General features: G+C 40.6%; 4 protein-coding genes across 10 annotated transcripts in view; 1 reads left to right on the top strand and 3 right to left on the bottom strand.

Annotated features, from left to right (window-relative positions):
• Positions 1-3,639: 3,639 nt before the first annotated feature.
• LOC142378152 (high affinity choline transporter 1-like) lies at positions 3,640-19,818 on the bottom strand. The gene is made up of 7 exons (XM_075462381.1): positions 19,656-19,818; positions 17,221-17,358; positions 17,016-17,053; positions 16,327-16,470; positions 5,811-5,964; positions 5,017-5,234; positions 3,640-4,841 (listed from the first exon to the last, which is right to left on the bottom strand). The coding sequence occupies exons 1-7, from the start codon at positions 19,816-19,818 to the stop codon at positions 4,305-4,307; spliced, it is 1,392 nt and encodes a 463-aa protein (XP_075318496.1). The 3' UTR covers positions 3,640-4,304.
• A 4,730-nt stretch (positions 19,819-24,548) lies between these two features.
• LOC142378696 (multidrug and toxin extrusion protein 1-like) lies at positions 24,549-37,311 on the bottom strand. Its single transcript, XM_075463509.1, has 16 exons — positions 37,033-37,311; positions 36,608-36,709; positions 36,424-36,492; positions 36,086-36,234; positions 35,464-35,506; positions 32,946-32,990; positions 32,745-32,842; positions 32,339-32,436; positions 31,824-32,005; positions 31,598-31,706; positions 29,700-29,775; positions 29,224-29,293; positions 29,006-29,138; positions 28,834-28,928; positions 28,689-28,752; positions 24,549-27,251 (listed from the first exon to the last, which is right to left on the bottom strand). The coding sequence occupies exons 1-16, from the start codon at positions 37,210-37,212 to the stop codon at positions 27,022-27,024; spliced, it is 1,743 nt and encodes a 580-aa protein (XP_075319624.1). The 5' UTR covers positions 37,213-37,311; the 3' UTR covers positions 24,549-27,021.
• Positions 37,312-39,207: 1,896 nt separating this feature from the next.
• On the bottom strand, positions 39,208-59,360 carry LOC142378697 (multidrug and toxin extrusion protein 1-like). Its single transcript, XM_075463511.1, has 16 exons — positions 58,903-59,360; positions 52,948-53,049; positions 52,777-52,845; positions 52,536-52,684; positions 52,397-52,439; positions 50,010-50,054; positions 49,817-49,914; positions 47,031-47,128; positions 45,833-46,014; positions 44,832-44,940; positions 43,841-43,916; positions 42,885-42,954; positions 42,655-42,787; positions 42,473-42,567; positions 41,142-41,205; positions 39,208-41,047 (listed from the first exon to the last, which is right to left on the bottom strand). The coding sequence occupies exons 1-16, from the start codon at positions 59,041-59,043 to the stop codon at positions 40,812-40,814; spliced, it is 1,710 nt and encodes a 569-aa protein (XP_075319626.1). The 5' UTR covers positions 59,044-59,360; the 3' UTR covers positions 39,208-40,811.
• Positions 59,361-64,692: 5,332 nt separating this feature from the next.
• The window catches only part of ctnnd1 (catenin (cadherin-associated protein), delta 1), a 25,421-nt gene continuing 18,586 nt past the window's right edge, over positions 64,693-71,527 (top strand). For 4 of the 7 annotated variants that reach the window (XM_075463515.1, XM_075463512.1, XM_075463516.1 and 1 more), the window contains exon 1: positions 64,703-64,765. The gene's annotated coding sequence lies outside the window, so the exon portion shown is untranslated. The other 3 variants (XM_075463513.1, XM_075463517.1, XM_075463518.1) reach the window with 2 other exon arrangements.

The following is a 71,527-nucleotide window of genomic DNA, read 5'->3' on the forward strand; positions in this document are numbered from 1 at the left end:
AAAAAGAAGGTCGCAGCTCTCCGACGCAGCATGTCACAAACAAGGGGGGCTCCGATCCAGGTTTGGATTTGAGTGCCTTGGAGGAGAGGGTGGCTGTCCTGATCGGAGCTACGTCCTCATCGGGCGTGCCAGGGAAACTTGACACTGATGCGCCCATGCTAGAGCTCGAGAATGGTAAGAATGACTTCACACCCAAGACGTTTAAATAACACAGTTGCTTTAATATTCAACACAAATGAGGTTCCTAATCAAACTAATATTTTTCATTCACAGATGAATCCGAAGTGGCATCCGGGCAACCTGACCCGCGCGACGAATACGCGGCCCCGTCAACATCCGAAGCGTCTGCCTGCCTCTGCCCCCGGTCTGCAGCATCACACCGGCCAGCCGTGTTAACCACAGAGGTCCTAGAAAGACAAACAGAGATCGTGAAGTGGATGATGGCTTTAACACACACCATGCAATCTATCGACAGTACATTGAAAGACATAAATGAAACACTGAAGTCACAGAATAAATGCTGAAAGAAATCATTGTTCTCCTTTCTTTTTTCCTTGAATAACAGAATGCTTACCAAAAGTCAGAATCGCTGAATACGTTCCTCTCTCCTCCTGAGCGCTCTTGGCTGTGCAGGCTGGTGGTAGGGATCTCTGGGTACGGGGTCCTCTGGATGTACATCTGGAAATGGCACTCCATTTTTTTGGGCAATGTTATGGAGAAGCCCGCATGCAATAATAATATTGCATACCTTTTCGGGCGTATATAGAAGGGTTCCCCCCGCAGCCGAGACAGATCCACCTGTCCTTTAGGAGCCCTAACCTCTCCACAGTGGCACGCGCGTATGCGCAGTGTTAAAGCGCCTCTCCTGTTCGGTGTGAGGGTGCGCGGTTGAATAATGAGCCATCACTCTTCCAATTACGGAGTTGTACTTGTTTAATTAATTTAATTTGCGTTTATGTTTATATTTATGTTGAAGTCAAATAAAACATGGGCCTTCTTTGAAGTGATAAGTCTGTAATTTTAACCTAGGGATTTGTTGCGACTCCTGAGGCACGCACTAGTGACGCTGCTGTTTATGTATGCTATTGCAGTCACCGCAAGTCAAAATGGAAAAGTGCGTACACGTTCTCAGACCTGTCGTGGCGATTTCATCTTTCCTGCGCTCACGATGGATTTGATAAATGCCAACCTTTGCGCAGAAAAGAACGTACACACAACCTACGCACGTTTTTCGTCTTACGCAAGTTTGATAAATGAGGGCCATTGTCTTTCTGCAGCTGTCAACAGGCAGAAAGGTGAGATCAGCCAAACACAGAAGAGAAGAAAAGGACAGGAAGAACGATAACACCAGGTGTATGTCACAGAATCAGGATCAGAGCGATATGAGCAGATGATTGATGCTGAAGTAGCCTGGAGCACGAAAATAAAAGACTGAACATGTCATCAGAGTGAAATGCACATCAGGTTTTTACAAAGACAGAGTGTCCTGGAGGACAACAGACAAGAGGAATCCCAATTTCAGCTGGAAACAAGGCAGAAAAGGCATGCTTTGCAATGTGATGGGAAGCAGGAACGGACTAAAAGAGAGAAGTTCCTGCAGACAGACATTTCCAGGTTATATGCTGGCCCTTTGAGAATTAGTTGTCATGGACCACGGGGAAGAGCAGATGTTAAGGATCCAAATACAGGACTATCAGGAAAGGCAATTGGAAAAACAAAGGCTTCGTTGAGCTAAACTAAAGGCGCTGCAGAGGCTGGAAATAAAAACTACAAACTAACGGAAATGAAACAAAGGAAAGAAGAATGTCTCTAGGATTACTTCAGCTCACAGACAGTGTTCATTATTGCTTTCAGTCCACCAAAATCTGCTAGAATTAGACTGTGTGCAGCCTCCAACTACCCCCCTTACAGCTGGTACGGTGCTTGTTATACTAATATCAAATGTTCAGATCAAACTTAAAGTTTGATCCTCATGAAAATAATGAACCGAATGTTTTTATTAACGATTTAACAACCAATTATCGTGTTCCTGACAAAAAATAATTAATTCTTATTCTTGGGATCCACTCGACCTTCAGTTTTGTCTCAGACTACTTGTATTTATGGGATCAATTCGGCAGGCAGTAGGAATCAGCTGTTTTAGCCGAGTGTAGGGAAAGTGGGCTAGTTGGATGAGAGGTAGAGCACCTTGAAGGATCCGATGCCAAGTCCAGTTGCCCTTGATGCAAGTTCTAGTTGCCCTCTCAGAGAAAGATGACCTGGATATATTCACGGACATCTTTCGCTGGGTGTACAGCTGTGTATGTGCAGACCTTTAACCTTCAGTTCCGTTGTATAACAGCTGTCTTTCGTAGCTTTAAATGCAGCACATCTCAAACAGAGGGTCAGCCGCTAAACAGTTGACCACTATTTCTGTATCCAAATCCAGGGCAACAGTCATAGCTGGCGTTGGAATTATCATGGCTCTCACCCACAACGTAACGCAACAGTTACTTGTCAAGATTTATGTTGGCCTGTGAGGTCTTACTCTCCAAAAATAGATTGATCCATATTTCACCTTAGCACACTAAGCCCTAAACAACCTCTCCAATCCATGTCATAAGGATATGGAGACAACCTTTTGCTGTCAAATGTCAACTCGTAACATGCCAGTAAAGTTGTCGTATTTTTCCAGAATGCTCAGCTAATTAGGATGATCCCATGAGGCATCCATGAACTGATCAGTCCTGCAGATTCACAAGGTTATTATCTCCATATAAGATTGTTTTGGAGAACCTGCTGGCCCGGCAGAAAATCTCAGGGCCAAAAACAAGGCCATCTGCTGAAGATTTTCTGCCTGTCAAGGCTTGTGTTACACACAGTGGGAGCAAATTTAGCCCATTGGCATGCTGGAGTGATTTACTGGGAATGCAAACATTATTAATTCAAGGGGAGAATCTATAAAGTGCTACGAGCAGGAATGCCTTCTACATCGTGGTTATTGTTGTTATTCCATGGGGTACACTGACAAAATGCATTCTGCACATTGATAATCATGAGCAGCCTTCATCTGTATCAAGGTAACATCGTAAAACTGCACTTGTACAACTTCAAGTCCAAAAAAGTTGGGATGCTTTGTTAAATGACTTACAAATTTCATAAACCAACATTTCTATTCAAAATAGAAGACATTGAAATGGAGCTGGAACTGAGGAGACAGGCTGCTGGACCTTTGGGAGGGAAATGTTGCCCCAGTCTTGTCTGATAGAGGACTGTAGCTGCTCAGCAGTCACTTCAGTCTTCTTTGCTTTATTTTAAATGTTTGCAGATGATAAAAGGTCCGGACTGCAGGCAGGTCAGTCCAGCACCCGGACTCTTCTCCTACAGAGCTGTGCTGTTGGAATAGATGCAGAATGTGGTTTAACGTTGTCTTGCTAAAAGATGCAAGGCCTTCCCTGAAAGAGAAGTCTGGATGTGGCTCTAAAACCATCAGAGATGCAGGCTTTTAAACAGAGTTCTGACAACAAGCTGGATGGTCTCAACATTTTCATTGGCTTAAGTTTCATATCCTTCTATGTAGCTTATTGTTAGCTTTGATGTTATATCCTCATTTTTAAGTCGCTTTGGATAAAAGTGTCTGCTAAATGCATAAACATAACATTATATTAGTGTTGTAAAGCAACAGGGACTGAGAGTTGTGTGAATAAACAAATATAATCTGATACTTCTGTGGTGGCCGTCCCCTAAAAGAGCAGATTAAACAAATGTAATAATTTGCAGGTTTATTTAAGAAACATATAAAAGTGTAAAGGTCTAGAATTGATTACATAAAATCCAGGTTGTCATAAGTTAAATACACTAAATAGTTCCGTCCTCCTACATGCACTGTGTCACAGTGCACTCCTGGCTCCTGCTGTTACCTCACAGGCAGAAAACAGCACAAATATAATGTTTCTATTGTTAAAAGGTCTGAAAATACACATTTGCAGAACAAAAACGTTTCCTTCATTAAAAAAAGCTGTTAAAAATGTACAAATTGAGGTCTGTGGATTATTCACAGTTGTAGTTGGAATACATTTCTAGAATACTCTTCGTTAATTGGCGTTTTTTTTAACTAGATGTCGATTATTTCCAAAAACGAATAGATTTAAAGTTTTTTCAAAGCCAGTGACAACCAAATATCGTAGATGACCGTCAGCACTTATTTGCTGCTGGCAGATTAAGATAAAGAGAGATATAACTTACTACAAGTGGAAATGTACACAATTAGTGAAATCAAAATGAGAAGCAGGGCGATAACTTCACATATTCAGTTCAGTATACAGTTACGTTCCAGTCTGGGACAGTGTTTGTAAGGCCACTCCCTGGGTGTTTACCTCACACTCAGAATCACTTCCAGCATCTGCTGGCGGTGCAGAGACACTACGTTTTACGTTAAAAACATCCCACTTCTCAGGCAACAGGCCACGGTTGAATATGAAAACAGCCATACAGGAGAAAACCAAGATGGTTACCAAGGTGCAGAGCATGGACACCGTCCTGACTGGGGACTTTTGGACATAGACGCCATCTTCCAGTGTACAACCTGGAAGATGAAGAACAACGGGAATCCCTAAGATGTTTTCTCCCAACAGAATCCTCAGGGTCATCCCTGTGATGTAGCCCACCGCGGCGCCATAACCGTTCGTCACTTTAAAGAAGAGCACAGAGACTAGATGTGGGAACATGAGCGTGTAGGAAACATCTGCTCCAAGAATCCAGAGGACCAGAGTGCTGTTGGTGTAGAAGGTTATGGGTGTCCCAACCAAACCCACCACCACCACTGAAATCCGAATCACCCACTGCATTTCACTGTCTGATGCCTGGAGACATGTGGTCACAGAGGAGATGCAGAATCATTTATTCACTCGTGTACATGTGCTTTTCAAAGTGTATTATTTGAGTGGAAAAGCAGAGTCAGTCCAGTCCTAACCTACATCTCACAAGACACAATGTGCAACTAAGCTGCCACCATCAACTACATCTTACAGCCTTTACCTGTGAACGCAGGACGTTCTTGTAGATGTTTGAGGAGAAAACAGAAGTCGCAGACAGCAGGCCTGAGTCTGTGGACGACATGACAGCGGCGGCCACAGCTCCAATTCCGATGATGGAAATGTAAGGTGGAGTGAGGTACTGCAGGGTGAGGGGCAGAATCAAACTGTGCTCACCGCGTACATGTGGAGCCGGAGAACCATACGCTGTCAAGTTCCAGTCTAGAGGAAAGAAATGAGCAGCAGTATTGCTTTAAATTGTTCGAATAGGTTTATTAGGCAGCGCTACAGAGTCAGGGGTTTGGAATCTAAGCCAAATATGCACCAACTCATGTGTATCATATTCCTATTAAATCAAGTGTGTTTCTTTCAACTTAATTCACACATGTGAGGTAAATAACCATCTCTCGAGCTTCTAAATGTTCAACTATGCACATCCAGCCGTCACTAACTGTTCCTGCCTAGCTTAAAATGCTGACAGGTGGCATGACGAGTAGAATTTTCCATTGCAGGGAAAGTTGTTTTATAGCTTTTTATATGCTCTTGTACAGCATATATGTTGTATCTTTTATACAGAGCTGTAAGTATATTTTTGTAATACAGTTGAGTTCTTACAGAGAGGCTTTCCATATAGAAGTAGATGTAGATATAGATTACGTAGATATATGTATATATAGAGAGAGTACCGGCCAGGAGGAGCTGGCTCTGCTTGCTATCGCTTTGCAAACTGGCGTTTGTTGTAATAACAATGAAATCAATTGGTTCAAGATTTATGAATAACTCCAACTTAATTTCCACCTGTGGAGGCAGCGACAGCCCCAACCAGGATGGGAGGGATTCCCAGAATGGCGATGACAAATGCAGCAGCATAGCACATTAACTGAGCCGTCGCTGACGAGGAGGCGGACAGCGTCCTCTGGTGGAAACTCTGAAAGGAAACACTCCCGAGGCCCTGGAAAAAAAGATATGAGTGAAATAAGATGAGGAAGATGAGCAGCGTATTAGAGAAACTGAAATACAGTTTATATATCAGACTGAGGTAAACAAGGCTATGAATAGTCCGGCGTTTATTCACACAATCCTGTTGAAAAGCTACAGCTAAGGTCAATGAACACAGAAAAAAAAATCTGTTTTGAGTAAACTTCACCCTATTAAAGCTGCATGGTCATCAATATTGTCCAAAGTCTGCCATCCAAGTCCAGTTCTGTCTGCCCACATCTGCTTTCCTGACCTGCTGTGTTTAAACTGCCTTCACGCTGCCAGCTGGAAGCCCGCCAACGTACGGAGTGAAGACCATTTGATCAACACAGATACTTCTCATCAAAAATTGTGACTTTCCAGAGCGAGTTACTCCACACTCGGCAATCAACTACGGACTCACGTGACGTGATGTCTTGTGTGAGGTAGCGTCCTGTTGATGGAAGAGGCTGTGATTCAGCAGCAGAGAAGAGCAGGTACTGGCTTGATTAAATTCATTCTGGACTATATCCGACCACATGAAGACCTCGGGACACTTCGGTTTGGCTTTAGGGACCCTCTACTCACTACCACGTAAGTGTTATGTTGTTTGGAGCTGTAGAAGAGGTATAAAAATAGCTTTTTGTAGCGGTGACATGATATGCCCCCGTCACCTCTATGGAGGTAGATTTGTTTCTTTATTATTCAATCAAAAAAAAGGTTGCTTCAATCAAAAAATATATTTTCAATCAAAAAAACCCGTTTCAATCAAAGAAAAAAAGTGTTTGAATGCAAAAATATATTTGAGACTCAAAAAAATGCATTTGAACACTATTTTTTTTTGCTTGAAAATGTTTTTTTTGATAGAAGTGAAGGTTTTTTTGTTTGAAGCAACTTTTTTGATTGAAGTATTGTTGTTTTGTGTTTGGGCCATATTATGGGTAGGACATTTGTGTCTTTATAATTCAATCAAAAAAGAAGTTGCTTCAAACAAACAAAAAATATTTTCAATAAAAAAATCACTTCAATCAAAAAATAAACCTTTTCAATCATAGAAAAAATGTTTTTGAATGCAAAAAAATATTTGAGACTCGAAAAATTGCACTTGAACACTTTTTTTTTGATTGAAAATGTTTTCTTTGATTGAAGTAATCTTTTTTGTGTTTGGACCATGTTATGGGTAGGACATTTGTGTCTTAATTATTCAATCCCAAAAAAGTTGCTTCAATCAAAAAAAAAACATTTTCAATCAAAAAAAAATATTTTCAATCAAAGAAAAAACTGTTTAAATGCAAAAAAAAAAAAAATCATTTGAAGTGTTTTTTTTTTTGATTGAACTTTCTTTTTTTTTGAATGAAGTGAAAAAAGTTTTGAAGTCGTTTTTTTTTTAAATCATTTTGACACAAACGTACCGCAGTGGGCGGGTGCTTCCCCATTGGTCAGACATGTTTGAGTGACAAGTGTCTACACCAACGACGTCTTTCTGACAAGCAAGTCATGGTCGCCACTCGCCAGCGAGCCAGGAAGCAGTGGTCAGGCAGTGGTGGAGTTGTTGGTAAGTAGATAAAACCGTATTAAAATGATTGGTGTCACGTTATTAGCCTACTCTGTTTGATATTTCGATTAAACATACAGCTTGCTAACTTAGCTCACGTTGACTAATTTGTGTGATTGTGTTAGATATCTGACGCCTCATATTGTCAGGCAGGCTAGCAGGGTGCGCTAACGGCTAATTGAATTGTTTATTTCACTTAAAGGACTTATGAAACGAATTTTAATTGTTGGAATTTCACAGTTTTTGCTGCTGATTCTAAAGGTTCCAAGCCTTGCGATTAAAATGAGATATTGTCTGGATAATAATTTATCCGGGAAGTCATGTTAAAACGGGCTCAAAAGGAGCCACATTTTGTCTTTTTGTGCGAATTCATTTTTTTATGCGTGACGTCATAGGGTTGACACAGAAGTTCTAGTAGTCTAACTGTAATGGCGGCATCTATGACTAAGACATCACAGCACGGTGGAAAATATTGTGTTGCTGGAGGGCCAAATGGTGTTAGTTGCAAAAATAGCAGCTTCACTGAAGACATCTCTCTGCACATGTTTCCCAAACTAAAAAATACTGGAACTGAGGCTGACAAGGAGAAGGCAAAGACAAGAGCACGGTGGATCGTATCACTGCCTGCTGCCGCCTGCCGATAGCTGCACCTGTTACGGTGTTTGCTGCTCGGAAGCAGGGGACTGCTCGGTCTGCTCTTCGGTCTGCACACATATCCAGCTAGAATTTGGCGACGTTGTGAGTGGCTGGCCGTCTACCTCTGCTAGCTTTTTTTGTGTTTTGTCATGTTTTTATCGTTTTTTATCGTTTTCATCACTACTGATGCATGATCGCCTGAGTCTCTTGAAAATCAGAGATTCTGTGGACATAATATCGATCACGTCAACGATCAGACAAAGCCACCGCCACCTGTTTTGGCGTCTGTACCCTCTTACCTATGGCATCTACCTGGTCGGTTGCCACGCAACAGCCGTCGCAGAAGACGGGGAAAGAGAGGTGGAGTAATATGCCGGCTGAAAGCCCACCTGGCTTTGCCCTCCACCAACAACGCTCGCCATCTGCTGTCTGGTCTCTCCGGTGATTGCGCCGGCTACGACATCCGAGGCTCCGTGGATCAGTCCTACCGATGGCTGCTGCCGGTCGTGCCGAGGCCGGGTGCCCATCTCCCTGCCGCCGACCCGTGAGGATCCGCAGATGGGGCCGCGCACTGGTGGATCTCCGACCCGTTAATCCACGCCATTGTTTATTAAGCTTACATTAAAACCATGTTATTATCACATACGTTTTTTTTTAAGTGGCTGGATTTCAAAGTGCCCCTTCGTTAGGTTTCAACGTGTCAAAGACAGCGCAGCAGAATGCCATATCTGCGAAACTGGCATGTTCAAATCTTTTCCAGTTAACCACAGCAAACATACACTATTGTGTCATTTGATTGATAACATCTTAATAATAATCAGCGTGTAGTAGGAGCGATGGCTGTTTTGTGCCCGTCGATCCTGTGCCAAAAATGGTAACTTTCATTTCCATTACCCACACGGGAGGTGCAGAGAGCCTCTACAATGTAGATACTAAATCGATTTGTGTGGCTTAAATTCAACGAAAGTTTTTCCACATAATGTTAAAGGTGTGTTGTTTCGACCTGCTGATGTTTGTATCAGAATTTTGTTTCCTTTATGAGATATAAGTCCATCAAATGTATGTTGTTTTCACAGCCAGCCATACTAGCAAATAAGGGAGTCAACCCTATGACGTCACGGTCATGTGGCCAATTTCGCACCAAAGGCCACATAATTCACACTTTTAAATGGCCGTTTTAACAAGTTATGCCCGGAAAATTTAGTTCAAGTTGGATTGATGGTTTTAGAAAAAGACAAAAAATTCATTTGAATGATAGATGAACATTCGTTTCAGTTCATCTTTAAGTAACGTTACAGAGGCTTGCTATGTGCTAGTGCTATATTGTGTTATAATACGTAACGTCATTAGTGGTCAAACAACAGTCCACAGGCCAACTGTTGCCCACAGCGCTGCCTGTTTAGCAGCAACAGGTCATGCAGAGCCTGAGTCTATCTTCTCACACAGCCCACAGGATTACACGACGCTGAAGTTGGCATCCGATTCGCCAGCCTCCGATTCGCGCATTAAAGGGGTGGGCATAAAGGGCCATTTCACTGCTTTTTTGCATTTTGATCGACCAAAACAAGGTCCTATATGGAAACTACAAAAGTTACACTGCTCAAATCTGGATGGAATTATTCTAAAGAGGCTATAGATTCATTAAAATCTTGTTTGGGATTTGTGAAACCTTTTTCTGATTTGTAAAAATACAGAACAGGGCCATTTCACTTCTTTTTTGTTATTCTGATCACCCTGAACTGGGTCCTGTATGGAAACTACATTACTTAGACAGCTCAAATCTTGATATAATTATTCTAAAGAGGCTATAGATTCATTAAAACCTTGTTTGGGATTTGTGAAACCTTTTTCTGATTTGTGAAAATACAGAACAGGGCCATTTCACTGCTTTTTTTGCATTTTGATCGACCAAAACAAGGTCCTGTATGGAAACTACAAAAGTTACACTGATCAAATCTGGATGGAATTATTCTAAAGAGGCTATAGATTCATTAAAACCTTGTTTGGGATTTGTGAAACCTTTTTCTGATTTGTGAAAATAAAGAACAGGGCCATTTCACTGCTTTTTTGGTATTCTGATCACCCTGAACTGGGTCCTGTATGGAAACTATATTACTTAGACTGCTCAAATCTGGATAGAATTATTCTAAAGAGGCTATAGATTCATTAAAACCTTGTTTGGGATTTGTGAAACCTTTTTCTGATTTGTGAAAATACAGAACAGGGCCATTTCACTGCTTTTTTGGTATTCTGATCACCCTGAACTGGATCCTGTATGGAAACTATATTACTTAGACTGCTCAAATCTGGATAGAATTATTCTAAAGAGGCTATAGATTCATTAAAACCTTGTTTGGGATTTGTGAAACCTTTTTCTGATTTGTGAAAATACAGAACAGGGCCATTTCACTGCTTTTTTGGTATTCTGATCACCCTGAACTGGATCCTGTATGGAAACTATATTACTTAGACTGCTCAAATCTGGATAGAATTATTCTAAAGAGGGTACAGAGTCTTTAAAACACATTTTATTATTTGTGAAAACTTTATTTGGTCATTGAAAATTCAAAAAGTTCCTCTGAGCTTTCTTTCTTCTTTTCATTTGGACCATCCAAAACCAGAACCTGTATGAAAAATGATTAAATATGGGTTTAATCATTGATCACATGATATAAATGATATCAAACACACTTTAGAATTTGTGAAACCTTTCTTTGTCCCAAAATTCACAGGAGTCCTCGCCTCTCCATGTTCATTTTAATTTCCATGAGGATCTCCTGTCTTTCACTACATAGGAAAAAGAAAAAGTTCATGCATTTTACATCACTAACTACTTACAAGAGTCTTCTTTACTTGTTGACTTTATTATCATGTTCTTTTATCTAGAAACAATGACTTCTCTCACCTTTCTTCCATCTGCCCGTGGTCAACCTCTGCCACCGATTCAATCCGTTTCATTTTTCTGACTACTTCCAGAGCCTTTATTGTTGCCTGCATCAGACATCCCATAGTCCAACCATTAATATGCTCTATTCTGTATTGGATGCTTTGATGAAATCTGCATCACACATTTATTGCTGTCATCTCATGAATCTTTCCACTAACATGTGCTATCATTTCAGACCCTGCTTGTCTTCTCCTGCTCCCATCATAGTCATCTTACCTCCCATCTGAGTGCAGACAGGACCTTCTTCATCCCATTATTAACACTATCTTAGATACTGTACCACAACTTCCTGATTATATCGTCTATCAAACCTGTAGTATTTTGCCATTATGTGTTATGTGCACTGATGAATTGGATATTAAACATTACATTTTGCTGTTAGAGTTCACCCTATACCAGACAATTTGTGAATGTAAGGTTGAAATACATTTACTTAATCAAGATTTGTCTTTCTGGAATGTTGAAGATGTCTTTTGGGTTAAACTATTTCTTCATATCTCCAAGTGGTTGCCAGTGAGAAATAAACTTCTTGTTAAGTTGTTGTAATATAGATAGAACAGTGTGTAGTTTGGTCAGTTAAAAATGTGTAGTGTTGTTGTGGCTCCAGAGTAGAGTAAAATAAATTACAATGGGAAAATGGGCTACTGTAATGAAGGTAATCTTCATTACTGACTTTTGGTCTTTGAGGTCACATGAGTAGTATTTTTAATAATGTGGCATAAATAAATTGTCAAATGTTTTATTGAATGTGTATATTAACAACAGGTGGGTGTGCAGGTCCTGTGTTGCCCTCAGCGGGGAGTGAGGGGGGACCAGGCCTGTAAAGGGAAACATCCAGTCAGTTAGTAGCCTGAAATGCTCTGTGATAAGGATACGTGTAGCTAAAGGATGTGATAAACTGTGAGGTGACTATGCTGTTTGGAATGGTGAATTCTGAAATTTGTGTGTAAAGTCATTCACCTATGTCTCCTCTCCAGGGTGCTCAGTCAAAAGAGTCCCTACATTCAGTCTGCAGCGTTTGAAGGTTCCGGGTCGTACCATGTGCTGATTAGTGTAGGGGGGAGTGCACCAGAATCAGTTAGGGGAAGTCTTTGGTAGATTTGGTACTTTTGTTTAGACATGCTAGGAATTGATTGATTTTATGATAGAGGGTAAATGTATTTTAAGGTTTTTGTGTGTTGTTGTTATGGGGATGTGTAATGGGAGGAGCAGAATCCCCCAGGGGTTTGGTTGGTGGAGCCAGAGTAGGATATAAGGCTGCCAGTTGGACCACGTGAGAGAGTTGGTCCTGTTACTACGAATGCTGCTAGGACCACAGTGCTCCTGGTCCGCAGTATGTGTCCATGTTAAAGTGTATGATTGATGTAAATGTTGGTGAATAAAACACCCGGTTGGTTCATCACTACCTCTGCCTCAAGTCTCCTACCTTGCGTATCCAGCTGCTACATGGCCATCCTAACAGATACATATGTCCATGTACAGTATTCTAAATCATGTAAGCACAACCTAATGATTACTGTTGGTCTTAACCACCCATTATTTTACATTAAATATGTCAAATAAAATTAATTTTTATTTTCTTGACGTGTCTTGTAAAATGGCAACTGGAAACAAACTTTAGCCAAATAGACAGTTTTTAATCTCATTATTACAATGGCAGGTTATCACATTCACAAATAGGCTAAAGGGCTGCAAGGCAAAGACAATGTTGAACAGTTGTTTTACAGACATCTAAGATAGTGTTAATAAAGGGATGAAGAAGGTCCTGTCTGCACTCAGATGGGAGGTAAGATGACTATGATGGGAGCAGGAGAAGACAAGCAGGGTCTGAAATGATAGCACATGTTAGTGGAAAGATTCATGAGATGACAGCAATAAATGTGTGATGCAGATTTCATCAAAGCATCCAATACAGAATAGGGCATATTAATGGTTGGACTATGGGATGTCTGATGCAGGCAACAATAAAGGCTCTGGAAGTAGTCAGAAAAATGAAACGGATTGAATCGGTGGCAGAGGTTGACCACGGGCAGATGGAAGAAAGGTGAGAGAAGTCATTGTTTCTAGATAAAAGAACATGATAATAAAGTCAACAAGTAAAGAAGACTCTTGTAAGTAGTTAGTGACGTAAAATGCATGAACTTTTTCTTTTTCCTATGTAGTGAAAGACAGGAGATCCTCATGGAAATTAAAATGAACATGGAGAGGCGAGGACTCCAGTGAATTTTGGGACAAAGAAAGGTTTCACAAATTCTAAAGTGTGTTTGATATCATTTATATCATGTGATCAATGATTAAACCCATATTTAATCATTTTTCATACAGGTTCTGGTTTTGGATGGTCCAAATGAAAAGAAGAAAGAAAGCTCAGAGGAACTTTTTGAATTTTCAATGACCAAATAAAGTTTTCACAAATAATAAAATGTGTTTTAAAGACTCTGTACCCTCTTTAGAATAATTCTATCCAGATTTGAGCTGTCTAAGTAATGTAGTTTCCATACAGGACCCAGTTCAGGGTGATCAGAATAACAAAAAAGCAGTGAAATGGCCCTGTTCTGTATTTTCACAAATCAGAAAAAGGTTTCACAAATCCCAAACAAGGTTTTAATGAATCTATAGCCTCTTTAGAATAATTCCATCCAGATTTGAGCTGTCTAAGTAATGTAGTTTCCATACAGGACCAAGTTCAGGGTGATCAGAATACCAAAAAAGCAGTGAAATGGCCCTGTTCTTTATTTTCACAAATCAGAAAAAGGTTTCACAAATCCCAAACAAGATTTTAATGAATCTACAACCTCTTTAGAATAATTCCATCCAGATTTGATCAGTGTAACTTTTGTAGTTTCCATACAGGACCTTGTTTTGGTCGATCAAAATGCAAAAAAAGCAGTGAAATGGCCCTGTTCTGTATTTTCACAAATCAGAAAAAGGTTTCACAAATCCCAAACAAGGTTTTAATGAATCTATAGCCTCTTTAGAATAATTATATCAAGATTTGAGCTGTCTAAGTAATGTAGTTTCCATACAGGACCCAGTTCAGGGTGATCAGAATAACAAAAAAGCAGTGAAATGGCCCTGTTCTGTATTTTCACAAATCAGAAAAAGGTTTCACAAATCCCAAACAAGGTTTTAATGAATCTATAGCCTCTTTAGAATAATTCCATCCAGATTTGAGCTGTCTAAGTAATGTAGTTTCCATACAGGACCCAGTTCAGGGTGATCAGAATACCAAAAAAGCAGTGAAATGGCCCTGTTCTGTATTTTCACAAATCAGAAAAAGGTTTCACAAATCCCAAACAAGATTTTAATGAATCTACAACCTCTTTAGAATAATTCCATCCAGATTTGATCAGTGTAACTTTTGTAGTTTCCATACAGGACCTTGTTTTGGTCGATCAAAATGCAAAAAAAGCAGTGAAATGGCCCTGTTCTGTATTTTCACAAATCAGAAAAAGGTTTCACAAATCCCAAACAAGGTTTTAATGAATCTATAGCCTCTTTAGAATAATTCCATCCAGATTTGAGCTGTCTAAGTAATGTAGTTTCCATACAGGACCAAGTTCAGGGTGATCAGAATACCAAAAAAGCAGTGAAATGGCCCTGTTCTTTATTTTCACAAATCAGAAAAAGGTTTCACAAATCCCAAACAAGATTTTAATGAATCTACAACCTCTTTAGAATAATTCCATCCAGATTTGATCAGTGTAACTTTTGTAGTTTCCATACAGGACCTTGTTTTGGTCGATCAAAATGCAAAAAAAGCAGTGAAATGGCCCTGTTCTGTATTTTCACAAATCAGAAAAAGGTTTCACAAATCCCAAACAAGGTTTTAATGAATCTATAGCCTCTTTAGAATAATTATATCAAGATTTGAGCTGTCTAAGTAATGTAGTTTCCATACAGGACCCAGTTCAGGGTGATCAGAATAACAAAAAAGAAGTGAAATGGCCCTGTTCTGTATTTTTACAAATCAGAAAAAGGTTTCACAAATCCCAAACAAGATTTTAATGAATCTATAGCCTCTTTAGAATAATTCCATCCAGATTTGAGCAGTGTAACTTTTGTAGTTTCCATATAGGACCTTGTTTTGGTCGATCAAAATGCAAAAAAGCAGTGAAATGGCCCTTTATGCCCACCCCTTTAATGCGCGAATCGGAGGCTGGCGAATCGGATGCCAACTTCAGCGTCGTGTAATCCTGTGGGCTGTGTGAGAAGATAGACTCAGGCTCTGCATGACCTGTTGCTGCTAAACAGGCAGCGCTGTGGGCAACAGTTGGCCTGTGGACTGTTGTTTGACCACTAATGACGTTACGTATTATAACACAATATAGCACTAGCACATAGCAAGCCTCTGTAACGTTACTTAAGTGAAATAAACAATTCAATTAGCCGTTAGCGCACCCTGCTAGCCTGCCTGACAATATGAGGCGTCAGATATCTAACACAATCACACAAATTAGTCAACGTGAGCTAAGTTAGCAAGCTGTATGTTTAATCGAAATATCAAACAGAGTAGGCTAATAACGTGACACCAATCATTTTAATACGGTTTTATCTACTTACCAACAACTCCACCACTGCCTGACCACTGCTTCCTGGCTCGCTGGCGAGTGGCGACCATGACTTGCTTGTCAGAAAGACGTCGTTGGTGTAGACACTTGTCACTCAAACATGTCTGACCAATGGGGAAGCACCCGCCCACTGCGGTACGTTTGTGTCAAAATGATTAAAAAAAAAAACGACTTCAAAACTTTTTTCACTTCATTCAAAAAAAAAGAAAGTTCAATCAAAAAAAAAACACTTCAAATGATTTTTTTTTTTTTTGCATTTAAACAGTTTTTTCTTTGATTGAAAATATTTTTTTTTGATTGAAAATGTTTTTTTTTTGATTGAAGCAACTTTTTTGGGATTGAATAATTAAGACACAAATGTCCTACCCATAACATGGTCCAAACACAAAAAAGATTACTTCAATCAAAGAAAACATTTTCAATCAAAAAAAAAGTGTTCAAGTGCAATTTTTCGAGTCTCAAATATTTTTTTGCATTCAAAAACATTTTTTCTATGATTGAAAAGGTTTATTTTCCACATTACGCCAGCATGTTGGACTCAATGCGTCCCCAATGCACGTGAGGCAGATCAGATTGACCAAAGTGTATGTTAATGCCCTGTCTGAACAGGGCCTAAGTCATGGAGGTAAGACACACTGACCAGCTTACCAGCATTAAGAAATCATCAATCCATTTCCAGGCACTGTCTTTGTCCAGAGTGCCAACCCAAGGCTCCTGAAACATGTGGGTGAGAGCTGTCTTGGCAATGTTTACAGATGTTTGGTTGAGAAGAAGGAAGGGAACACACAGCCACTGCAAACAGATCACCACACAGAACACTGCACAACTTGTTTATTTCAACAAATATCAATGCTCGAGGCTATTTTTTCTCCCCTTTCCTGTCTTTGAGTGTTTTGTTCCAAATGCCAACAGGTGCGCCATGTGTATGTTAGTTTGTCAGCACCATTGCAGAAAAATGACAAATTCAAATTTCAGGAAAAACCTGTTTGAGTGTTGGAGCGAGAGCAAAGGCAGCCAATAAAACTTTGCTGCTGATTCAGATCACATTCTTTAAAACTCTCTGATAAAAAAAAAACGTGAGGGATGGATGGACATGCGACGAAGCTTCCTCACTTGAATTAGTCTGTGAAATTCTCCATGTCTTTCACACTTTTACTGCTTCAAACTGCGAGAATCAACACTTACAAACAGCTCAACACAGACAACAGTTCTGCCTTGAGCAGCACTTCAGTTCACCAATCAGTAAATTATACCAGAACATGATAAAGCAGCAGTATCTAACCACACATACTGCCCTGTTTGTGTTCACATGTCCAGTAAAGGGCACTCCTACTTACCAAACTGTCCCTCATTGGCTTGGCAAAGAAAAGACCACCTGATGCAGGGCATCAGATATCAAATATTATTTTGAATTTATTCTAGTCACCCCCCTTTAACAGTAGATGTTTAACAAAATGTCTTGAACTGACCTAAGCTACATAGATACATGTTGTCATGTCTGATATAATTAAGATCAGCTCATCCTCTTGTCTCTATAGTTACCGATTAGGAAGGACATTGAGTATTGAAGTGGCATAAGAGCCCAAATTAAGCCCATTTTGGGAGTGTACACAGCCTCAGCCACGCCCAGGATAAAACCTCCTCCAACCCATGTAGCTGTAAAAGAAAGAAACACACACACTTTAACCCACTGAGATGAAATGTGACATTTAGAAAATCACTCTAAAACCTAAGAATAGATAGATACTTTATTGATCTCAAAGGAAATTCAAGTAAGCATAGTTGGAAAACATCCCTCTCAAATCTGAAGGTTTTCTGAAGTTAATTAAAACTATTACTTCTAAACTTCCGAATAAACCTTTGATTTTTATATCAAATCCCACACTTTTCCCTTATATTAATCAATATTCATAAAAAAACAAAACATAGTTTGACTGTCTTGAAAATGTTGATAAAAGCACACGAGGACTTTTTCTAAATGGATTTAATGGGCTGAGCAGAAAAATCCAAATTTTTTGCACGATGAGCACAGCAACAAATGTTATCATATATATATATGAGTGAACAGTGATCTATTTCTGATTTCGATTCTGCCTTTGAAAAAGAAGACAAAGCCCAAAGTTACAACACCGGTTTTATAAAGACACTTCAATAAAATCGAGGTTTCTCGACTGCTTTTGCTTTTTTAGACTTGAGTAGGAATCATGAATCACAGCAGTCAGTTGCTGTGTGGCTCTAATGGTGAAATTAGGGCTCATGTCTTTAATAATGTGAAACAATCTGCCCTCTAACTCTGCCTGTGGTGGGACCTTCAGAGAGCTGTGCATAAACCAATACTGCGAACCTCAATGAGCTGAAGCAGCGCTGGAAAGAAGGATGGGCCAAGATTCCTCCACAACCATGTGAGAGACTGATGAGGTCACACAGGAAACCATTACTCAACTTCCTGCTGCTGAAGCTGCTGCAACAAGCTGCTGGATCAGGGGGTTCACTTAGTTTTTCACTCACTGTTTGTAATTTGTTGAAATCAGTAACTGTGTCTCAGACCAAATGGCTATGACCTGTGGGGTTCCCCAAGGGTCAATCCTGGGACCCCTATTATTCAATCTGTACATGCTTCCATTGGGCCAGCTAATACGCAGCTATAATGTGTCCTACCACAACTATGCAGATGACACTCAGATCTATGTGTCACTGACGGCAGGAGAACACGGGCCTGTAGATACATTGTGTCACTGCATCGAACAAATCAGTGTGTGGATGCAAAACAATTTTCTCCAGCTAAACTCAGACAAAACTGAAATCATTGTCTGTGGCCCACAGAAACAAAGAGAAAGTGTTATCAGTCACCTTGAGACTCTCTCTCTAAAACCTAATTATCAAGTTAGAAATCTCGGGGTAATATTGGACTCAGACCTGAACTTTAACAGCCACATTAAATCTATAACATCGGCAGCTTTTTACCACCAAAAAAACACTGCCAGAATCAAAGGAATAGTGTCTAAACCAGACTTAGAGAGACTGATCCATGCGTTTGTCTCCAGCAGGTTAGACTACTGTAACGGCCTGCTCACTGGGCTCTAAACGGGCTGTAAGACAGCTGCAGTACATCCAGAACGCTGCTGCTCGAGTCCTGACTAGAACCAGGAAATATGACAACATTTGTCCAGTGCTCAGGTCTCTGCACTGCCTTCCTGTGGCTCAGAGAATAGACTTTAAAACAGCTCTGCTTGTGTACAAGTCTCTTCATGGTCTAGCGCCAAAGTACATCTCTGACATGTTAGAGCCATATGAACCAACTCGGGCTCTGAGAACCTCAGGGAGGGGTCTCCTGCTGGTGCCCAGAGTCAGGACTAAACCAGGTGAGGCTGCGTTTCAGTTTTATGCTCCTAACATCTGGAACAGTCTTCCAGAAGATGTGAGACAGGCCTCAACTCTGACAATGTTTAAATCCAGGCTGAAAACAGTTCTGTTTAGCTGTGCATATGACACCTGAAGGTATTTTATCTGCACTCTTCACTTTTAAATGAATGAATGAATGATTATTTTTTTATGTTTTTTTTGGAATGATTTTATTGCCTTCTTGTGATTTTATGTAGCTGGAAAGCACTTTGAATTGCCTTGTGCACGAATTGTGCTCTACAAATAAAATTGCCTTGCCTTGCCATTGCTTCTGCAATTTCTGCTCAGTTTTAGTTAAAACAAATGATGTCACAATGTGATATGTCATGAGTTGGTGTTAATCCAAGGTTGTATTTACCTCCTCTTAAGACCTGGAAGGAATAGATTAGGTTCTTGGTCTGCAAAACCAACCTTTCTAAAACTTTTCTCTCTCCAATTTAATATGCACTCAGTAAAATAAAGTAGTCAAATGTTAAGGAAAGTGGTTGGATTGCTTTGTTCTGCAAAGTAAACCCAAAAGATGTAACATGACCTAACAAACCTATTTTTGATCATATGATCAGCTGACCAGCAACCTACCAGGCTGATGTTCCTGTCTCCAAGTAGCACCACTTCAGTCCTGCTGCTATCACTCTTCCTCTCAGCTCTCCTGGACTTTTGGGCAGCCCACACTCCCGTCCCCAGAATCAGAATGTAGAACAGCACCACCGCGTTCACACCGGGCACGTTCAGAGCCATGGTGCTCAGCCGTTGTGGAGCTCGCTGACAGGAGGATGGGCTGATAGAGCAACAAATGCAGGTCATGTAAACAGAGGGAGAGTCTGCAAGGACGAAGGTCAGCATCACAAGCAGGAAGTTAAAAGCCACGTTCTGGGATTTATCCTGAATTCACAGGAGATTGCACTACTGGTGTTCTCTGAAACCCAAATGGGCACAGCAACACAGCTGCCTTTACATTTTCTTTCTCATCACATCTACTTAACACACTCACACCTTCTCATTTGTCATCAAGTGAATTTTGTAATAGACTTTAATGCCCACTGGCAATATTGCCAACAGCAGCCGACTGCTACCTGTACAACTTCTTTATGCAGAATCTCCTCTCATTGGATTCCTACTCAGAGCAAGGAGAAAGCAGCCCACTCATCCTACATGGCAGCACTGCAGTTCCAAGTCTGAGGAGTTTTCTCTGCGTCTGTGATGGAAGCATCATCCTGACTGACATAGAGGAACAGATTGGATCAACTTAGCAGGAAGGTCAGGACAGAGCTGGCTTGCTCATCCACGTTTGCTCGACCAGTTTTGTGTGTATTTGTTTCAATTGAGAGGTAATTGTTTTTAAAAGTTGCTCCATGCTGGCTTTTATCTCCTCCTGGTGGTGAAGTTGGGCATCCAAAACTTTGGTTTTCAGGAGCATTCTGCACAGTGGAGAGATTCACTCACTGTGTTCTTTCATCCATTTTTCCATTTCCAGAGGCAGAGGGGTTAAAGGGGCAACAAGCTCTGGTAATTCAGTCAGGTCCAACAGTGAATATGTAGAGGAGGATAAATTGAGCCAGAATTAGGTCGAGATGAAGATTCAGAGGACGAAATCGTCTGCTTCTTTACCGGCATTCACTGCACTGACTGCTTGGCTCCTTTGAAAAAAAGGAACTAATGGGCTGAACAGATTCGAAGCGCCAAATCCGAGAGATCCAACTAGTTTACAGCAGGTGGAGCGTGGAAGTAAGCTCACATGCAGTGGCATGTTTAACGGTGGCAAATATGAAAAATACAGCCAGAAAAGTCTGTCATTATTGGTATACCTGATTAACTCTTAACAAGACCACACCTTTCATATTCAACATACTGACACTGATAATGATATAAGGATATGTTTATTCCATGCTTCCATTGGAAAGATGCCAGATGTTTCAACACTCTGACTGATGTCGTCAGGTTTGGTTTTCTTTTCTTTCTATCAGAAGAAGAAGCGTCATTCATTCACATTCAACACTCTCAAGCGACTGGTTAAAAGCTCCAAATGAGCTATTTTTCCGTTAACGTTGGTGAAATCTAGGCGTAGTAACGTGAACCCAACTCTCCTCCGTTTTGGAAACACACTTCTCATCAAAGATAACTACCTTGGTTTTGCAAAACTTTCCCCGCCCCTATCCGCCATGTTGGCAGGATGCTAGCGTGAAAACGCCATTCTCTCCGTTCGTTTACAGTGTACGCGTGTGTTTTTAAATCAGTAAGTTTAAACAGTCCGGAATTGCAAGAACATGCCTGGAAATCACTGCTGTGTGAAGAACTGTACAGTACCTCACATAATACGTTTGGGAAACATAGGAACAACGAAATACATTTTTTCGAAGTTCTTCCTGTCAGCGGTTCTCGCTTCTGATTAGCTTGTGTGGAATTCTCATTGTTCTAACACTGCCACCGTCAGGCTTGGCGTAATTTAACAGCTCTTGATAGCGTTTTTATGCTGATCATTGTAGACGTGTTTTTTTTTAAAAACGGGGCTGTGTGCACCTAGACAGCATCGTTGATCAGTTGAGTTATAGACATGTACATACCAGTGTGGTTTCTTCCTCCGCCAGGTTACTCTGTGATGACCGTGACACTTGAGAGGCTATTTCTTTTTCTTTTACAAGCCCCCCTTCCTGTAATATCATTTCTAAATCACTGGTTTACATGAATCAATTAGGTTTTCTAAGTGAAAATACTCTTAAAAAGACACACTGAGCCTGGAGGTGAGATTACTCACGACTGGGATTAGCACCACAGACACTGGGTGCGCTCCTTTCACGAGCCACACATTTGCGACAAAAAGAGTGAACCCACCACATACTGGCCTGCCTCAGCGGGAGCGCGCACTGGCTGTTTTCAACGACAAGCACGAGCCACAAGACTGTCTGCTGGATGTATGGCAAAATAACCGAGATCTCCTTTGCGAAGTCGGTCTGCTTCGACACAGGACTAATACTCATTGGTGGGTTTTAGCAGGATGTTTGTCAGGCACCCAATCCTAACATTATGCATAAATGCTACATACACTCACCGGCCACTTTATAAGGTACAACTTGCAATTAAAAGGCTTTGCCTGGCATATTTTCAACAAGGTGTTGGAGACATGATTCCTCAGAGATTTTGCTCCATATTAACATGACAGCATCACGCAGTTGCTGCAGATGTGTCGGCTGCACATCTATGATGTGAATCTCCCGTTCCACCACATCCCAAAGGCGCTCTGTTGAGATCTGGTGACTGTGGAGGCCATTGGAGTACAGGGAACTATCATCATGCTCAAGAAACCAGTTTGAGATGATATGAGCTTTGTGACATTATCCTGCTGGAAGTAGCCATCAGAAGGTGGGTACAGTGTGGTCATAAAGGGATGGATATATATATATATATATACTGTATATACTAAACTGTTTGTATTATTGTTTTTTATATTTTTTCTCTTTTATTCATATTTATTAGACTTCTTAAACTGAGTCCTAATTTCGTACCGTAAACATGTAAATGTGAGCTGGTATGACACTAAAAGTTCCTTGAATCCTTTTTCAACTATAAGCTGTTCCAGTACTTCAGCTACAAAGTGTAGATCAATCAAGTGAGTTTTGGAAGGTGGATCTCAGTCTCATTTGTTAAACGAGTGGTTTTATATATAACAACACTGTGCGCACCAATAAAAGTGATAAATACAAGAAAGTGTTCATATGAAAATGCAAACTGGCTGGAAAGCAAATGACCCCCAGCACTACAGTTTTGTATCCATTAGCAAGGCAACACCGCCCTCTGCTGGAGAGAAAACTGAAAATGACATTATTACTGTTGGAAGCACCACCCTGAAGTTTTTAACATTTTACCCAGTAAAATATAAGTGGATTTAGCTGGTTTGATATTTTGGGTTTACTTTCTTTAAAAAAAAATAACAGCAGCTATTTGGATATTTAAAACTCCACAAGTTGTAAAAGATGACTTCTGCTGCCATTATATCTGCTGGTAATGTGACTTCTACCAATAATAAAATGGCTTAGAAAAATCTGTTTACGACACTACATTTATAGGAGGTCACCATCATTATACGTCCCTTCTGGCCTGGGAACGCCGGGATCCCCCCCGGAGGAGCTGGACAGCGTAGCTGGGGAGAGAGATGTCTGGGTTTCTCTCCTGGACCAGTTGCCTCCGTGACCCGACCTCGGATAAGTGGATGAAAATGGATGGATGGACAAATCATTTCACCGTGGTTCAGGGTTCAAACAAGTAACACTATGGTTTGATTTATTGTGGAAACTATTTTGAAGATAATGTCATAAACATAAACTCTAGTTTTGTCTAAGCCTAACAAAATAAATCACACTTTATCATATCTTAACAAAATTATGTAAAAGTATATTGTATATGGAAGGCTTCAGGAGTAATGTATGCATTTGACTTTCATAAAGTGAGTGTTTTTCTAAATCACTCAGAGATTTTAGTAATTTATGGTAATAATAGTTGACTTCATAACTGAATTCATGTAGCTGTAAAGATACAGGTCTGAGTTCTTAATGATGACCTGATTTCTGGCTTGGTTTGTGGTTTTTAACATTGCGTACTTAAGATGAGCATTAACTGTATACTATATATAACTTCAGTACGGACTGAAGTGTCTCTGTAATGCAGATCATGCCGCGTCTCCACTCTAAAACCAGTCAAATTCAACATCAAGAAGGGATTTCACAGATGTGCTGCAGTTTAAAACAAGATGTGAGCAGGATTTCTAGATCAAAAAACCTCAAGAAGGGAAACAAAGAAAGTCTAAAGGAGATTTAAGCAGATGCTTTACCAGAATAATAATCCTATTTTCTGAACACTTTAGGGATGCTGATATCTATCCAGTCAACAAATTACGCGGCAGCAGTGCATCACTCATTCTGTTGACGCGGGTCGGCTCAATAAGAAGAGATCAAATGAAAGGTTGCCACGTGTGTATCTGTACAAAAGTTTGTTGTACAAATAATAGGAATAAAGTTTGGTGGATCAACTGGAATGCTGCATCAAGGCAGAACGTGACATGGTGGATGATAGGAAAGGTCTAAACGCTGGTGGTGGGCTTCTGTTGAGGGTCAAACTTGGGCGAGAGGAGAAGGTGGGATGCATGATCGCGTAGCCCAGAAGGAGAATGATGGCAGAAGACTTAAAAAGGATTGAAAAGAGACTGATTGTCTGGGTGAGAATGGAAGAATTAAGACAATTGGACCAAATCAGTGACGTCATAGTGGAAGGTGTAACAGCGGGTGGTGGAGAGGCAGCGGGAAAAAAAAAACAAAAGGTGGGAAAAAACCTTAAAAGGGCGGGAAAAAGTGAATGAAACGGATCCAATCTCCAAAGCTTGACCTTCAAAACGTGATCTCTGTGAATGTCAGAGAAAAGAAACAGACACGGAGACCGTAGCATATACACACACAACACAGTTATACAAATAATCTCTCAGTTTATTTGTGCGGTGACAAAAACGTCTTTGGTATTTTGCTTTTTTTTATTAATTTTTTTTATTAACTGGCTCTGTTGCATTTTGTTAATAAAATTCACACCATAACCACAAAGTTCTTAGAAGAATCTAAAGTAAAAAAATACGAACAAACATTGTAAATCTTGTGATTCGGGGCTGCAAAAAGACAACCCTAAAGAGAAAAATGATGATTGCTCAGCAGAACTAAAGCATGTTGGTCTAAAATAAAACCTTAACCTCACCTGTGCTGATCTGCACTGTTATCTGATCAACTGAAAATCTTAGGTGGTCGGTAGCACTCCTACCGAGAAAAGAGAAAAATCTAATTTTCAAACTCTACAAATGTAAGACACTAACGTCATACACCATATTAAATGCAGTGTATATATTTAAATGTTTTTTTATTATCACTGTAAGAACAGAGCTGCACAGAAGGGGGAATCTAAATATTTACATTCATTATTTCTTTGTAAACAGTATAAAGACAACTCATCAAATGCTGACACGAATAAGTTTTATCCTGGATATTAACACATCATTCTTTGTTGGGCCTGAAATGAGCCGCACACACATCGGTATCAGCCAAGATTCAGCTTGCAATCGTTCTATCGGCAGAAAGGATAACGTGCACCGACGGTGTGATAGTGCATTGACTTTGGCCTCAAACTCACACAATAAGCCTGCAGCTGCAGATTCAGCAAATATCCGACGGGTGTCGGCCTAATTCCAAAGCAGAGCACAAAAACATTTGGTTTGGTCGTCAAGTCTTGAAAAGTCAGTGAGCGTGGAATAGTTTAACGGCCTAAAAGGGCTTCTAAAACTGTTATGTGGTTATAATAAAGATTGGTAATACATTCTGATGAAAGACAGTGTGATGAAGGGCTGAAATACTAACTGTTCTGTAGATTTCCTTTTATCCCTGATATTAAAGGAAGAAAACAATGCCAAAAAACAACTGGTATCAGCTATTGGCTATCGACCCATAACTTCACAATTGGTGCATCTCTAATTTAAAATATCCTCGTTATATTCTTAATATATATCTAAATAACAAGAGTTCTTTCGTTTAAACATTTTGATGTGTTGTCTTTGCTCTATTTACAGTTAAATAAAGATGTGTTGGGTTTTATTTACCCTGGACTGCAGGCAACTGGCGCCTCTAACTGGAAACCAGTCCAGTTGTCCAGTTGCTGTACAGCACAACAAATATTTAGCGGCGGCTGAGTTTTTGGTTTTCCTGTGCAGTGCTGACTCTTTGGAGAATCAATTATTTGTCTCTTTTTGGTGGATTCTCTTCACATCTTTGGCATGTAGCAGAATATTTTCACACAGTACTTCTGCTCATCTATTAGGGATGGGAATTGGGAACCGGTTCTTGTTGAGAACCGGTTTTCAATCCCTTATCGATTCCAGTGGGCGCCCAACATGGCGCCCAAGCGGTACAAACACTCGAACGTTTGGTTACACTTCATTAAAAAAGACAACAACAGGGCAACTTGCAATACTTGCAAAGTAGATATTTCAAAGGGAGGAAATACTATCAACATGCAGAAACATTTGTGCACACAGCATGCAATAACTATTAATAAATGTCGCGTTTTCTATTCGCTCCGTTCAATTGTATGCTAAGTCAGAGAATGTCAAAGTTTCATGTTTTCCTCTAAGTTAACCAGATGTTTCACGCAGTCATTCTTTCCTATTACATATATTCTAGGGAGATGACAAAGATTCTCAACGCTAAGTACAAAGCCCCAAACAGAGATAATTTAAACTACTAAACTAAACAAAGTTGATGCTAATCAACCTGTTTGTTGTCCTTTTTCCCCAAACAAGAATCGATAAGGGAATCGATACAGAACCGGAATCGGAATCGTAAAAATCTTATCAATTCCCATCCCGATCATCTATTATTCGTTTTTGTTTTTTTTACAGGAAATCACTTCTGCTTATCAGCAAAATCCACAAACCTCCTATTTATGATCAGCTGGGATTGATAAGTGAACACAATTGGGTAGGAGCAGATCTGGATGATTGGTAAATCTGAAACTGAATAATAAATAAACTGCATTCACTGTTCTTTTAAGCAGTTTTCAAGGAACTGACTAGCTTTCATCAAATTCTCTGTGGCTATAAAACAGGAGACACCTCCCTGGTGCAACTTACATATCTATTAGAAACAGAGAATGAGCCTCTCTTTAAAGGCCTAAAGTAATATCTGGATTTCTTTGGCTTGGCCACTCTCATCATTGTATCTGATTCAGCTCTCCGGCACTGAGTAGCGGCATCATTTGGTATGAAAAGGGTTGTTGTCTAATCATTGCACAAAGATGCTTCTCAGCAGTACAACTGACCCTTTCACGGGAGAAAGTGACGCAAAGTTAACAAAAATATAACTCGGTAGAACTTTGTGCTATCGGACCTGACAACCATCAATCTGACTGTTCTTTTTTGAGTCACTTCAGCAGACTGGTGAGGAAGATTGAGACAACGACTCCAACGGCGAGGATGACGATCATGACCAGCAACGTCAGACCACGTCGTAAAACCAGCTGCGTCACCGACAGAACATCTCCCACTGTAGTGGATTTATTCTGGTTGGGAGTGGATACTTCCTGGTACGTGTGCTCCTCCTCATCACGACTGGATGCTGTTACGCTGAGCTGGGTCTGGCTGTGATTACAGTCTATGGTTTCAAAAAGAAAACTTTAATGTAAACACACTGCAGAACTGTAGGCATCATGTAAAAAAGAACACAATCGTGCAATTTTATGGTTTTAGGGATCAGGATGTAGTAAACGAGTCATCTGTTCCTCATCTGGTCTAAAAATGAACAACAACATGTGACATATCACACTGTGTCTTTTTTTATTTAACTAAAGCTAATCTAAAACACTGAAGCAGTGTTAGCAAAAAACAAAGTCTGTCCTATGATCAAACAGCTTGTAGAACCACATTTAGCAGCAATGAGTTGAAGTAATGGTTTTCTGTGTGACGTTATCAGCGCTGCTTCAGCTCATTGAGGTTTGCAGCATTGGTTTCTGCACAGCTCTCTGAAGGTCCCACCACAGCATTTCAGTCAGGCTGAGGTCTGGACTTTGACTGGACCATTGCAACACCTTGATTCTTTTCTTCTTCACACATTCTGTTGTAGATCTGCTGCTGTGTTTGGGATCTTTGTCCTGTTGATGAGCCAGTTTCAGCCCAGCTTTAGCTGTCGGACAGATGGCCTCACATCTGACTCTAGAACACTTTGGTATCCAGAGGAGTTCATGGTGGACTCAATGACTGCAAGGTGCCCAGGTCCTGTGGCTGCAGAACAAGCCCAGATCATCAGCCCTCCACCACCGTGCTTGACAGCTGGTATGAGGTGTTTGTGCTGATATGCTGTGTTTGGTTTCCTCCAAACGTGCTGCTGTGCATTATGAGCAAACATCTCCACTTTGGTCTGGTCTGTCCAAAGGACATTGTTCCAGAAGTCTTGTGGTTTGTTCAGATGCAGCTTTGCAAACCTAAGCTGTGCTGCCATGTTCTTTTTAGAGAGAAGAGGCTTTCTCCTGCAGCCCTTCCAAACAAGCCATACTTGTTCAGTCTTTTTCTAACTGTGCTGTCATGAACTTTAACCTTTAACATGCTAACTGAGGCCTGCAGAGTCTGAGATGTAGCTCTTGGGTTTTTGACCTTGGGGTGACCTTGCTGGGACGTCCACTCCTGGGAAGATTGACAGCTGACCTGAATGTTTTCCACTTGTGAATAATCTTTCTCTCTGTAGAATGATGGACTCCAAATAGTTTGGAAATGGCCTTATAACCCTTCCCAGATTGATGGGCAGCAACAATTGCTTCTCTAAGATCATTGCTGATGTCTTTCCTCCTTGGCATTGTGTTAACACACACCTGGATGCTCCAGAGCGGCAAACTGACAAAACTTCTGCCTTTATAGAGGTGCTCACACTCACTGATGATCAGTTAATGAAATATATTTGATTAGCAGCACCTGGCTGCTACTAACCTACTAATTCCAATGGAAGGTTGAACATGTTATAGTCTGATAAGGACCAGATTTTTGATTAAAAAAAAAAAAAATTTCGCCTCTGAAACTCAGTTAATGTGTTCAAGCTCACCTTTATCTTCCATCCTGACCATCTCTTTATCTTCTTTGGTTTGAACTCCTGCTCTTACGAGAGCCTGTATAGAGACAGTTGTTAGTGGCATGTTTTGAGTGAAAGAGGTGAGCGGTTGATAGGTCAGGAAGATGCAGGTACACACCTCCTCTGCAGCCTTCTTCCAGTCAAGTTTCCACACAAATAAGATGAAGAAAATTCCCTGCATTAACACACCAACTGTAAGTCCTGTCCATAATCCTTTTGGAGAGATCAGAGAGTTTTAAAGACTTGCCTGACATGTCAGGAGACTGCAGTACAGCTTAACCCATTCTTACCAACAATCCCCATGTTGGCTGCAAACATCAGGGACACACCAATGGGGAAGCCAATAACGTAGTAGCCCACCAGGTTACACAGAGCCCCAATCACTTGTTTCCCTGCTCCTCTGAGGACACCCCCGGTTACACCCTTTGAGCAGCAAACGCAGATTTGGTCAAATTACATTTTCATATGTCAATCTTGTTTAATGTGTGGGCGTAAAACCGTTTCTTACCGCAACAGAATCAGCAAGATGCATGAAACCAAATACTATCATAACATCAGCAACTCTCTGTAAAATCTCTCTGTGGAAGAGGCAGATTGACAGTCAGAACATAAAGTTTCTTTCAGTGTATCTGAAAATATCTCAAAGACAGCAAATTCATTTCATGGACAGATTCAGGCTTTGTCGAAACAAGACATTTGAAACATGTATTCAGATACATCAAGATTAAAACATTGACAAATAAACTTAATATCATTGTTTTTAAAAGATTCTAAAAACAACTAAAACTGGCATAAAAAATATATCTTAATCCATGTTATCAGTTGAGTTTAATAAGGTTTGATTGTGTTAATTGAAACAGATGAAAATGGGCAGCTGAGACAGGCTCTGAGAAAATAGGATGAATACCTGTCTTAGCTGTGTTTAATCTGGCATCAGCATGAAACAAATACACAGAGTGATTGAGCACCTTTTCTTTTACTTACTGCTCTGTGGTGAAAATGTATCCGATGACATTTCTAGAGGCGCCAAGAACTGTTCCAACGACACAGGCCGTTAAGACTGCAACAGCAAAATGAAGCAGAGAACAGAATGAAAAAAATTTAGGAAGATGAACAAGTGTTTGCATGCATTCATTTCAAGGGAGAGAAGTGAAAACCAGACACAGAGAAAGTTCGACTTGAACCGAGGACATCAGAACAATCATAATCTGTGAGCTAAACAGCCAAATGAAGAGTGGAAGCTAAATCCTCAGAAAACCTGCACAGAACTGTTCAGTTTCCTGTAATTCTTGTTGATATCGTCACAATCACGCTTGGCTCTGTTGTTGCTGTTTTGGTTTCCGAGTCTTAGTTGAGGGCGGGGCAGGTTTCCTGGGAGCCTGGTGCAGAGTCTGGAGTGCTCCTGCCGTCACACCTGGTCCTCAGCTTCCCTCGTTGGGACACCCTCTTAAGGAGCTGCAGGAGCAACCAGTCAGGTTGCTCGACCTGGATCAACATCGCTGTTGGATCCTTAACAGCCATCTGCTTCACTGACCTGCCTGTTGGCCCCACCGCTGATTCAGAGCCACAGTACCACAGCCAGCACCCGACCCTCCCACCCGGATTCCCTCTCGGACACCGTAAAGACAAACCGACAGTTACCTGTCGACTTATCATTCCTCACAACCCTCCTTATCTTCTCTCTTCTTCCTCAGAGTGTCTCATTACCTTGAGCTCCCCTACGGTCTACAACCACCACCTCATTTCAATAAACCCTGTTCACCACTATCATCTCTGCTTTCAGTGTCTGCACTGGGGTTCCAATTGTTTAAGGGGCGGCTGGAAACCTAGACAAAAAGTAAAAAACATCCTAAAAAAATAGCTTTAAAGCTTTTGGGTGAGTTTGATGCATTAAAGGTAGATTTCTGTTCTAAAAAGCTAGAATATAAGGACCGGTTAAAAGTGTGGAATATGCATTTTTTTAACTATTGACATTGTAGAAGAAACAGTTTAATATTTTTAGATGCTTTAAAGCAAATTAGAGAGGTCTGTGAACTTAAACTTGACACGTCGCTCAGGGTCTGCATGCTGCACAAACACAGCACAGGTTGAGAATTATTCAAAGGTGGTTAGACCTATCCCAAAATACTTTCGTTGTTTCACAGTGCAAATTGCATATAGCTCTAATTAAATTTTGTGAAATGATTAATTCCAAGTTATTCAGGTTGTTGTTGGCCCTGACGCGGCTGCTGTTATTGAGCATTTTGGCTCAGGACTGTTTGTAATTACTTCCAAATGATACAACCAGACTGCTCCATTCAGATCAAATTACACTGGACTTAATTGGGTTAACTTGTCAACTTTACTGTTAATCTCAAGGCTCTTGATTTCTATCAAATGGCCGACTGTATTTTGTTTGATTAAATTCAACGTTGTGGATTTTGTTGCGTGGCCAAAAAAAAACTGCTGGTGGACTCTCAGCAAAAGGTCCAAAATCTTAAACTAGACGTGGTGTAAAAGTAACTCAGAAGATCAGAAGTTAAATCTGAATCCTGAATCTGACATTAAATTCTCACCAGAACAGTCAAGATATCCAACAGCTCAGATCAGCAGCAACACACATACACTGAACACAAACTAAAGTATAAATGTAGGTGTCATTAAGACACAAAAAATCTATTTAATATCACAGAGTGGTCAGACGCAGTTTTTACAACCAGATATATCTGCTTCTAATATGTTTAAAACTTGTTTAAATTCGTTTAGTGACACCAGCTTCTGTTCCCAGCAGTTTCATGTAAATGGTTGATCTGGTATTTGAAGCTTAATTGGAAGCAACAACTTCAAAGCAAGTCAGTGGAAATGTGACTGTTTGCTTTACATCTGCGTGTTGTTGTTCTTACATCCACAGACGATGGGCACTTTGCACGACAGCTTGGCCTGCTCTATGTTTCCCGCACCGAGAGCGTTCCCAACCCGTACGCTGGCAGCAGCAGAGAATCCTAAAGGAAACTACGGAAAAATAAACATGAACCGCAATTCCCAAAAGTCCATAAGAGCTACCTTTTCTGAAACCGCAAATGTGAACAACAGACGAGCTTCATAGCTGAAGAAACAATCTGGAGTTACCATGTAAGCTATGTAAGCCAGCTGGTATATTACAGACTGTGCCCCCAACTCGTTTTCACCGATAATACCGGCCAGGAATCCTCCCACCTCGAAAATCCACCACTCTAGACAAAGCATGAGCATGCTTGGGATCGCCAGATGGACGAATGGTCCCCACTCCTGCAGACAGTCAAGTGACCAACCTGTGGAAGCACAGTGGGTCAGTTTCCATACGTTTACTGCATGCATCTTGTGATTTTCTGTTAAATTATTCAGTTATTACAAGAGTTTCACAATAGACTGATATGTCACAAATAATATGTGAATGATAAGTAATGCTGAATCACCACTTCAGCCTCCACACTGCATTACACAATTATGAACTGTTGTGAACTCTGTCAACCATTACACACTGGAGTACTTAAAAAGGACAACGACCGTTGTGAAAGAACACAGAGCTGAATGGTGACTGATGCAAAAGCATTATTACTGGACAGAACCATGGACAAGATTCCCTAAATAATTGTCCAACTGACCTCCCCACGTGGCCTTGTGCAGACCCCTCAGGCATATGTAAGCAAATAAGACCACAGCCAGTAAGTACTGAGAGATGGCGTTGGCTGCTGCAGATCCACTAACAAATAAAAACAGCAGATTTTAGGACAAAGAAGAATGAAGAGTCGATAAGACACCACAGCTAAAATTACAAATAAGTCAATATAATATTAGTTGCCCTAATATGTTGATCAGTGAAGTGTGTAGAGTACATTTAATGCATTTACTTTGGGTCAGTGACACATATAAGGTGGAAACTGATATTATAGTAATATTACAAAGTAAGTGATAATACACAATTACCTTAAAAATGACTATAATAAAAGTACTTGATAAGACTGAGAGTTATAGAACACCAATAATCAATAATGACGGGGAAAAACTTACGCAACACCCAAATTCAGACGAAACAGGAAGACGTAATTTATTATCGTGTTAAGGATATTTCCAATTGCTCCAGTTATAACTTGAGGCCATATAATTCCCTGTTAGACAAAAGAGGTCAATGTTAATTTTAAAAAAAACTTTGTTCAACTTCTTTATCAGCCATCATATCAGTGGTCGTGTGTGCGTGTCAAGCAACTGGACCTGATTTTGGAGATATCTCCCCTGCAGCTGGTACATAAAAGACGCCTGAGGACAGAAAACAGAATGTTGATAAAAGTGTCACTTACACAGAATCTAAACAGGAGATTACCGATTACATGACAAGACTGCCGAAAAGCAGCGGGCAAAGGTTCAGGACTGTGAGCTTAACACTGCAAAACGGTGCAAAAGTCTCGAGCCAGCCCTCGTTTCTTCATATATTGCAAAGAATGATTGCAAAAAGGCGAAAGAATTGAGGAAACATATATGGAAACAGTAAATAAAGAACAGTAAACAAGATGAAAACAGAGTTTGTGTAACTCTAACAAGCTTTAAAGTGAATATCTGCTCTGAGCTCCTTTATTCTCCAACACAGCCTGAACCCTCTCAGACGAGCTTTCTGTCCTTTCTTTAAGGAGTCTTCAGGAATAGTTCTCCAGGCTTCTTGAAGGACATCCCAAAGCTCTTCTTTGGATGTGGGCTGCCTTTTGTTCCGTTCTCTGCCAAGATGATCCCACACTGCTTCAATAATGTTGAGGTCCGGGCTCTGGGGAGGATTCATCCCTCCATCAGATCCTGTTCATCTGCTGTAGATAGTTCTTTAGGCCTGACACTTCTTCTTTTGTCCTCCACTTGTCCAGTTTCCTCAAATGTTTTAAGGACACACTGCACACCATGCTGAGATATGCCAAGTTTTCAGCTAACAGCTCTTTGGGAATCACCTTGTTGCTGCAGAAATCCTATTTTCTGTCTGTCAAACTGTGTTATCTTTGCTGTTTTTCATAGACGAAACAAAAAAAATTGGGCTGTGAATAAATAAACAGGCTGCTAGTAACAAAGTTCCTAAAGATACAATTAAAAAAAATATTATATGTTAAGTTTTCTGTTTTATATATGAAGATATAACACCGGTTCGTCCTTGAGTTGGGTGTTTTTGTTAAACTTGAATGATTCATAGGTCAGAGTTAAATGTCTTTATAGACAAAAAGCAGTTTACTCTGAAAATTAGTGGAAAAAGCAGCAAAGAAAAACTTTTGAAAGACCTTCAGAACGCCTGGAGAACTGTTGCTCAAGATCACCTTAAAATATTACAAAATGTCTGGCTGCTTGGAAGGAAAATATGAAGAAATGAGTGATGGATTAGGACATTTTCATTGTACTGCAAACCAGCTATTAAGCTATTTTTGGTAATAATTCAGGTTATCGATGTAAATGGGAAGAGAACCACAACTTCAGTTTCAATAGTGAATAATAACTGTGGACGCCACGTTAATGTGACTCATCAACAGAAAGCTTAAATATCTTAACTGCTGGTTCTAAAACATTCTGCTCCATACAGTCAGTTAATTACAAACTATACAGTAACTCTCTCTGTCCCATAACATCATTGTCTTACATGTTTCCTGGTTCCATTGTTATAAAGCAACTGACTATTTGTGGGAAAGGGGCAGACACACTGCATGTCAAACACTCCCATAGATTTCCATCCTAGAGAGCCTCTCCAGCACAAATCCCAAACTCGAACACAAAACATTCAAATGAATGCCTGACTTCTCATCTTCATCAAACTGAAACTGCAGGCAGCTCCCAGCTGCACTTAAAGCAGAGCTTGCCAACCTTAAAAAAGAGGCTAGAACATAACATTTCAACCAATTAAAAACTTGCAGGTCGCTTCCCCTCCCTCTCTGCTGTGCTACGGCTCTGCCTTCAGAGGCCAACCTGCAGAGACGGTAAGACTTCAAAAGCCCTTCTGGCCCATTTCCACGTTTGAGGTGAATAAACAAAGACGCACAGTGCTGTTGGCAGGAGGTATAGCCAACGTAAAACTCGGTTTTAAGACATAAAGCTGACTGGAAACAAAGCTTTCACTGAGACATAAACATATCAGTGGTCCTGGCCATGTATGGAAAGAGATATTCACTAAATCTGTGTAACTGGGTACATTACTTTACTCTTGTGTATCAGCAGTTATGGGCCATGTTCACTCTCTGGAAGCAAAAACATGCATTATGTGAGTATCATGCTCACAGCGTCAAAGGGGATTTACATTTTAGCAACTTTCCTTTCATTTGAATCAGAAAATGAAAAACATCCACTGTTTTTAATTTGATTATATCTCGTGAACGTGCCAAACCGTACCATACAAAAGAGTGTGTGCTCATTTTAACGTTTACTGAGGTTAATAAAAATGTAATAAAGCAATCGTTTGTTGTCCAATTAAACGAAACATTTTCTTTGTCTGGTCCTCAACACTGTTAGATCATGTATTTGTGCCTCTGTTGTTGATTCCTTTGTTTGACTACCTGCCTTTGGAGGCCAAATAGTTTCATTAAACTTTACTTGTTCTTCCCGTTTGGGTCCTTCTTTACCACAGACTGTGACGGCATGTTAACATCCCCAGAGCAGAAACAACTCGGCAGCTCCAAATCCAACCCACGTCCTCATTTTCAATCCACATCTTTTAATATTCTATACAATCACGTGCTGTGTAACGACAAATAAATTGAAAGTTGAAACTCACCGGCAGGGCAGGCATGAAGATGTTCACGTACATCTGGGAGAGTCTTCATGTAGAAAAACAAGCCGAAAGTGTGAAAATGTGACATGTGACTAAACAGAAAACGGACATTTGATGCTCCGACTAAAACGGTCTGTTTGGATGAATGTCTTATGGCAACTTTTATGAGAAGTAAAAACCACATCTTGGTATGTACAGGTAGACCAACATTGCCCTCGATGGATCTATCTGCCCATCGAGCTAAAAATCCCATCGAAGGTTCTGCATCTTGGGAATTCAGTTGAAATTAAAGGTGCAGGTTGTTGTGAGCCGTCACAACACGAACAAACAATCTCTTAAATGTTTTAAACCCTCTATCATCAGATAAATGATATGTTGTGATGGAATTATCAATGAAAGTCACTGACAGACAAAGTCAGTTTAGACTTAGAATGGAGGCGAGGATTGTTTTAAGGAAATATGCTCCTGTTGTGAGATTACAGTTGTCTTTTCTTCTGTCCCGAGGGGCCGAAAATAGTTATAGGATTAATGAGGAGGAGCGAATTAATTACTAATAACTGTAATCACTCTAAGCATGACCAGACATCCAGCAAGGGCAGTGAATGAGAAGCAGCAGGGGACCGACCTGGCGATCTCTGGGCTTTGTCTGACAGCAAGCAGGAGAGGTTCAGTGTTGATGAGGACGGCCCAGCAGGGGAAGCAGGCCAGCAGCAGGATCAGGATCCCCCTCTGAAGAATCACACCCACACGCTTCAAGTTACCGCTCCCATACGTCTGCGTGAAACAGACAAGAAGACACTCAAAAAACACAGGAGAACAAAGGGTATGAGTGACCAAGGAAAACTAACTTGATACAAACGCTGACTGTGGAGCTGTTTAACAGGAGACCCCAGGATGACTTGGGAACCCAGCAGTAATGCTTGTATTTGTCTTGGTTAGATAAATAAAATGAAAGAACAGTACCTGAGATATGAGGGTATCACAAGTCAAAGACAGACCGGTGCCAATGGAAATACCAGTGACGTTAACCACCTGCACATGAGATAAAGACACAGAAAAAAAAGTGGAAATCCTCAGCAACAACACAATACCAGTGCAGGCATTCTGGGGTAAAGGAGAGGTCAACACTAAAGAAAAGTCTCCTTACCGCGATCGATAATGACACCCCGGCTAGTTCAGTTTTTCCTAGATGGCCGCAGAACACCATGCTGATAAAACTGATCATTAAAGTCATCAACTGGGAAATGACCTGGAGTCGAAATGGATAAATACAGCAAATAAAGATGCGATTTCATTTATTTGAATAAACATCTGATGAAACATGTTGCCTGGGTTTCTGGAATATATATTGAAATGATTTTAAATTAGATAAGTGTGTTACATAACACAGGCCCCATTGATTATCAGGTTATAATGCGGGGTCTTCGCAAACAAGCTGTGGAACTCTAATGGAGTCAGTTCTACTGTTATCTCTGAGTTTAGGCACGCGGGCCGCACTGCACGCGCGCACAGCGGATAATCAATACACGGATGAGTCGGAGGCGCTCCTCTGTGTGCTGCCAACAGTCTTACCACTGGTCCCGCTAGTTTGAAAAGTTGTGTCAGCTCATTCCTGTACTCCAGCGGAATGAAACCACGCATTCTCTTCAGACAGGACCCCCAACCTTCACCGGAGTCCGCCGCTTCACCTGATTTCACATCCACTTTCCCTCCCTCAGTAAGTGTGACCGGTGTTTTCCCGGAGCCGTCCATGTCTGAGTTGTTCTTTGCACACAGTGCAGCGGTGCTTCTGCAGCGGCTTCCCCTGTCAGCGAGGTCAGAGAGAAGCTGGTGAAACGTGAGGGTGATGTTGTACCGGCGACGGAGACAGAGGAGAGGCTGGGGCGGAGGTTATAGAGCCTCCTGGTTGGACACGTGCTGGAAGTTTAGGAGTGTCCTCAGAGCCAACCACCTCCTGCTGCTGTTTCTGGGGGGTGGACCTCATGTTGCATATAAGTGCACGTCATAAGACTCCGATATGCTAAGAGTTATTATGTAAAGAACCGCCACACACAGTCAAACAGTACATGTCCGGATACAAAGAAGGACAAATAAGTGACTTTCTAAAACACAAACAAGACATAAATGAATCAGAAATCTCTCCGGGCATTCTGATTGTGATCAAAATGACTGATGTGTCTCTTTTTTTTCCTGCGTGGCGCACAAATGCAGGTTATGTAGTAGTTTTTTTTTTTTTTTTTGTATTTGTTTGTATGGTTATTCTTACATGTGCAGGCACGAGTGCCTTGTAGAAGTACACCATGTTCATGTAACTCTTGACCAATCAAATTAGACCCGGAGCACTTTCTAATGTTAAGCTTATGAGAAGTTTACATTTACATACACAAAACATATGGAATATTACATAAATTTGAGTATTTTATTTGTGTGTTCACCCATAAAGTTAGCCTGGATTAACTTCTTTGTACTTTTCATCTGGTCTCTTTGTTTTCATTTTATTGGGTGGGGGTAGGGTGGAGTTAAGGGTGGAGAAAGGCTTGTTTTTGATGTTACTTTTTATTGTTTTCTATATTTCTAACGTTTTTACTCCTCGAAAAAAAAAGTGCTACATTGAGTTTGAATGAAAAGTGCCTTAAAAATAAAGTCTGACTGTATAAAGTGACTGATTTTATAGATTGATAAAATCAAAATTTGTTGATGTAACACCAGTTTATAGTTATATCAGGTGATCAGAGGGGTGCCCACCAAGGCCACCTCTTGTTTCCATCCCTGACCTTTACCCCTTCACTATATGTTGTTACTATGTGGCTTGTCTTGCTGAGATTAAGGCCACCCCTGGAAAAGACAGCATCTGAGTGGCAGCACTTTACTCAGAACCTGTCCACTACCTTCACAGATGACTCAGTTTCTATTTCCTTTTACACTTCAATCCAGCATCATACCACCTCTTTGGATGCTGACATTAAAGAGGATGTCCATCTGCCCCTCAAAGTTTCTGCTTCCAGGACTGAGAAATAATTTATGGTTTTGGTTGCTCAGTTTGCAACTTCTTCTCAGTCCATCATCAGCAGGACTTTCATTTCTGGAACTTGTTACCCACTATTTTCAATAAGGTTTGCATCCTGTATTTAGCTTACAATTTAAACACTTTTCTTACGTCAATAAGTTCTATAGTTATTCTTGTATGTTATTTATGTTTGAGTATTTTATATGGAAGTGTAAAAAAAATCCTCTAAGAGATTAATAGAAATTAGAAAAATATCTGTCAATTCATAAATAAGTCTCACTAAATTAGTAGACATAAAGAATATTATACATCATATCAACAGTAACAGAATGCTTTATATTCCCAATATGAATAAAGTTTAATCAAGTTTAATCAAACCTAGCATGAGAAAGTCCCTCAGAAAAGAGAAGTCTCAGTTAAGCATTTCAACATTTCTTGTTCAGGCTTTTTGAGCGTTAAAATCTGCTGAACTGGAACAGCTTTTCCTCCAAAGAAACTGCCTCACAGCTGAAGTGTGACTATGCACAGTACAACAAATGTTTGGCTCCGACATTAAAGCACGTGTTTATTATAACCGTGAGAATATGTGTGTCTAAATATTTATTCTAATATGATTAAGTTAGAAATGAAACCTGTTTTTGAGCAAGCACACAACAGTCCGAGTGTTTTCAAACAACATGGACACTATGTGGTAACTCTTACATTATACAACAGCCTCCATATGCAATAAAACTCAAATGTCAAAAGATTCAATAACAAGTTTTAATTTATTGATTTGAGAAAAGGGAAATGTTCTGTATAGAAAACGCATAGTAAATTAATATTCAATGTAGTTACTGTAAATACAGTAAATGCCACATTAAAAATACACCCGAATGGGACAGATAGATTATGAATAAAGAATGTATTTTCTTGTAGGTTCAAAAGCAGAATATCTTGTCTTATGAACATAAAAACAAAGAAGAAGAAAATTTACAAACTTACATCTAATGATATTTGGCAAGAAATGAGCCACACTACCCCCTGCCACTGATGCACAGAGGAGGGAGTGCATCAATAATAACTGGTGGGGAAGAAGACTTTTATATATATCACTAGGCCTGTGAACACACCAAAATACTGGCTGACAGGATTAATTCCAGTCTCTGAAGGAATAATCTAACAAAACAACCAAAATTATAACACAAAAACCATGCAGAGGTATCTAAAGACAAAAGCAGAGCAACACAACTCCTCCACCAAAGAAAAACAGCAGCATACAAGGCCTTGTGCTTTTAGCAAAGCTGCTAGTTGTAAGGCTTGCTGTTCATATAAGAAATAATGCATTTGCTGTCAGGTCATGCAATACTGCACAGGGCCTGTGCACGTTTTCTGCTGTGCACAAAAGGCACAAAGAGCATTACGCAGCAGAAAATGGAAATTGAAGCACATAACTTGTTTTACGGAACTGTGCGTTCGTTAGTGCCTCGTATGGGTTAATAAATCATTTTCAACAGTCACAATGAATGAATTACAACCCCACTGGACTTAAACCCAGGATGAAGTGCGTCAAGGTCTGAAGCAACTGAACCAAACCGAACTCGGGAGCCGAGTGGGACAGACACCGTCTGACGAAGAAAGTGCTGTTTATGTTATTGTACTGATGTGATCGGTGATTGTCTCAGGTCATGAATGAGCCGTTAATGGGCTCGGATTAGTCTGATCATTTTATTCTCCCACTAATTCCCACTGTGACCTCTGAATAAATGACAAGTTGAAGAAGCGTTCTTTTAACACGCTCACCCACGCACAAGGTTTATAAGACTGAACACGAACCCAGCGTAAAGTAAATCAAATTTCTGTTTCTAATCTATCAATTTAAATCCTTTTTAAGGGAATAAAATAAGCCGCATCCATAGTGTGACTTAAAAATCTTGAACAGAGACACATGCATTCAGGACCTGTCCAATGCAAGTTCCCCATTTCCTAGTTTGGTCTTTTAGTTATGGTCATCAGTGATGCATCTTAGGAAGGACTTAAAACAAGACAGTGGATACAATAAGCCATAAAGACGGCACAAAATGTGTCTTTAATGTGTGTCACTCAGGATTATGTCAATAATAGGTTGATATGTGTTGTTATTAAACTGAAGAAGTGCTGATGTTCTTCCTCTGGCATCAGAAAACAAGGTGCTTTACCGTCTGCAGCTGCCTATATGTAAACCTGTGTGTCTTAAATCTCATCAGGACTTTATTTGGGCACGAGACACATGCGATTTATCAGGTTTTAGACCAGCAAACTAATATTTGAAGTTAACATGGTCTAGAAAGCTGCACCAAGTTTGACACTGGGCAGCTTTTAATGGTCATTTTAAGAAACCAACCAGCAAGTTGCTGATGATAACTCCCCCCACAAGGATAATGATCATGATTAAAACGGTCAGCCCACGCCATACAACCAGCTCTTTAACTGATAACACAGCTCCCACTGTGGTAGTGGTGAATTCTCTTTGGCCTGGACCACAGACATCTGGATCTGCACCGCCCTCCTCAGCATTCTTGGAAACAGTAGCCATGTCCCGGGTCTGGTTCTGATTTGGCTCTAAGGTTTTGAGACAGAGTTTGACAAAAGCTAGTTAGCAAAGCTCAACATTATACATTATTTCAGTTGTTCTTAAAAGCTGCCTGTTTTTCACCTGAATGTTCCAACTCAAACGTCTCTTTTTCCTCTGTGATGTGGACCCCCGCTCTCACAAGAGCCTGATCAGAAACATAAGAGGGTTTAAGAATCATAACCTAAAGTGTGATTTAACTTCAGATACAGTGAAAAATGATGTAGACCCTCTTTCAATTCTTGGATTTTTTGTATCAGGACATAATGAAAAATGATTTGGTCTTTACAAGGTCTTAAAATGACAAATAAAGCCTCAGATGAACAACAACATTGTACATATTACACTGTGTAATTATCAATTTTACAGAAACTAAACCACTCTTCTTTCCAGCGCTGCTTCAGCTCATTGAGGTTTGCAGCATTGGTTTCTGCACAGCTCTCTGAAGGTCCCACCACAGCATCTCAGTCAGGCTGAGGTCTGGACTTTGACTGGACCATTGCAACACCTTGATTCTTTTCTTCTTCACACATTCTGCTGTAGATCTGCTGCTGTGTTTGGGATCTTTGTCCTGTTGATGAGCCAGTTTCAGCCCAGCTTTAGCTGTCGGACAGACGGCCTCACATCTGACTCTAGAACACTTTGGTATCCAGAGGAGTTCATGGTGGACTCAATGACTGCAAGGTGCCCAGGTCCTGTGGCTGCAGAACAAGCCCAGATCATCAGCCCTCCACCACCGTGCTTGAGAGCTGGTATGAGGTGTTTGTGCTGATATGCTGTGTTTGGTTTCCTCCAAACGTGCTGCTGTGCATTATGAGCAAACATCTCCACTTGGGTCTGGTCTGTCCAAAGGACATTGTTCCAGAAGTCTTGTGGTTTGTTCAGATGCAGCTTTGCAAACCTAAGCTGTGCTGCCATGTTCTTTTTAGAGAGAAGAGGCTTTCTCCTGCAGCCCTTCCACACAAGCCATACTTGTTCAGTCTTTTTCTAACTGTGCTGTCATGAACTTTAACCTTTAACATGCTAACTGAGGCCTGTAGAGTCTGAGATGTAGCTCTTGGGCTTTTGACCTTGGGGTGACCTTGCTGGGACGTCCACTCCTGGGAAGATTGACAGCTGTCCTGAATGTTTTCCACTTGTGAATAATCTTTCTCTCTGTAGAATGATGGACTCCAAATAGTTTGGAAATGGCCTTATAACACTGATAATAACTAGCTGTGAAAGTAGTAAGGTTATACTTACATGTAAAATATGCCATGTGTTGCTGTTCAACTAAGGTTCTATTTACCTAGTTTTAAGACTTGATAAGGACCACGTGATTTGTTTTAAACAAGGTGTACACTCTTTTTTTATGAATGTATGCATGAGGATGAAGTAAAGAGATGCATTTTGACTGAGGTGATAAAGCTACTAACCTCTTCCGAGGCCTTTTTCCAGTCTAGTTTGCACAAAAATATGATATAGAAAATTGCTTGCAGTGTCACGCCAATGGCGAGTCCTGTCCAAAGTCCTGTAACCAATATATTGGATTGGAATTGGCTTGAATCAGATTGTATTTCTGAGGTGTCTTGAGTAAATTAACGGTATTTGGACTCACCTACAATCCCCATGTTTGCACCAAACATGAGGGACACACCGATGGGAAACCCAACTACGTAAAATCCCACTAAATTACAAACAGCCCCAATTAGCTGTTTTCCTGCTCCTCTGAGAACACCTGCTGCCACTCCCTGAAAGTGTGAAAGGAAAATATGGTAAAATGACATTCTGCGTATGTAAACATGTCTTGAAAGATTTGGTACAACACTTTAACAGATTACTGCTCACCACTGTGGCATCACAGACATGCATGAAACCAAATATAAGCATGACATCTCCGACCCTCAGAATAATGTCTCTAAAAAGATGCAGAAATATGTTGCTTTCAGACACACAGTGATCACTATAAATCATTTCTGAAAGGAAACATTAAGCGTCACAAGAGGGTTATTCAGTTCTTCAGTGAGGTAAATGCCTCATAAATGATTTTCTAGTCAAACGATAGAGTAGCATAACTCGCATGTGACCAGGATATTGTGATCTTTGAGACAGATTGTGTTTGTTGGGCACAACTTTGGTAGCCTGGGTGCCAGCCGAACTTAGCCCCGCCCATAAAAGTTTTGGTCGGGAAGTTCGGTCTGGCTCTGCTCAGTTGGGAAATCATTATGCCCGACCAAGAATTGGTCGGACCAATCAGATTGCCAGGGCGGGCTTTATACGATGATGGACAGATGGTCAACAGGGACATTATCGACTACGTCACTAAAGAGCTGAACACGGCTGCCGCTGGAGAGCTAGGGCGTGTAGATTCTGCCATCCAGTCTGTTCTACAGGATCTCCACATTGCATTAATTTTGAAAGACGAACAGAGGAACGCGATAAAGGCTTTTATCGATAGAAAAGATGTTTTTTCCGTCCTTCCTACAACAAGTGTGTGTCGTCACATACTACGTTGCTCTGATTGGTTATAGGTCTATCCACTTGAGCGAAGAGGCATTTTTTCTCCTGGTTCGGTTGAAACACGCCCCATACCCGAATCTCTATTGAGCGGTATCAGACTCACATTCTGACTAGAATCGTGAGTATGACGTAGTCAGGCTACAACTTTGGTACCAACTTGGAAAAGTCTGTCTGACTTTAGTTTTAAATTCAAAATCACATACTATGAAGTGACAGACCTGTAAAACATAACTGAGACTTATTAAAAAGTCACAGATTGTTATTGTTTCTGTGAGTGAACTTACTGCTCCGAGGTGAAAATGTATCCAATGAGATTTCTGGCGATGCCGATACAAACTCCAACAAAGCACGCGATTGTGACTGTGAACGCAAAACAGCACGTTGTCAATAAAGTTGAACAAAATCAAACACTTGTGTTTAAGAGATTTTTCTTTAGTCTAATATGTCAAATACACAGATCAGCCGCAACATTAAATTCACTGACAGGCCGAGAGAATAAAAGAATCTTATCACGAAGCGGTTGTTTTGTGTTGTTGTGTCTTGGCATTCCTGTGGATATATTTTATATATTCTTCGATGGCAGCAGCTTCCTCCAACAAGCTGTTTAACTGTCCTCCAAATTTCCCAGATCCAATAAATCTGAGAATCACCACAGCCTACAGGATCCAAACGATCCCCTGCCAAAGACCTAGTGCCCAAGAGATCTTGTGCCTATGCCCCAAAAGGGACAAAGTGTCACGCTGGGTGCGAGGCGTAGAAGGACACGGATGCGGACTTCAGAAGTAAAAGCAAACTGATTTATTTTCAAAAACAAGGTTAACATAAAGCACGGCTGAGCCGGAAGACAAAACTAGACTGTGGTGAAGAAAACATGGCTAAGAAAAAAACAAAACAAAGAACATGACTGGGTAATACATGAAAGAACTTAAATTAGCTTGGCTTGGCATCATGAAGGTGCAATGATCTGACAAAATGCATGGGGAAGCCTGGAAACCAAATACTGAGGAGGGTGATTGGTAAGGGAGTGCAGCTAAGGAGAGAACTACAGTTGAAGTGAATGAAGGTGGATGAGCAAACAGAAACTGTGGGGAAGACAATGGCAAAACTAAATACAAGACCTGTACTAGAAAACTAAAAATGAGCTAGAAAACTAAGACACAAAGCGGCTGCGGTCCACATAAAAATCAAGGAAAACCCAGGTTCTCATGACTGCAGTGGTTTCTATATGATGGCAAACAGCATGTACCAACATGTGCTGCGCACACTGGTTCTTACATGCACAGATGATGGGGACTTTGCAAGAAAGTTTGGCCTGTTCTGTGTTTCCAGCACCAAGAGCATTCCCGACCCGCACACTGGCAGCAACAGAAAATCCAAGAGGGCACTGTGGGAGAGGAATGCATGACAGACGTGTTGATGAGGAAGTGTGACACCAGATCTTAGTAATACCAGTAGGTTGTTATGGAAAAAGCTAGCCAGGCTCAAGGCATAAGTAAGACACCTGCTTTTTCTAACTACTTCTACAAACTACTCCATAAACTGTCCATGTATTTGGGGAGATGAAACTTAGCCCGTAGTCATCAGGATTACATGGACAGTGCATAAAGCAGGTTTTCTGGAGGTTTGGATTACAGATCGATGACTTATTTTCCTTGGCCTTCCACACATAATTCAGCTTTTTTGTACCATAAAGACATTTTATAAAGACATGTTTTAGTCATAAAATCTTTTGTTTTTGTTTTGTGTCCTTGTCTGTTACTGGCTTGGGCGTAAACATTTCTAGAAAAGTTGATGCCACATATTTCAGTTATCCAATCAAGCTCTATTGCGGTGAGTTTTCTGCTTATGAGGAACAGCGAGGATTTATTATGAGAGCTGGATGAGGTGCTGCACATCAGCCCTGTCGACAGATGTTCCCTGTGGGTCAGGTGGTATTCTCATGTAAAGAGCCTCTGTAAATCAAAAGGTATTTATTTATCAGAAGACTAAATGTGAACCTCACACTTGCTGATGATCAGTTAATCAAGTCCTTTTGATTAGCAGCACCTGGCTAAGGGTTTTCACACACTGGCTTAACATTTTGCTCGTATTTACTTAATTTGAAGACCTGGTAAAGTCTAAAATACATGACCACATTACAGAGAAATCTATTGTTTAGGGAGAGTGCAAATCAGCTTATAAAACTAGCTTTGAAAAGTTAATAATTGCTGCCTTTACTAAGGCGAACACAATATCAACATTTCTATTATAAGACAGGATAAGTCAAAAGGAGTTACCATGTGAAACACAATGCACAGCTGGTAGGCTATGGACTGAGCACCCAGCTCAATCTCACTAATCAAACCTGCCAGGAATCCTCCTATTTCAAATATCCACCATGACAGGCAAATCATGAGCATACTGGGAATGGCCAGCTTGATGAAGAGACCCCACTCCTGCAGACAGTCAAGTGACCAACCTGTGGGTTAAAGGCAGGTGTAATACAAAAAACAATGGCACCCAGGAATCAACGACTTAAAGGGGAACTCCGGGGCATTTGAAGCGTGTTTCCATTGCTAGAGGTTGTCAAATAATGATAGAATGACACAGAGAGGTGCGTATCTGCGCTCCCTGTGTGAAGATCGCTCTGTCCGCACAGCATGTCATGCGAGGCTAATACGTGGTGGCTAAGGGGCAAGCGCTAACCCTTCCACGTAAAACAACAACTTGCACACTGCAGAAACGTCACACCACTTTATAACCCATCCGACAATAAAGTCACAAGCCTTACCATCAAAACCATATGCATGGTTCTCACATTACTGGCATGGGGACGTTACAAAACAACTTTATAAACAGCATGTCACTCACCGGCTGGTTGTAGGCTCGCGCATGTGAAAGCCCAGAAGAGTCGATGGAGAATAATCCCATATACAAAACAATTATCTTCTCTAGAAAAACTGCGTTCAAGTATTTAAAACATTACAACAATACTTGCCCAGTAATATTCTTGTAATGTTTTAAATACTTGAACGCAGTTTTTCTAGAAAAGATAATTGTTTTGTATATGGGATTATCGTCCATCGACTCTTTTGGGCTTTCACATGCGCGAGCCTACAACCAGCCGGTGAGTTACATGCTGTTTATAAAGTTGTTTTGTAACGTCCCCATGCCAGTAATGTGAGAACCATGCATATGGTTTTGATGGTAAGGCTTGTGACTTTATTGTCGGATGGGTTATAAAGTGGTGTGACGTTTCTGCAGTGTGCAAGTTGTTGTTTTACGTGGAAGGGTTAGCGCTTGCCCCTTAGCCACCACGTATTAGCCTCGCATGACATGCTGTGCGGACAGAGCGATCTTCACACAGGGAGCGCAGATACGCACCTCTCTGTGTCATACTATCATTATTTGACAACCTCTAGCAATGGAAACACGCTTCAAATGCCCCGGAGTTCCCCTTTAATAAAGCAGAATTAAATGATTACAATTTCTGACCTCCCCACGTGGCTTTGTGCAGACCCCTCCAGTAGATGTAGACGTATAACAACAAAGCCAGCAGGTACTGAGAGATGGCATTGGCTGCTGCAGATCCGCTTCACCATGAGGACAGCAATTAGAGGAAAAATTCAGATAGAAATACAACATTACCACTTTAATTACATTCTATTTAAATATTTTATAATCATTATTGATGTCGTTTTACAATAACAATATAGTATTTAAAACTGTATCTTTAATTTTGTTGTCATATTTTTACTTCAGAAGGTTGAATTAGAGAATCTCTTAATAAAAACAACAAGTTATACTCCCCCCTGTGCAAAAAAACAGCATCGATTTGATCATTGAATTTTAGCCCAACTGCTCTTTCAGCTTCTCTTTTTTCTTATTTTATTTCCTTTTATTGTGCACCACTGACAAAAGTTGTGAATAATAAGCAATTTATATTAAATAATTCCACTTCTGTCCTCTGCAGCATTTACACCGACTTAAAGGCATGGTAGGTAATCCTGTTCAGAAACACATTTTGTAATACTGGGTGAAATGGTCCGTCTATCCTGAGAGAAATCTATACAAGATGTATTTAGAAAAAGGGACGAAAATAATCAGACCTCTGTGGCAGCTGCAGGACTGAGAAAAAGCTGACCAATCCGAGATCAGCGGGACGCTGATCTCGGATACAAAAAACCAATCAGATGCCTCTGCTTTCTGCCTACGCCCCCCTCTGCCGGCTCCCTGCTCCATGTGCGCATGCGGTTCCACCGGCTTTGGATGAAGCACTGACGGAATGGGGAGGGGGGGGTGGAGCTTAGAGGAGTGGACACTTTCGAATCTTGCTAGCTCTCTTGCTAGCTCTCTAGGATTACCTACCATAGCTTTAAGACTGAGATTCAGAGCATAAAAAAGTGGTTGATGCCTTTAATTACAGTAACGACTAAAATGTTTTTTTTTTTTTTAGCTTTTTCGTTCAGCTTTAATCCAGCTTTTAAAGGTGCTGAATAAATAAATATTGACTGACTGAATTATTCACTAAAGAATGAATTAATTGTGCTGCTCAAAGGCAACCAACAGCTTTGGCATCCTTTAAGGTTGAATGTTTTCTTTCATGCATCTATGAGCTGATTCAGCACACCTAATGACCTTTAAATCTTCCTGTTGCATAAAATGTTCTCAATGTATACGGTGTAAAAGTGACATTTCGTCTCTGTTGACTCTCTGATCTCCTCCTCCAGTCCTCTGTAGGATAAAGGGACCACAACAAAGGTCTGGGGAATAGTTATAATTCAGGATGGCAGTGCCACTAACCAAATTCTTTCTTGGGTTTGTTTTGACCATCTTTTTTTGAGGGCATGTGGTGAAATTATGCAAATGTGAGTACAGTACACTGTCGTGTAGATGAGTAACAGCAGAGAGGTCTAGACTGAGTTTTGAGCAGTTTAGCAGCAGTGTTTTCTGTAAAAGAGAATAAATTATCTGGACCTTCCACAGTCAATAAACTGGATTCCACACTGAAGAAAAGGGGAGAACCCAAAAAGTACAGCATGACTGAGGAAGAAGGGCCTATTTCTGCAAAGAAAAATGTTTTTTGTATTTCTTCTCTTCCTTCTTAAAAGTTCACTTAACTGGCATGTTTGTTTAAGGAATAAATATAGCAGACATTGGCACTTATTAACATAGAGAGGAGATTAAGAAATAAGGGAAGAGGTGGTCACAATCTGATGAAGAAATGAGGGAGGTTGAGTTGGGCTTTACTGGAAGAAAACTGAATCACAACATGAAAATAAACTATTTAGCTCCACACGTTGAGCCGAAAGAAGGTTCCAGGTTCAACACCCAGCTGGGGCCTTTCTGTGTGGAGTTTTCATGTTCTCCCCGTGTATGCGTGGGTTCTCTCCGGGTACTCCGGCTTCCTCCCACTGTCCAAAAAATCATGCATGTTAGGTTGATTGGCATCTCTAAATTGTCCTTAGGAGTGAGTGTGAGCGTGCATGGTTGTTTGTCTCGTATGTCTCTATGTGGCCCTGCGATGGACTGGCGGCCTGTCCAGGGTGTACCCTGCCTCTCGCCCATTGACTGCTGGGATAGGCTCCAGCCCGCCCGCGACCCAATCGACGGATTCAGCGGTATAGATAATGGATCGATGGATGGACGTTGAGCTGAAATGCTGATACTCTACTTATGTACACACTATAAACCAGCTAGGTGAACTTTGTATTATGCATTAAAATTCAGCAAACAATTGGGGTTTGCAGTGGCTGGATGCTAGATTTGCTAATTCACAAGCCGAAGTATCAAATTCTGATCTCTTGAAGAAGTAAATGCCTTTTTTTCCCTCTCTGTTATTAAACTAAACCAATTAGAAAACTTGTGTTGAGTTCATCATCTCATTACTCATGAGAAGACGTGAAGTAGAGAATGTGTGAGATTAGATTTTAGAAGTTATTCCAACAAGATGTGCTTAAAAAACACAATCTTTCAGGTTTGCATGTAGGGTCTCTGGGATCCTCATCAGTGTGAATGAAATAACAATCCCACATTAACCAGAATGTGACATCAGCTCCACTCTCTTTATGATAGAAGTCTTGAAGTGTGTGTGTGTGTTTTTTCGGGAGGGGGGGGGGGGTCACCAAACTGGGGGGTCACCAAACTGATGATGGTCAGGCAGATAAAAGTAAATGGATGAAATTCAACTTTTAATTGATGTGAAACACAGACAGGAAATACAAATTTCACCATACCTTAATTATCACTCATCTTTAAATTGTGATCATATGGAAACTCACGCCACACCCAGCTCCAGAGGATAGAGGAAGATGTAGTTGATGATTGCATTGAGGACATTCCCAGCTATTCCAGTTATAACCTGAGGCCACATTATTCCCTGTAATCAACAGCACAACTAAATGTCTTTCTTAATGTTGACTTAAATAACTATGTTAGAGCATTTAATAAATTCCATGCAAATTATTTTGGTACCTGATTTTGTAGATACTTCCCTTGAAGCTGGTACATGAAAGCAGCCTGAGGGTTTAAACAAAAACAAAGCTGAGGACACTTCAAATATGAATGAATCAGCTTGTAATATCTATAGGCCTCTCTTGTTCGAGGTTCCTCGATAAATACAATACACACAACCCTCAGTTCTACTGAAAAAGAAATTAAGTTCTTATCAGGTTTTAAAACTAAATAAATACAGAGTAACAACACATGACATAATCCGCATTCGCACTGTAGGAACCTTTGGCAGGTCCCATAACCTTTTAATCCGCGGGGCCGTTTTCTCCCGCATTCACACATACAGGAACTCGGGACCATCACCCTCAGTTCCTATAACTATTTAGCTCCTTCTCCCAGGTCGGGTCTTTTCTGGGTTCTATAGGAACACATCTGACGGAGGTGTTTGGTGGTCGGTAGCTACGCCCCATGTCATGCTATCACGGCTGAAATGTTTACTCATACGACACGGACACAACCTGCACGTGTTTAATAAGTTAAACTTACACGTTGTCTTCTTTGTCTGCAGCGCTCTGCTCTCCTTTCTTCCTTCATGAAATGAAAAAGTATCGTCTCCTGCCTCTCTCTGTGAGCTCTTCCAGCCTCGATATTAGACGCCTGATGTGATCGTCCATGATTAATATCACCATCATGCAGACCATGAACACGGTGGCCTCCCCGCTCTCCATATTAGCTTCTTGGTGGTGTTTTTTCTTCTCTACTTACTTTTACCGGGTTTGTTTTGTTTTGTTGTTGAACTTGGCGCTAACGTAACACGTCACTGTCGCAGACGGCTGCGCCGCATCAGTCCCGACTCATGTGCGAATGCAGACTGAAACAGTTCCGCTGGGGAAGGACAGTTATCAGAACGAAATTCGAGGAGGACCGTTCTTAGAACTGCTCTGTCCGAATGTGGCTATATCAAACTGTTTCATTATTTACTTAACAAGAACTAAATTAGTCAACAAAAATTGTATAAACTGATCATCAGTGAGTGTGAGCAGCTCCATAAAAGCAGAAGTTTTGTCAGTTTGCTGCTCTGCAGCATTCAGGTGTGTGTTAACACAATGCCAAGGAGGAAAGACATCAGTAATGATCTTAGAGAAGCAGCTGTTGCTGCCCATCAATCTGGGAAGGGTTATAAGGCCATTTCCAAACTATTTGGAGTTTGAACTATTCCATCATTCTACAGAGAGAGAGATTATTCACAACTGGAAAACATTCAGGTCAGATGTCAATCTTCCCAGGAGTGGACGTCCCAGCAAGGTCACCCCAAGGTCCAATACCCAAGAGCCACATCTCAGACTCTACAGGCCTCAGTTAGCATGTTAAAGGTTAAAGTTCATGACAGCACAGTTAGAAAAAGGCTGAACAAGTATGGCTTGTTTGGAAGGGCTGCAGGAGAAAGCCTCTTCTCTCTAAAAAGAACATGGCAGCACAGCTTAGGTTTGCAAAGCTGCATCTAAACAAACCACAAGACTTCTGGAACAATGTCCTTTGGACAGACCAGACCAAAGTGGAGATGTTTGCTCATAATGCACAGCAGCACGTTTGGAGGAAACCAACCACAGCATATCAGCACAAACACCTCATAGCAGCTGTCAAGCACGGTGGTGGAGGGCTGATGATCTGGGCTGGTTCTGCAGCCACAGGACCTGGGCACCTTGCAGTCATTGAGTCCACCATTAACTCCTCTGGATACCAAAGTGTTCTAGAGTCAGATGTGAGGCCATCTGTCCGACAGCTAAAGCTGGGCTGAAACTGGCTCATCAACAGGACAAAGATCCCAAACACAGCAGCAGATCTACAACAGAATGTGTGAAGAAGAAAAGAATCAAGGTGTTGCAATGGTCCAGTCAAAGTCCAGACCTCAGCCTGACTGAAATGCTGTGGTGGGACCTTCAGAGAGCTGTGCAGAAACCAATGCTGCAAACCTCAATGAGCTGAAGCAGCGCTGGAAAGAAGAGTGGGCCAAGATTCCTCCACCACCATGAGAGAGACTGATAACGTCACACAGGAAACCATTACTTCAACTCACTGCTGCTGAAGGGGCTTCTACAGGTTACTGTGTTTTTGGGTGCACAGAGTTGATCAAATAAATAGCATGGTGTAATATTTCATGTGTTGTTGTTCATCTGAGGCTGTATTAACAAGTTTTAAAACCCTGTAAGGCCCTAATAATTATTTATTTTATTTATTGATACATAGAACCTTAGAAATAAGATGCACTTTCTTTTTCACATGATTGTATGATAGAGCCGCAGTGCTACACAGGAGATTTTACGGATATCATCCAACATTCACCGATCAGGTGTCTCAGTGCTTTGATTCGCAGGCTCGTGAGAGAAAGCAGAATAAATTAAACTCACCGGGAGTGCAGGCATGAAGATCTTCACGTACAGCTGGGAAAGACTTCACAGCAGCAAGACAAACAGACATTGCACATGAGAAGGAATAAATACAGTTCATAATGGATTTGTAAAATCCCCTTTTTTAAATTCTAAAGACCTGGCGACCTCTGGGCTCTGTTTGACAGCAAGTAGGATGGGCTCAGTGTTGATGAGGACGGCCCAGCAGGGGAAACAGGCCAGCAGCAGAATCAGAACCCCCCTCTGGATAATCACACCCACACGCTTCAAGTTACCGCTCCCATAGGTCTACATGAAACAGATAAAACAGACAGAGAAAGCTTGATGAAAAGGACTTAATGCTGATCTGTTTACAGAATAAACTCAGCTGAGGACTCTACCTGAGATATGAGGGTATCACAAGTAGTCGACAAACCTGTGCCAATGGAAATACCGGTGACGTTAACCACCTGCCAGAGGAGAGCCAAATTCAACAATCACATTATGAATATTTTAAAACCTAAAAAGAAAGTTGACGGAGGGCATAGGCAGATTCAAGCATGTCTCCTCACCGCAGCTGCGAGCGATACTCCTGCAAGCTCCGTTTTCCCCAGGTGGCCGCAGAATACCACGCTGATGATACTGATCATGAACACCATCAGCTGAGAGATGAACTGAAAACACAACATCAGACACAACACCCTCCTGATATGAATATGAAAGTAAACTAGCCTATGTTGACACAGAATCATCAGAGACAAAGGCTATAAATGTCAAAGTGTTGGTGAAATCCCGATGGAAAGGCCTCTCAGTGTACTCCTCCTCCACCTTTGGCTTTAAAAACTGAAATATAAGCCTTTCAAGCTATTGTGTTCGACTTAACATGTGAAATAAATTCATCACAGAATTTCAAAAACAGATTTCTGCATGTAAAAAGGACAAATACAACATTAGTAATACAACGTTGTATCATCAACATACTTCTTTATATAAATTGTGAATAAGAAATGGTTTTCTGTGTAGATGTAAAGAAATTTAAATCACGCTGAGTCAACATTTTCATTTCAGTTTATAAATAAGATATGTGTGATAATGCAGAGTCACATGAAAAAGTCTTGAGCCACCTGTTAATTATTTATATTTTACCAAGAAAACAGTAAATAAGTGCAGCAAGTTACTGAAAGGTACAAATAAAGTCTGTACTATTTTAACAAGCATGACAGGTCTATATCTGCTCTGAGCTTCTTTATTCTCCTACACAGCCTGAACCCTCTCAGACGAGCTTTCTGTCCTTTCTTTAAGGAGTCTTCAGGAATAGTTCTCCAGGCTTCTTGAAGGACATCCCAAAGCTCTTCTTTGGATGTGGGCTGCCTTTTGTTCCGTTCTCTGCCAACATGATCCCACACTGCTTCAGTAATGTTGAGGTCCGGGCTCTGGGGAGGATTCATCCCTCCATCAGACCTGCTGCCACTGATTTTCAGTCCTTTGGCACAGCTCAGCCTTTTCTCCCTGTTTCCTTAAGAATGGCTTCTTGTCCAGTTTCCTCAAATTCTTAAGGACACACTGCACACCAGGCTGAAATATGTCAGGTTTTTGGCTCTTAGCTCTTCAGGAAATCCCTTGTCGCAACAAAAATACCTATTTTCTGTCTGTTAAACTGTGTTATCTTTGATGTTTTTGTCGATGTGACCTATGTGATGATTTTAAATATGTTCTTTGCTGAGTAGTCTCTTGTGTAACACCGGTTCATCCATTGAGTTATGTGTCTTTTTGTAATGCTTAAATTATTCATAGGTGAGTGTTAAGTGGCTTAACAAACAAACAAAAAACATATCCCACAACAAGAACTGGACTGAAAATGTGAAAAAGAGATGTTTCAGGAAGTCTGGAGAGCAGCTGCTCAAGAAAATCTGGCTCATTGGAAGCAAAACATGAAGAATGAGAGGCGGTTCGAGACTTTACAGCAGAACTGAATAGCCATACCTTAGTGGACTAATAACACCGTAGATCGAGAAAATATGCATTGAATTCACAAAAGAAAAGCTCATAACGACAGTAAAAATACATCTTAATTGCGGAATTTGTGGTTGTTAGTCTCGTGCAGGTGTCGCAGCTGAAATGAGTATTTCATTTTCATTTATTTTATTTCGTTAGTTTAACCCTCATACCTGATTTAAAAACACAACTTAATTTCTGAAAAGGGACATTTTTGTCCCCTTTTAAAACGACCTAAAAACATCATATGTTAATATTTTTTTCCGCTTTTTTTTTCATAAATCTTTTATTCCACTTCAGTTCTGATCATAACTACCAAGTTTTCAATTATTTTCAAAAATTTAACCCTTTAAATACTGGTTTATATGACGTAAACGCCAATTTCTGTAAAAAAAACTCACAAAAACTGCTATATTTTCAATATATAGAATGCAAAGTGGAATTGTTGAGGGGGGATACTTATGGTCTGGGATAAGTCAATGATCAGCAACAACATTGATTTTTAGGGATTTTTAATTTTTTTTATTATGCCTGATTTAAAAAAAAACTCCTTAATTTCTGAAAAGGGACATTTTTGTCCCCTTTTAAAACTACCTAAAAACATCATATATTAATATTTTTTTCCACTTTTTTTTTCATAAATCTTTTATTCCACTTCAGTTCTGATCATAACTACCAAGTTTTCAATTATTTTCAAAAAAATTAACCCTTTAAATGCCAATTTGATCTTTTTAGCCCAATTTTGAAGCCTTTTGGTGCCAGTATTTTCAAAATATGGAATGCAGAGTGGAATTATTGAGTAGGGATAATTAGGGTCTGGGATATGTCAATGATTAGCAACAACATTGATTTTTAGGGATTTTTAATTTTTTTGTTATGCCTGATTTAAAAAAAAACTCCTTAATTTCTGAAAAGGGCCATTTTTGTCCCCTTCTAAAATGATCCCCAAAATACCATATGTTAATATTTTTTTCCACTTTTTTTTTCAGAAATCTTTTCTTCCACTTCAGTTCTGATCATAACCATCAAGTTTTCAATTATTTTCAAAAAATTAACCCTTTAAATACCAGTGTATATGAGGTAAACACCAATTTTCGTTAAAAAACAGACACAAAAACTGCTGTATTTTCAATATATGCAATGCAAAGTGAAATATTCTATGGGGGATTATTAGGTCTGGCATATGTCATTGATGAGCTACAACATCAGTTTTATCAGCTTTTTAGTTTTTCTGCAATGGCAGATTACAGAAACGGCTCCCATAGACATCCATTATAATGAATACAGCATTAGTCTATGGCACACACGCACGCGCAGTCCAGGATTAGTTGGGGTTTTCGGTGCTCATCCTCGCTGACCACTGGGTCCCTGTGCGCTGTGCTGAGGAGGAGAACATTTTCCACCTCTTCGGCACATATGACATGCGATATGCAGATTACAGAAAGTGTGTGTTGCAGTGAAGGCCAATGTTGAGGAGCGCACAGGTCTGTGGCTCACTTGCAGATGGACTGGGGGAAGCTCAGGCTTATTCCTTCTAATGGTCCCAACCATGGCGAGTTTTCATTTGAGCAGATCTTCATTCCAATACTTGAAGATAGCAATTTAGCTTATTATTTATATATTATTATTTAGCTTTTTAGCCCACGACGTAGGCTGATACATTTTAACACAGCGTCTAAAGCTCGCCACTCCCAAACCCTTCATCGGTAAAACGGCCGATGTACGACCGTACTGAAATATTCATATCATTAGATGTCTTTGGAAGGCTATGAGCTGCGCACGTCACAGGCAAACCCCACTTTGATGCCATATTTTGGGGGTTTGCTGGGGATATACTGCCGAAACGCGCAGCGACCCTGAAAGGCCTTCAGCTGCTCATCGATGCAGACTTCTCTGCCCGGGGTGAAGAGGCGGGCGAGTCGGCTCTCCCACTTCTCCCAGAGAGCTGCAATCGGAGCCAGTTTGCCCTCTCGCTGTCGATGGGGTCGTGTCAGCTGGTCATCAAACAAGGGATTCAAATCTTGTGTGTGCCATGGTTTGCCTGAACATGGCCCATCCAGTGCATCCCACAGACTGAGGGTGCTCTCACCTCGTGAGTGATGTACCCGGCGAGGATGAGCGGCCCGAGGAAGGCCTGCAGCTCTCCTTTGTCGGTGTCCCTCCAGGCCTCTGTGGTGCGTCTGCCTTCCAGGTTGGTGAATTGAATGATCAGCTCCATCAGCTCATCAGTCAGAAAAAGATCCCAGGTGGGCTTCACATCGGTTATGCGGGCGCATGCGTAGGTGGTCGGTCCAGGGCGAGCACAGGGCGCAGGCAGGTATCGGAGGGTGTTGGCGTGGTTGTCAGACCAGGAGATCTTGCCATTTTTTGACACCAACAGAATATCCAGGCCAGCAGTCTCATCAGTTTCATCCTCCGTGCTGTTATAATCAGAGCTGCTGGAGGTAGGGTGAGTTCCCATTCTTCATCTGAGGAGTCATCAGAGGAGGATGAATAGAGAGAGTCGCTGTGCCCTGGTCTGAGGACTTCCTCCACGGCTTGGGCAACGCTGAATTTTTGTGCCATGCCTTCCAACCTTCAGGAGAATGAGAAATGTGCACAGCTCTCGTATTCTCATGCTGGTGGATCTGTCGTTGACAAACGAGGGTGCTTTCATCATGTTACCTCAAAGACACCTAAATTATTTTATTATGTTACCTCAAAGAAACCCAAACTATTTCTCAGTCTGACGACCTCATAACATCACTGGGGTCACACAGGTGTCCGTGTGTGTGTGTGTGTGTGTGTGTGCGTGTGTGTGCGTGTGTGTGCGTGTGTGTGTGTGTGCGTGCGTATGTGTGTGTGTGCGTGCGTGCGTGCGTGCGTGCGTGCCATAGTCTAATGCTGTATTCATTATAATGGATGTCTATGGGAGCCGTTTCTGTAATCTGCCATTGCAGAAAAACTAAAAAGCTGATAAAACTGATGTTGTAGCTCATCAATGACATATCCCAGACCTAATAATCCCCCATAGAATATTTCACTTTGCATTGCATATATTGAAAATACAGCAGTTTTTGTGTCTGTTTTTTAACGAAAATTGGTGTTTACCTCATATACACTGGTATTTAAAGGGTTAATTTTTTGAAAATAATTGAAAACTTGATGGTTATGATAAGAACTGAAGTGGAAGAAAAGATTTCTGAAAAAAAAAGTGGAAAAAAATATTAACATATGGTATTTTGGGGATCATTTTAGAAAATGGCCCTTTTCAGAAATTAAGGATTTTTTTGTTTAAATCAGGCATAACAAAAAAATTAAAAATCCCTAAAAATCAAAGTTGTTGCTAATCATTGACATATCCCAGACCCTAATTATCCCTACTCAATAATTCCACTCTGCATTCCATATTTTGAAAATACTGGCACCTAAAGCCTTCAAAATTGGGCTAAAAAGTTCAAATTGGCATTTAAAGGGTTAATTTTTTTGAAAATAATTGAAAACTTGGTAGTTATGATCAGAACTGAAGTGGAATAAAAGATTTATGAAAAAAAAAGTGGAAAAAAATATTAATATATGATGTTTTTAGGTAGTTTTAAAAGGGGACAAAAATGTCCCTTTTCAGAAATTAAGGAGTTTTTTTTTTACACAATGAAAAATTGCATTGTATATGATGTGTGTTTGAAATTCGAAAAAATAGTCAAAAATACACAACTGGACCAAATATGATGAGTATCACTATCTACAGTGTGAAATTAGAGGAGAAAGTTCACCCCAAGTGGACAAAAATGTCCCCTATCAGGGATTAGGGTTAAAAAAAAAAAAAGGATTGGTCGCTCAAAATATGCGTCACAACCACCGACCCCATGCGACACCCGCCGGCACGCGAGTAATTGAGTTTTTCATGGAATAATCCAAGAAAAGAAAAGTTTCTGAAGAAAACTGAACGTTTAATGCTAGGTGGGGAGATTAGTTTGCTTTCTCTGCTGACGAGACTGCTTTACCAGTCTGCTTCATGTGGCGAAAAACTGGCGAACAACAAAAAGTTAAATATTGAAAGACATTTCCAGAAGAAACTCAGACTTTGCTGAAAAATGATTTAAGTTCCGCTTTTTATTCAGTGAATACGAGGAGGACTCAAATAAACACTGAGTATTTTATTTGAAAGTAACCTTCAACCCAGTGTCTGTTTTTTTTTTAAATGTTTTATCATGGTACAAAGGTAAAAAACGACATGCAGTTTTATCTTCATTTTAGATATCAAATGGGTTTTGTTGCTCCTGGTGTTTTCTTTTCTGTGGGAAACGGGTCCAAATGTCTATGTCCAATGTTGCTGAGCCCTGGTCCAGTAGGACATTTCAGTGGATATTTTTTTATAAATAAAAACGACTCAGCACATTTTTCAACACTTTCAGTGAGGCTTTGTAACCATGGCAACGATATCCTTCCTGTTTCCTACGAGTTATAAAAGCAACCCCGCACCCCCACAGCAGGACGTAGTAGGCCTATCTTAAATAGTTATTGTCCAGCCCGTAAAAACAATAGATTCTCACCACTGGTCCTGCGAGTTTAATGAGGTGTCCCAGCTCATCCCGGTGGTCCGGCGGCACACAACTTCGGACGGAGCTCTGAGCAGAGGAAGAAGCTCCGTCAGCCGCCTCTTTGGATCTTCTGTCCGCAGCGGGACTATCCATAACCAGCGAGTGTGGTGCTTTAAAAAGACGCGATTCTGATAGCCCCGTCCTTGATCTGACCCCACTATTAAATGTCGCCCGCTACCCAAGATGACAGTGACACCACCACCACTAGTAACCTGGAACCTGGAACCAGGATATTCTGGAGGGAGCCGATGAAGACTGTGCTGTATCCTAACTGTCTTATACGGGCACTGCACAATTAGACCGTAATATGTTATCACTAATTTCTTTTATTCAATAATCAATAAACTATCTATCTGTCTGTCTATCTAAACCAGGTTTCCCATAGCATACGCGCGCGTATGCCCATCTCCCACCCCTTTAACTGAAATGACGTCACGCGCACGTGGAAGTCACAAGGTCAATCCCCAAATTTAAACCATGAGTAGTTCAGATCATAGATATGTATAGAATGGCTAGATGTCTCGTCCGCGTTGTTGGTCAACGGAGTCGAACGCCATCTTACCACAGGCAGCTCTCTCGCCGCCAACATTGTGTTGATGGTGAAACATTCAAACATTCAAGACATAACTTGCTTAATTCTCAAACGTTTAGGTTATTATAAACATCAAAGTAGTAAGCTAATTATCACACTACAGACGAAGTCCATATTTATTTTTTAAAATAAAAACGTAAATATTTCACGTTTATTTGCCCCATGACTCAACTTTATTTATCCCTTGGGATGACTCCCTCAGGGAAATTCAAGTCCCCAGTAGCTCCAAACACACACATAGGATCTCTATAAATCTAAAATACAGTATAATATAGAATAATTAATATAATATATAATTAAAATGTAATTAATATAGAATAATCTAAAACAAAGTGTAAATAAGAATATAGGCTATACAAGATATACAAAGTAAAGAGAGTTAAATAAAAAAAGTTATAGCACTATGGTTGAGTTATTGCCCATATTGCACTACACTTGTGTTAATTACACATTGTATGCACATAGTCTGACCATAAATAGATGAGATATTGCACAGTATTGACGTGAATTATTGCACAGATGACCGAATAAATAAAATATCGCACAGGGTCTTTTAGTATGTAAAATAGTGTAAAATCGTTGAGATTTCTGCGAGATAAGAGTAATAGCGTCAGAGCAGATCACTTACAGTAACTCAGTTTACCTCAGGTTTGACTGTCTCCCGGCCATCTCACCCTGTGAGATGGCCGACTTGTGCGGACGTTCTAAACTCAGACGTAACACATCTAGCCATTCTATACATATCTATGGTTCAGATATCCTGCACCAGAAGGCCCTTTAAAACGGTTCTTGGTAGGTTGTACAACCACATACAGATGGTTCACACTTCAGGGGCCCTTTTCATATATTTTTCCTCTCAAAATGGACCACAGGTCACCTGCAGCAGGTCAACAAGCACCTGGATTCATTTGTTGTTGATCTTTTTTTCTTTTTTTTTTAAATTAACAAAACCTCTCCTAAAAGATAGTGAAATGGGTTATGCTGCTACGAAACCTATTTATATTATTCAGGGTTAGTAGGGCCTTGAAAGATGTGTTTTATTTTGATTTATTTCTATTCATTTTGGCGCCATCCATCGTGGCTTTGTAAAATATTTGAAATATCTCATGTGGACAAAAGGATTTGGACTGTATTCATCTGTGGAGTTATTATCAGGTTGAGTAGACAAAAAAGAGAGGACTGTGTCTCTAAATACAAAATAGTTGCTTGTGATTTTATTCCAGTCTCACATTTTACCATAAGATCAGGTTGGGTGTCTGTTATATCAATTAAGAAGCTGAGTTTTGAGCCTTCGCACCATGGCACAGTATTGTTGTGCAGTTCAGTCCATCTGCAATGAGCTTGGGTGAAGAGAAGATGACACGATGGAGTCTGTATTTTTCGAATACTGACTGAATCATAAACATTTCAGAGCGGTTCCTTGGTACACGATGACGACATTTTCACTGAATAAGTCTTTTTAATGTAGAACTCCCTGAGAGCCTTGTTCAATGCATAGATTTCAGCAAATTCTCACAATCTTTTAATAGTTTTTGTACCACAAAGATGTCCCCGAAAGCTTTGCAAATACATTAAAAAAATACATGAGCTACTTGTCCGCGCTGTCTTTCAGTGTGAAGAATCTCTCTTCCCATGTTTACTTAAAAAAGACACAGTCTGTCTGTGAAGCTGCTTATGTTACGTACCTGTTTCCAATTATCCCAGATAGTTGTAGTCATTTCAAGCATTAGTCAAACTCAAAATAAGCAAATATCTTACAAAGGAAATAACAAAAGAGGTCAATCCAAACATTTAATATGTTATCTTTGTACTTTTTTCAGCTAGATAAATAGTTATGAATGTTAGAAAGTCATTGAAGTTTTTTTTTTTTCCATTCATCACAGCATAAAGTTTTTTAAACAAGATTTTACTCGGAAATGAGAATTTTTTCCCTCCTGCAGGCTGTCATAATCACTGAAACTGAGCCATATATAAAACATAATACACTAATTATAATTTAACTTAAGAAAAAGAAAGTTTAATTTAGTGGTAAAGAGCTACAATAAATAATTATCACAAGATGAATGATGTAGGGACTTGTTTCTTTATTTGGACACCTTCCACATCAGACCTTCCCTTTTTATGTGAAATCATACAAGAAGCTGTTTTTCAACAGCTGGATCAGTTCTTTCCACACATCCACGACCAATCAGGGCTCCGTCCACACCACACCACAGCACTAACACTGTTCTTGTTAAAGTAATAAATTACACCCAAATAATCACAGACAACAACAATGTTTCCGTTTTACTGGATCATGGTGCAGCAATTGGCACGTTCAACCACAACATATTTGAATCCTACTTAAAAAATAGAGATGATTTTCTGTCTGTACACATCTGAGCAGATGGAAATGACATGTAAATTTCACCATGGTTAAATTCTGGGGCCTGTTTTATTCACATTTACGTGGCTCAGATTATGCAAAGCAGAAAAAAATGGTACTGCAGTTGTACACAGCCGCATTGGTAGGGGATCCACGATCTCTTACAAACACTTTTTAAGTGCATCGAACAGATAAACAACTGGATGTTTCAGAGTTTTCTTCAGTCAAACAAAAACAAAACAGGGATCTTTGATGCCAAGAAAATAGGTTAAAATATGCTCAACTTCAGTCTGTAATGTAAAAAACTACAAAACAAGCTTGTTTTTATGGACTAAAATCTGGATTTTAACAGTCATATGGAGAAGGTTATGAAGTCAGTCGGCTGTAACTTAAAGAATATTTCAAGGAATAGTTTTCCAGGCATTTACAGTAGGAAAACAGCTAATGTTTTATCGGGACTCAACCACGCTCAGTCAGTTTTACGAGCTCACGTTGGCCTCGACAACATAAAAACTGATGACACAGTTGCTTCATGAAGTTGTCAGTTGCCATGAATACGTCTGAAACCACTATCATCATGTGTTTTATGGCACAGGAATGGTAATGTAGTGTACTTCACTTGAGTATTTCTAGTTCCGAATGGAAAACTTTAATTACTTTACAGAATATACTTTTACACAAAACTTATTATATATTGAATAAAAATACAAATCACTGCTGCAAACTTAACTAACCAACAAGATATAAAGCGATTAAAATGACCTCCAGCTCCACTGACCCGTGCCCAGTGGCAGCTGGGATTGGCCCCCCTGCAACCCTAAAAAATGAGATGAAGGATATATAGAAAATGGATGGATGGATCTTAGTATAAAGCCACTGATGATAATAAAATACCTTGAGGAACACTTCAGTATTATGACCACATGATGGCAATATCAGACCTTCACAAGTCAACATCCTTAATTTTGATGTCCAATACAATGTTCTGAAAATAAGAGATAAGTGTTTCTGTTTAGCCTCCAGATGGTAAACGATAAAGAAATAAAGGAATGCAAATAAGCTGAATAAATAAGAGAAACCTTCTCAGAAAAGCACCACTGTTTTATAGTGAAGAATTGCTATGATAAAATGCATTTCCTCTTGAAAACTCATACAAAGAACGCAATCAAACCATGAATTTTATTTCACTAACAACCAGCTAATGTAAGTAGGCTTTGTCTCATTAGCATGTTTTGGTTCTGTCCTATTCCAACACAGCCTGAACCCTCTCAGACGAGCTTTCTGTCCTTTCTTTAAGGAGTCTTCAGGAATAGTTCTCCAGGCTTCTTGAAGGACATCCCAAAGCTCTTCTTTGGATGTGGGCTGCCTTTTGTTCCGTTCTCTGCCAAGATGATCCCACACTGCTTCAATAATGTTGAGCTCCGGGCTCTGGGGAGGATTCATCCCTCCATCAGACCTGTTGCCACTGATTTTCAGTCCACTTCTTGTGTCCTTTGGCACAGCTCAGCCTTTTCTCCCTGTTTCCCTTCCTTAAGAACGGCTTCTTGACAGCCACCCTTCCATGGAGCCCATTTCTGATGAGGCTTGGGCCAACAGCAGATGGATCAGCTGAAGGTCCAGATGCATCTCTCAGCTCCTGTGTCAGGTCTTTGCTGGATTTTTTCCTCTTTCTTAAGGACATCACTTTCAGATCCTGTTCATCTGCTGTAGATAGTTCTTTAGGCCTGACACTTCTTCTTTTGTCCTCCACTTGTCCAGTTTCTTCAAATGTTTTAAGGACATACTGCACACCATGCTGAGATATGCCAAGTTTTCAGCTAACAGCTCTTTGGGAATCACCTTGTTGCTGCAGAAATCCTATTTTCTGTCTGTCAAACTGTGTTATCTTTGGTGTTTTTCATAGATGAAACAAAAAAATTGGGCTGTGAATAAATAAACAGGCTGCTAGTAACAAAGTTCCTAAAGATCCAATTAAAAAAATTATTTTATGTTAAGTTTTCTGTTTTATATATGAAGATATAACACCGGTTCGTCCTTGAGTTGGGTGTTTTTGTTAAACTTGAATGATTCATAGGTCAGAGCTCTTTGGGAATCACCTTGTTGAAGCAAAAGTAAAACTAAAACACTATTTCATGTTGGTCAAACTGTGTTATCTTTGGCATATTGTGTAGCTTCTGCAAAAGAATTATGAACAAACTGTCTTCGTGACAGGCTGCGAGTAACAAAGTGTCCAAAGATAAGATTAAAAACGGATTATCTGCAAAATTGCGTGTGTGTAGGCATATCAATAATTCATCTCTTGAGTTAGGTGTTTTTTAAATAGGTGCTTAAATGGTTGAAACAGTTCCTCTCAAAATGGTACAAGGACTGTTGTGAAAATGAGTGAAAAAAGCAATAAATATCAAAAGAAAAACTTGAAATACAGTCAGAAAGTCTGTAAAACCATTGCTTAAAGCCCTTTAAGAAGATCACAAGAAAGTCTGGCTGCGTGGAGACAAAATATTCACAAATGTTGCATATTCATAACCGAAATATCCAACAACCAATGCGAATATTGAACAAGTCCTGAAACGGAGAGATGTTTGTGGTGATATTCGCTAAATTCAAACATTTTACCCTGTTACCTTGTAATGCTTCTCCCTGAAGCCACAAAAAATTAAATAAGTGTTGTCACCCCATTTCGTAGTCCTATAAATAGTAATAAATCCCGATGTAAAAGTGATGTCAAGTGGGTTTATCTCGCCTGTACATGCTCCTCTCAACGTATGCTGGCCCCCACCTCTTCCTCCCCCCAGCGGAGAGGAAGAGCACAGACAGTGAACAACAAGCCGAGGGGAGGAAGATAGATAACTGCATAGGTGGGTGTTTTCTCTGTCTCCACTGTGAGTACCTTCGCTCCGCCGTGGACCGTTTCTCTCCCCACCTTTTTAAGTTGTTCGCTCGACAGCACCGAGGTGTTTTTTGTCGTTTCATCCCCAACTCTTCACCCCGCCTGCGGGTCGAGCTTCGGGTTGTGTCAACGCAGCACCAGCGGCAGCAGCAAGTCGGCTAGGCCCGAAGCCACAAACACTTATGGACTTTGAAAAACAAACCTAACAATCTCCAGAATTGGTAATGGCTTCTCTTTTGGTGTTTTGTGCTTGGTACAGCTGGATTTGAACTGTTGGAGGCGGAAAGAGAAGCGGCTTGTAATTTGGTGAACTTGATTGTTGTAACCGCAGCGCTAGCAAGCTAGCAACGTAGCACGAGCTAATTTGGCTAGCATCGATGTTTTCCAGCCGTTAATGGATAAGTTGGAGAAAAAGTTCAGCTAAACTTATACACGAAGGTAAAAGTGGTTGATATAAAGACAGATGGAAATACAAATGTAAGGTTAATTAGCTAACGTGAGAGTTTGTCATCAAGAATGTGTGATTTTTTTTTTTTTTTTTGTGTTGCTGGGAGGTATAAAACATTAAACCTCAGGTCCTCTTTGCTGCATTTAAACAGACTTTTGCGCCCATTTTCCTCAACGAGACGCGTACTCGGGACAGGTGAGAGTACACGGAAGTCACCGGACACCCCAACGCGTCAGTGACCGTAAAGTTTGAAGTCAAAGTCCAGTTTCTGCTTATCAATTTCCTATTACACGTTTTACCTGTAACGCCCACTCCCCGTGGACCTGCACGAAGCTTTCAGGTGACAATTCTCGCTTTGTGCGCTTTCTTTTTTTTATTGATTTATGTTTAATTGCAGATTGGGGCTTGTGTTTTCAAAGTTTAGTGTGAAATCTCAGTGCATATCTTTTCAGCAGCTGGCTTTTGATGTGGTTTGTGTGGTGGAGGAGGGAGCTGGTGTGTAGTGGAGCAAAAACCTGTTGTGTGGGTATGGACACATGGGGTGTGGTAAGGTAACAGGCGTGTTTGTTGCTTCATTATTCAGCCCCTTGTGTTGAGGCTTACTTTCAGGCAGACACCTTCTCAACTTACAGTTTTTCAGTGTGAACAGAGGCTGATTACTCGGAGGGATCTGGGTGGATATACTTAAGGAAATCACCCTGTGGTTAAGCGTGCCCCTTTGATTTTGCAGTCTTGGTCTTCTAAAGTTTCTGTCTGATGTTTAAAAACCCAGCCGGAGACCAGTTTTCTCTGTAGTACACGAGTTGTTTAATTTGGTTGCCTCAATCAGCTGATCAGAGCAGCATGGACATGCCTGGTATATTCTCCTGTTGTACCCTGTGGGCATGTCTGCTCTGACCTGCTGGAACAGAGATGGAAGAGATTGCGGACAAGTTTGGACAAGCTGGTTACTCTGAAATGTCCTCTCTTTTAAAATGAAACAAGGAGGGGCAAAAAATACGCAAGTCAGACATTTCTTTTGCCGTTTAGAATTTGTCCTGAGCCATTTTGTGTGTGGAGACTGAAGTCTTGCTTCCCAGCCAGTTGTTTTAACCAGGGCTATCATTTGTGAGCCTCTGTAATGATGGGCTTTCAGAGCACACCATGGGTGTGTCCCTCTGATACACAGAGGCTGGTGTTTTCTTGTACTCGCTCCTCCTCTCCATCTGTTGTCTCTCCCTTTATTTATCTTTCATCTCTATTTCCTTCAGTGTGTTTTTATTTGAATATTGAGGACGATGTTTGGCTCTGCGTGCAGAGCGTGAGTTAATGTACACAGAGTGAAATCAAAGTGCACAGATTGGTGAAGTGATGAAGTGGAACCTTGCTGGTTAATTTCCCGGAAACGTTGAGAGTCGGTTTGCTCCTTTTTGAGCCAGACTACAGCTGTTAAATCCTCCAACAGCAATGATCACACTGCTTGCATTTAACCTGTAATAAATCAATAACTTTTTTTGCCAGTTCTGGTCCTTTTTTATTAATTTATCGAACAGGAATTCTGGTCAGATTTTTAAATGCGTTTGGAAATGTTTCACATAACCATGACTTGCTCGGTTTTGGGATAGTCAAAATGTAATATCACGGTTATGATCAAGTTCGACGGCAGACTTGCAGCTTTTGCTGTTTCTACTTAATAAAATCTGGTAGAATCTTACAGCTGGGTGGTGACTTTGTATTATCATTTGATCACTTAGCTAGCTGGTGATGATGATAATTTGACAATAGCAGGATATGAGGCATTCATTGTTCGTGTTGCTAACCCAAAGCAAAGTTTACCAGAGTCCTTTTGTAGTCCACTCACAGAAAAGGAACAGCTTTTACGGTCTGTTTTATATCATTTAACACTGTTAATGTCAAACTGGAAAGGGATTTCAAGAGACGCCTCATTTTGAAACAGTACAAATAAACTTCTGTTATTTTGTAAAACTTGCAGCCCTCACTTGTAACAGTGTTTTACCCAAACTAGCCGTTGTTTTGAAGAGTAATACATTTAAAGATTAACCCTGGTGTTTGTTTTCACTAAGGAAAGCTGTGCCATAGTAGCACCTAAGAACTGCTTAAATTTGGCTGACCAGACCAGCTAAAACTCTGACAGTCATATTCAGAATAAAAAACAGTCTAACGTCTCATCTGTCTAATCAAAGAGAGAACAATTAAACATTTATCTTTGACCTGAAGAGCCTGAGGTCAACATTACTCTCATTATGTCTTATGTCTTAATGTTGGACTATCACTTGTTATTTTATGTGAATGCTGCTCATTGAACTACATTCACAGCTGCCATTTGCAAGTTTATTAATAAATGTTGATAGATGTTTTAATATCGCCAGTTGGCATTTAGAAACCCCACTGCGACTGCTATTTCTAATTGCCATTTGACACGTTAAATGATGTTCACAAACACTGGCTGTTGATTGAGTTGAAGCTGAAAGAAGATTCAATCTGTGGGGGGAAATTGTGGTCCTATTAGAATTTAGAATACACAGGAGGAAGGTGGAAACTACACCCAGTGTTGTAGTTTACTGAGGCTTTATTGAAATGTAGTGACGTGGCTTGTGGTGGAAAACCAAACTGGCTCTTAGAAGGTCCTGATGTTGGATCAACTCTTAACCACCTATGGGGGGAAATGGTATCTTTGGTCATGACTACTCCTGACTCTTATGTTGAACTGATGGCAGGCTGGTTGCTACAATGACTCTTTATTCCCAGTCGAGGAATTTAATGTTATTCTGAGAGCTTAAACTCACACTAGATCTATCTGCGACTTACTTGGACCAGACAATGGTCAATCGTGTTGGATTATTGGGAGTCAGTGAATGACACAGTGTACACAACAGGAGCACGGTTAACAGGAAGCGGGGCGTTTTGTAGTTAGCTTAGCTCCTCTTGTTGAATTTATGCTTAGTTGCACACTGCTTTATGGCCCCCAGCGTCAGGCTACACAGATATTTGAAAGGGTGGGCTCTCATTGCAGTGGGTATACTAGAGAAAACCTTGCAATGTAGGTGTATGATGATTGTTATGGTGGACTCAGAATACCAGCTGTTCATGTATCCATCTGCTGTAGAAATTTGGAAGGAAGTTGAGCTTAACTCAGATCCACACAGAAAAGGCTATTTTTCTTTACAAGTATGTATATTGCTGGCCTAAAATTCCAGCAAATACCCTGTATAATATCAACAGACCTTTTAGCTCGAGGGATCTGTGCACTTGGCTAATTATTTTGGCCCAAAGTTACAATTCAGATGCCCTCCCTTTTAAATGAGGCTGCACATTTCCGTTCTCACCAAGAATAGTAAGCTTGTGTTGTCTAGATCGGGCAGCTGGCCTTGGATAAGTCCCTGAAAAGTCTGTGTGAGTGAATGTGAGTTAAGGTATGCGTGTGTGAATATGCAATTTCGCTTCAGCTACCACACTGTGGGCCACATGGGAAGGGTGTGTGTGGGTGGGTTTCATGTCAGGATGGTAAAGGTGGGATTGGTTGGATTTGGGCCACGGCTATCACAGGCCAATTCTCTGTGTGACCAATCAAATGACGCTGAGTCAGCAGAGTGATTGGCCAAGCCACAGCAGCATTTTACCATAACCGTGGAACAGGATGCATGTTGGTCTGCCACAACCATCAGGGACAAAATCACTGAAATAGTGGTGTTATATGACAATGAGAGAATACAATGCAGCCACGGTTCTGCTCTCTGAATGATAGATGAACAAACTGTTAGTCCAATATTCAGTGTAAACTCACTGTTGGCTCAGGGTAGTAAATGGCTTAGTGGTGTAACTCCAGGGCTATCCCATTAGCAGATACGATTGAGATTTGCCGCTAATGGCCTTACAATAGAGTAATGACTAATTCTCAGGCTCTAAGTGGCAAAAGCCACTTAAAGCTTCTACAAGTAATTGCACCCGGGACTTAAGTAGCTGTAAACATTGTGAAGTCTGGTGGTCTGTTCCATCAAAGCATGGGAAATTGTCCTCTACTGCTACTGTTTTTGCAGAGCAACGAGGAACATCTCAGGCTTTGGTATTTACAGTTATCTGATGTGTGGAGCTGATATTGTTTTGATAATTTGATTGCTGTTATGGCCAACCTTCATGACAGTCAGCAAGTTTCTCTTTGTGTTGAGTTTCAGCGAAAAGCTGCCGCTGGGCACCTTTGCACTCGGGTTCAAAGGCTCTCTTCAGCTAACTTTAAGTCTGTATTATCCACTTAAAGAAAGCGGCGACTCCTGGCGTCTGATTAAATGAGAGAAACTTGCATTGCCAACTCTCCCTTTCCAGTATTCAAGCGTTTGTCTTGAAGAAAAACATGATGTGAGGGACAAATGAGAGCAGCACAAAGGAAGACTGGCAGGTTCCCTTATTAGGATGGCTTCCAACAGCTGAGACAGGATATGACACGTTAAATCTCACTATGGAATGTATGACAATGGTGGTATGTGTGTGTGTTTTTGTTGGGCTCGTGCGTTCCTTTGGCCACAAATGTCGTCTTTTTTTGTTGTTTTCCACACATGGAAGGAAATCAGACGGCTTTAACGTCACCAAAAGTAGGCACATCTCTGTTGTAGTATACAAGGATAAAAGCACTGTCAGCTATACACACTTGCCACTTTATTTAGTCTCTGACCCACATGCACAATATCTTGCTGTGAACACACACTCGCCGCTTGCCCTATGTTCTCACTCAGATGTGGGCCACTCACACACAGGAGTCTTTGTTCGTTCAGACGGTCCTGTGTACGTGGACGGCGGGCAGATTTGATCTATGTGAGTCAGGGAACTTTGAAGTCGAAAATGATTTTTGCTCTGGTTTGGAGATGAGCCACAATCATGTCATCCGGCTATTAGACAGACACCGAATCTTCCCCAGATTCCTTAGTCCTCCCTCTCTAGCAACCCTGCTGAGGGTGAAAGTTTGAGGAAAAAGGACTCTGTCATGGTCTTAATTTGGGCTGGAGTGGCATTCAGTTTTTATCATTCCTCTGTAATTTAGGTTTAAGCCATCTGTGGCATGTGTTTAGGTTGCCTTTCCCTCCAAAAGTCCAGACCCATTTAAAGGAGAGGGCAACTTTTCAACTTTCAACTCTTCTTTTCTTTCCAGTTAAAATTGTATTCTTTGGAAGTTTTTTTTTTTTTTTGACATTCATTTAGTATGTCTGGTTTAGTGGCATAGTTTGTCAAACAATCCATTTATATTTCAACAATTATTAAACACACAATGCTTGAAAAGTTAGAGTGCAGTCAAACAAGCAGACACGCCATCATAACTCTTAGAAAATACTTTGCTAAGCAAAGTCCATTAATGAAGCGGTTTAAAGCTTCATTGGCTGATTGTTAACCAGAAGTATAGTTACATAATATTGAATTTGTGCAAATATCTGCCAGTTGCTGCTATATGGGCACATTTTTTTCACTGAATGCTGGCATATACTCACATGCACTTATTCACAGGAAAAATAAGAAAGCTTCTTGTAAATGAGTAGCTTTTTATGTAACATTTTCAAACAAAGTTGTAAAGTTAATCATACTTTAACAGGCCCGGACGATGCTCTGTGTGAGACATAAGTGGTCACAAATGGGGCAAACCTGACCTCTTTTGGGACGAAGTTGCAGATGTGTCATTTCGAAGCCTTTGTGCACACATCATCCTGCGTCATTAAAGGCGGGGTAGGGGATCTTTTTCTGGAACATTTTTTTACATATTGCTTGAAATACTCTTCACACCCCCATTGCAACCAATTAATTAAAAGTTTTGACACAAATATGAAAAGTTTTAGTGGCCTCTAGAACGTACAATCTAGGAAAAACCGTTCACAATGATTGGATACTGATGCCGTCTATCAAACTGCAATCTGCTCCTCCCTCCCCCTCCTTCTCCCTGTGCGCGTACCCTGCTCCGTGAACGAATTACGTGTCCAGAAGCTTGGCAGAAAGCTAAACTAGAGCCAGCTTGGCTAGCACCTAGCATTATTAAACGTATAGTTAGCATATACTAAATATTAAATACGGCAACGATCGATGCTTGCTGTCAGAACAGCGCTCGTGCACCTTCGTGCGCGTTCATGTACTCTAGAGGCGTGGCTTCGGGGGAAAGTGAAGAAAAGGGTTGGGACTTTTTACCTGTGTATTTTCAAAATGCAGCTTCGCTGGACTCAAAATCCAGGATCTCCTACCCTACCTTTAACAAAATGTGCAAAAGTTTTTCCTTTTAAAGGGAGAGAAAAGATTTTAATTATTAAAGTA

Source organism: Odontesthes bonariensis, chromosome 4 (assembly GCF_027942865.1).
Source record: "Odontesthes bonariensis isolate fOdoBon6 chromosome 4, fOdoBon6.hap1, whole genome shotgun sequence".
Classification (NCBI taxonomy): Eukaryota; Metazoa; Chordata; class Actinopteri; order Atheriniformes; family Atherinopsidae; genus Odontesthes; species Odontesthes bonariensis.

Excerpts from the sequence above, each read along its gene's own strand:
- LOC142378152 (XM_075462381.1), bottom strand. The coding sequence starts at position 19,818 with ATGGCTCTGAACGTGCCCGGTGTGAACGCGGTGGTGCTGTTCTACATT. Across the intron at positions 17,054-17,220 it reads CTCAATGTCCTTCCTAATCG|GTGGTCTTTTCTTTGCCAAG; the intron begins GTAACTATAGAG and ends GCCCTGCATCAG. Across the intron at positions 5,965-16,326 it reads TTGATGATTTCTTAATGCTG|GGCCTCGGGAGTGTTTCCTT; the intron begins GTAAGCTGGTCA and ends CTTTTTTTCCAG.
- LOC142378696 (XM_075463509.1), bottom strand. The coding sequence starts at position 37,212 with ATGGACGGCTCCGGGAAAACACCGGTCACACTTACTGAGGGAGGGAAA. Across the intron at positions 35,507-36,085 it reads CAAAGCCCAGAGATCGCCAG|ACTCTCCCAGATGTACGTGA; the intron begins GTCGGTCCCCTG and ends TTCTACATGAAG. Across the intron at positions 32,843-32,945 it reads GGAGATATCTCCAAAATCAG|GGAATTATATGGCCTCAAGT; the intron begins GTCCAGTTGCTT and ends TTTGTCTAACAG.
- LOC142378697 (XM_075463511.1), bottom strand. The coding sequence starts at position 59,043 with ATGGATAGTCCCGCTGCGGACAGAAGATCCAAAGAGGCGGCTGACGGA. Across the intron at positions 53,050-58,902 it reads TTAAACTCGCAGGACCAGTG|TTCATCTCTCAGCTGATGGT; the intron begins GTGAGAATCTAT and ends TTGTGTTTTCAG. Across the intron at positions 42,955-43,840 it reads TACATTTTCACCTCGGAGCA|AGACATTATTCTGAGGGTCG; the intron begins GTAAGTTCACTC and ends GCATCTTTTTAG.